Source organism: Mercenaria mercenaria, chromosome 2 (genome assembly GCF_021730395.1).
Source record: "Mercenaria mercenaria strain notata chromosome 2, MADL_Memer_1, whole genome shotgun sequence".
NCBI classification, from domain to species: Eukaryota; Metazoa; Mollusca; class Bivalvia; order Venerida; family Veneridae; genus Mercenaria; species Mercenaria mercenaria.
This window is the reverse complement of record NC_069362.1, coordinates 86,432,692-86,504,780: the sequence shown is the minus strand read 5'-3', so window position 1 is coordinate 86,504,780 and position 72,089 is coordinate 86,432,692. Positions and strand designations below refer to the sequence as shown.

The 72,089-nt window shown below is 35.4% G+C and overlaps 2 protein-coding genes across 2 annotated transcripts in view; both read left to right on the top strand.

Moving 5' to 3' along the window:
- Positions 1–4,318, top strand: part of LOC123564493 (intraflagellar transport protein 27 homolog) — an 11,843-nt gene extending 7,525 nt beyond the window's left edge. Inside the window, exons 6-7 of the mRNA XM_045358125.2 lie at positions 1,813–1,922; positions 4,107–4,318. Of these exons, the coding sequence (XP_045214060.1) occupies positions 1,813–1,922; positions 4,107–4,211 (215 nt within the window). The 3' untranslated portion in view covers positions 4,212–4,318. The remainder of the gene's footprint in view (positions 1–1,812; positions 1,923–4,106) is intronic.
- A 19,715-nt stretch (positions 4,319–24,033) lies between these two features.
- Positions 24,034–49,429, top strand: LOC123564491 (signal recognition particle subunit SRP68-like). Its single transcript, XM_045358123.2, has 12 exons — positions 24,034–24,182; positions 33,835–33,901; positions 34,259–34,372; positions 35,091–35,286; positions 36,303–36,385; positions 37,950–38,139; positions 39,138–39,377; positions 39,864–40,085; positions 41,227–41,321; positions 43,166–43,301; positions 43,794–43,925; positions 44,878–49,429. Exons 1-12 carry the CDS (start codon positions 24,089–24,091, stop codon positions 45,109–45,111), a joined length of 1,803 nt encoding a protein of 600 aa, XP_045214058.2. The 5' UTR covers positions 24,034–24,088; the 3' UTR covers positions 45,112–49,429.
- Positions 49,430–72,089: the final 22,660 nt, after the last annotated feature.

Below are 72,089 nucleotides of genomic sequence, written 5' to 3'. Positions count from 1 at the left end.
GCCTTATCTTAAGTAATGTTTATCTTGATGATTCTAAGGCTAAGTTTAACATTGAAAGATAAATGGAGAAATAGAGTACAAACTACTAACAACAGACAAGCAGAAAGAAATGTTACAATAAATGAAAGACAAAAACTTCATTCTCCTTTGAAAACTGTCACAGCGCCAATCAAACATATTAAGAGACCTTTAACTCCAAGAGGACGACAAGTAATCAACTCATTTCAGTTATTCTTATTATAACAACTGAAGAGAAATTACAGCTGGGAACATACTTAAATATGCTAAAACATTATTAAAAACCTAAAAATGACAAATGGTTGCAGCATGTGCATTGTGTTGGAGAATACTCCCCTGCCCCCACCCCAATGCGTACCCGACTTTGATATTATGTGGCCAAAACAAAAATAAGGGACAGCAGAAACCCTGTCAGTTTGTATATTAGATAAGTTTGTCTGTTCTATGATGTAAAAGTCGCAGGTGGTAAGCATTTAATCAAACAATCGATATTGTCCGTTGATATTTTGTAGGAAAGGGAAAAGGAAAATGAAGAAAACCTTCATGCTTAATATGAATAATCATAATTGAGGTGTATTTAGTACGAAAGAACATGGCGTTATTATTTGGCAGTTGATTTAGTAAAATAATTATGGTTTAAAATAAAGCTTTTCGTGTATGCATTCAACAGAACGGAAGTGCAAATCAATAGTATATTATTACTAAACATTTTCTATTGCTGTCTGATGTCAAAGTGATTTCATGGACCTACCCCAATCAAAATCCCAGGAAAATGTTGTTTACTTAAGTTAAAAGTCCGTATCGAACATTAAAGAAACAAGATCCACCGTAATGCGTTGCAATTGTACCCACCGCACACTGCGCTGGAATCATTTTTGGTTAATTTTTTCATATGCCTGTAATAAAAATTCACCTATTACAAAGAAAAAGTTTTTGTTTGAAAGTGCCGTACTTACGATTTGCTGCAAATGTGCTCAGGGATCATTTTGTACAAGATTTTACTATTTTTAATGGGAATTCTACAAAAACAGCAGTCCTTCGTCAAACTGTACAGAAGTGTTTACATTAATGACAAAGAGTTGCACTGAGAAAGTGTTTGTGGTTGGAAGAGTACGCATGTGGGCTCCTGTCCCACTGGTTGTTTTCAGTAAAACGTGAAAAACTCATTAGAAAACTTACCGAAGACAGCATAAATGTAGTCAGTCGGCCATATTTCTCCGCCGCGGCATTGGAACCACCGCTTCTGTGAAAGCTATGGCCAGTGTGACTAGTATATGAAGTATATGGAGAGCTATCTTATATTATCAGGCATAGGTTAAGAGTTTGTATGCACTTTCACTCTGTCTCTGTTATTTCTAAATGAATTTGATTCAGATTTAAATCAGTTGTTCCCATCATCATACAGCATAAGTGCCATAACTGTGGCACCAATATTTCAAGAATTATGCCCCATTTGTACTTAGAATGTCTGGCTAATTTTGATGCACTTTCACTATATCTCTGTTATTTCTGAATGGATTTAATTGAAACTTAAGACTGTTTTTACACATCATCACCCATATCATATGACCTAAGGGCCATAACTCTGACACCTATTTTTCATGAAATATCCACCTTTTTTACATAGAACTTCGGGTTAAAGTTGTTACTTAATCTGTCATTGTAATTTATCATAATTAATTCAACAAAACGTGAAGTAAAAACTTATGATCATACTAAAACCGGGTAAGAGCAGAATGGAAATTACAAGTTGAAGTACATATATTTGCTATAGCCTTGGTGTATGTTTTACAGGTGTTGTTATAGCAAACAAAACAGATCTCGACCAAAGACGTGTTATCAGTCCAAAAATGGGTGCAGACTTTGCAGCATCACAAGGTCTTAAATACTTTGAGTGTTCAGCAGTAAGTATTAGTTAAAATGAACTCTACAATGTCAGCTAGTTTACATCAGTAACTTGTCAGTTATAATGAATTCTACAGTGTCAGTGTTCAGCAGTAAAAATCAGTGATGATGAACTCTACAAGATTAGTGTTCAGCAGTAAGTATCAGTTATAATAAAATCTACAGTGTGAGTGTTCAGCAGTATCAGTTATAATGAACTCTGCCATGTCAGTGTTCAGCAGTAAGTATCAGTTATAATGAAAGCTACAGTGTCAGTGTTCAGCAGTAAGTATCAGTTATAATGAACTCTACAATGTCAGTGTTCAGCAGTAAGTATCAGTTATAATGAAAGCTGCAGTGTCAGTGTTCAGCAGTAAGTATCAGTTTTAATGAACTCTACAATGTCAGTGTTCAGCAGTAAGTATCAGTTATAATGAACTCTACAATGTCAGCGTTATAATGAACTCTACAGTGTCAGTGTTCAGCAGTAAGTATCAGTTATAATGAACTCTACAGTGTCAGTGTTCAGCAGTAAGTATCAGTTATAATGAACTCTACAATGTCAGTGTTGTAATGAACTCTACAATGTCAGTGTTCAGCAGTAAGTATCAGTTATAATGAACTCTACAATGTCAGTTTTCAGCAGTAAGTATCAGTTATAATGAACTCTACAATGTCAGCATTCAGCAGTAAGTATCAGTTATAATGAACTCTACAATGTCAGCGTTATAATGAACTCTACAATGTAAGCGTTCAGCAGTAAGTATCAGTTATAATGAACTCTACAATGTCAGTGTTCAGCAGTAAGTATCAGTTATAATGAACTCTACAATGTCAGTGTTCAGCAGTAAGTATCAGTTATAATGAACTCTACAATGTCAGCGTTATAATGAACTCTACAATGTAAGCGTTCAGCAGTAAGTATCAGTTATAATGAACTCTACAATGTCAGTGTTCAGCAGTAAGTATCAGTTATAATGAACTCTACAATGTCAGCGTTATAATGAACTCTACAATGCAAGCGTTCAGCAGTAAGTATCAGTTATTATGAACTCTACAATGTAAGCGTTCAGCAGTAAGTATCAGTTATAATGAACTCTACAATGTCAGTGTTCAGCAGTAAGTATCAGTTATAATGAAAGCTACAATGTCAGTGTTCAGCAGTAAGTATCAGTTATAATGAACTCTACAATGTCAGTGTTCAGCAGTAAGTATCAGTTATAATGAACTCTACAATGTCAGTGTTCAGCAGTAAGTATCAGTTATAATGAACTCTACAATGTCAGCGTTATAATGAACTCTACAATGTCAGCGTTATAATGAACTCTACAATGTAAGCGTTCAGCAGTAAGTATCAGTTATAATGAACTCTACAATGTCAGCGTTATAATGAACTCTACAATGTCAGCGTTCAGCAGTAAGTATCAGTTATAATGAACTGTACAATGTCAGCGTTATAATGAACTCTACAATGTAAGCGTTCAGCAGTAAGTATCAGTTATAATGAACTCTACAGTGTCAGTGTTCAGCGGTATGTATCAGTTATAATGAAAGCTACAGTGTCAGTATTCAGATGTTTGTATCAATAACATTGTCAGTATTCAGATGTATATATATCAATAACATTGGCAGTATTCATATGTATGTATCAGTAACCTTGTCCATGTTCTGATGTATATATCAATAACATAGTCAATGTTCAGATGTTTATATCAATAATAATGTCAGTGTTCAGATGTATATCAATAACATTGTCAGTATTCATATGTATGTATCAGTACATTGTTCATGTTCTGATGTATGTATCAATAACTTTGTCAGTGTTTATATGTATGTATCAATAACAATGTCAGTGTTCAGATGTATGTATCAGTAACTTTGTCGGTGTTTAGATGTATGTATCAATAACAATGTCAGTGTTCAGATGTATGTATCAGTAGCAGATGTATGTATCAGTAACTTTGTCGGTGTTCAGATGTATGTATCAATAACAATGTCGGTGTTCAGATGTATGTCTCAGTAACTTGTCAAGTGTTTAGATGTATGTATCAATATCAATGTCAGTGTTCAGATGTATGTCTCAATAACTTTGTCAAGTGTTTAGATGTATGTCTCAATAACTTTGTAAAGTGTTTAGATGTATGTATCAATAACAATGTCAGTGTTCAATATTCTTGAACTTCATACAATTGTTTATTTTGCAGAAAGAGATGCAGGGAGTTGATGCACCATTCTACTACCTGGCTAATGAATTCTACAAGATATACCAGGAAAAAATTGAAATGTTTAAATCCCTAGGAATGCAATGATTTATCATAAATTACAGACATTCATATTTTTATACATGTACATTCCGTCCACTCTATTGTATCAGTAATTTATTAGTTGATCTGAAATAAAAGTTGATATTTAGAAATTTTTCAGTTTGCTTACTTGTTGAGATTGCAAAGTGGTTGTGTTAATTATAGTCACATACATCAGAATCTTATCTGCTCACTATGGATTTAGATTTGTCTAAAGCATTTTACCACAAAAATACTTTATTTAAACAAAAATGAAGGGAAATAAATATTCTGGTTTCAAGGCTTTGCACTAAAATTTAGACAGTTTTTTTATAAAGGTTGTCTTTCTTCTTTTTTTATTGTGTTGAAAATTGAAATAACTTTCACTAAATGAACACCACATTTTCAGAAAAGGAAAATGTAAAATTTAGGTTTCATGAATCATTGAATGTAAGATCTGATCTTGCATCTAAAACAACTAAATTTTCATTTTAGAAGAAATGGGGGTTGGGCACATTCTCTTGAAGACAATTTTTATCACGGTATGAAAACCTACACTTGTTATATCCTAAGAAGTGATGAATAAACAGATCTGCCCTCATTTTTCACCCCCAAATGCAAGATCTTACTGTATCAATATTTATTGTATCCACAAGTTTTAAATGATAATATACAGTACCAGGGATAGTTTTCCTGAAGAAAGATATATATGAAAATAGGGCAATAATTTTCTTTAATTAAAGTTACACTGTCTTACTTTACTATGATGTATGACCATTTCTTATTGATTCAAACATTCTCGTTTACTTGAACTTTAGACATTACAGTTGTTATCTATGTCTTTGGTAAATTTTTCATATTGCTGAAGTAGCTGCCGCAGCTGCACCTTAATTGTTAATACAAAGTAACATTCATTATCCAAACTCTCAGCTTCATCTTTTAATATGTACATAGTACAGCTGCAAATGATGCCACTTACTTAAACTTGACACATATTTCAGTCTCATGCTTGACAATATATGCATCCTGCTGCAGTTTACTGTGCATATTTTAGTTTGTTATATAAAGCAAATGCAGTAGCTTTTGCAACTATGTAAATGTCTTCAAAATTTACTTTTCTTAGAAAGGTTTATATACAAAGTTCCTGGAAATGTACATAAAATAAGAAATGTCCATATTAGTTGAAAGGATAGATGGATAAAGCTTTTCTTGATTTGGCAATTTTTCACAATATTTGAGTATTCATTAAATATCAAAGATACCATATTGCATTTTCCAGTTTTCTTCATACTGTAAAATTATTAATATATGGGGGGACTATAATTTGCATGGTTGAGTCAATCTACAAAATTAAATCGCAACAAACAGTAAAATTCCTGTACATTTGAGCCGTGCCATGGGAAAACCAACATAGTGGGTTTGCAACTAGCATGGATCCAGACCAGCCTGCGCATCCGCGCAGTCTGGTCAGGATCCATGCTTTTCGCTAACGGTTTCTCTAATTGCAGTAGGCTTTAAAAGCAAACAGCATGGATCCTGACCAGACTGCGCGGATGCGCAGGCTGGTCTGGATCCATGCTGGTCGCAAACCCACTATGTTGATTTTCTCATGGCATGGCTCATTTTATGTTCAAAAGTCAAGATCCACAAATTTATATCCCCTCGAAATAGTTGATTTTACCAAAACCACAAAATATGAATTTAAACAGCCCTGCGTAAAACATGTTTTAAAGCTTTCAAATTTTATTTTGTATGTTTTACCAATAAATATAAGAAAGGATATTGTGAATTGACTGAGATTTATCGTCGAGGGATTTTTCATCTGAATAATAAATATGCCATATTGTATCAAGAAGTCCACAGTTAGGAAAAAAAAAAATGAAAGAAAGAAAGGCAAAATGGCAAGCATATTCTGGCAGATTTTGAATGCTTAACATTTTCCCAGGAAGGAAAATTCCAATGTAGAATGGTTGTACAATACAACAATAATATGTGACCAGTATTTTAAGCTTATGATTCTATCTTGATTGCTACTGAAATGTTTGAATCAAATTCAGGGTGAGCTATTAGTATAGGTGGATGGTCCGTCATCCGTCATCCACATTTTCACTTAAACATCTTCTCTGAAACCACTGGTCAGAATAACACCAAATTTGGTCTGTAGCATCCTGGCGAGGTTCTCTATCAATTTTGTTCGAATGGGGGCATTAAGAAAAGCTAGAGCTAAAAATGGAAAAACCTTTAAACAACTTCTTTTCATGAATCGCTAGACAGATCTTCATCAAACTTGATCTGTAGCATCATAATAAGGTCCTCTCTCAAATTTATTCAAATATGGGCCCCTTGTAAGGGCCACTAGAGCTTAAAATAGAAAAACCTTTAAACAACTTCTTATCAAGAACCGCTTGATGGATCTTCATCAAACTTGGTCTGATGCATCATTATATGGTCCTCTCAAAAATTTGTTCAAATGAGGGCACTTGGCCCCTTTTAGAGGCCGCTAGAGCTAAAAATAGAAATACCTTTAAAAGTCTTCTTCTCATGAACTGCTTGATGGATCTGCATTAAACTTTGTCTGTCGCATAATTATATGGTCCTCTCCTAAATTTTTACAAATGGGGGCACTTGGGTCCCTTATAGGGCTGCTAGAGCTAAAAATAGAAAAAAGAACTAGCTAAACTGTAATAATGCATATTGAACAAGCAAATTCGATGAATTGGTATCCCCCGCCGAAAGGGTTTGTGGTGAGGAATGGCAAAAAGATATATCCGCCAAAAAGTTAAGGATGTTAATAAGAAGCAAATAATTTCATTAGTCAAAATCAATTTAACAGAAAACAAATGTTTAATTAAAGAGTACATAATAAATGTATGATACTTTGATCCTGACTAAAGAATTTATTTTGAATGGGATATGCTTACTGTAATAAGCTTAGCTTTTAAAATTAAATGCAGTTAATTGAAATGTGAGCTTGAAGTTTAACTGGAATGAAATATCGTCTTTGAGTGGTTTGGCACCAGGTGTTGCTGTTTTACATGTACATTTAAAAGATCAGATGTCCTTAAGAGAACACAGGTAAGATATCTTGAACATGGCTGAGGGCAAGGTTTGTGCAGTCACAACTTAACATGTTGAAGGTTTGAACATTTAAAAAAAAAAAAAAGGAATGGAAATATATATATCTATTTATTTTTTTAGGGGGTGGGGGTGCAGGGGAATGGGAGAGGAAACAAAATTTCACATGCTGATTATAAATATTGATTGAAAATTAAAAATAAAAAAAAAAGGTAAAAGGGTAAAGTTGGAGGGGGGGGGGGGCAGAGGATGCATGATCAGTGGTGGGCATGACTGGGTGGAGAAGTGAGGTGGGGGAATGGTACAACTTGGAAGGTTTGAAAAAAAAACTAAAATAAATGAAAAAAAAAAAAAAAAATTGGGAGGGGGGGGAGGGGGTGTGACCAAGGCAAGTGGGTGACCAGGTGTGGGTGCGCAACTTCACATGTTCATAATAAATGTTCACAGAAAAGAATGAAAGAAATTTAATGAAATTCTGCCAAATGGTAAGTTTGTTATGTACAAATATGTGCATTTTTAGACAATTAAAGGGCAATAACTCTGAAGTTACAAAAAGAAATCCGTACAAAATTGTCTGTGCACAACCACATTATAGTGCTCTAAATTCTGTTAAAGTTTCATAGTTCTAGGTCAAATATATCAAAAGTTATGATGCAGAAATTGGCATATCTATAGATCTAGTATAGTACCCTATATAGTTAACACTAGAAACTTCTAAGGGCCATAACTCTGGTGTTACTTTGGCAATCTGTCTGAAACTTGATGGGCCCCATAACCTCATAGTGGTGAACATGTATATGAAGTTTGTTTGAAAAAAATCTAAAATGAATGATTTTTAGCTCACCTGTCACAAAGTGACAAGGTGAGCTTTTGTGATCGCGCGGTGTCCGTCGTCCGTGCGTGCATCCGTGCGTGTGACCGTCCGTAAACTTTTGCTTGTGACCACTCTAGAGGTCACATTTTTCATGGGATCTTTATGAAAGGTGGTCAGAATGTTCATCTTGATGATATCTAGGTCAAGTTCGAAACTGGGTCACGTGCCTTAAAAAACTAGGTCAGTAGGTCTAAAAATAGAAAAACCTTGTGACCTCTCTAGAGGCCATATATTTCACAAGATCTTCATGAAAATTGGTCAGAATGTTCACCTTGATGATATCTAGGTCAAGTTCGAAACTGGGTCACGTGCCTTCAAAAACTAGGTCAGTAGGTCTAAAAATAGAAAAACCTTGTGACCTCTCTAGAGGCCATATATTTCAAAAGATCTTCATGAAAATTGGTCAGAACGTTCATCTTGATGATATCTAGGTCAAGTTCGAAACTGGGTCACGTGCCTTCAAAAACTAGGTCAGTAGGTCTAAAAATAGAAAAACCTTGTGACCTCTCTAGAGGCCATATATTTCACAAGATCTTCATGAAAATTGGTCAGAACGTTCATCTTGATGATATCTAGGTCAAGTTCGAAACTGGGTCACGTGCCGTCAAAAACTAGGTCAGTAGGTCAAATAATAGAAAAACCTTGTGACCTCTCTAAAGGCCACATTTTTCATGGGATCTGTATGAAAGTTGGTCTGAATGTTCAACTTGATGATATCTAGGTCAAGTTTGAAACTGGGTCACGTGCAATCAAAAACTAGGTCAGTAGGTCTAAAAGTAGAAAAACCTTGTGACCTCTCTAGAGGCCATATATTTCATGAGATCTTCATGAAAATTGGTCAGAATGTTCACCTTGATGATATCTAGGTCAAGTTCGAAAGTGGGTCACGTGCCATCAAAAACTAGGTCAGTAGGTCAAATAACAGAAAAACCTTGTGGCCTCGCTAGAGGCCATATTTTTCATGGGATCTGTATGAAAGTTGGTCTGAATGTTCATCTTGATGATATCTAAGTCAGTTTTGAAAGTTGGTCACGTGCCATCAAAAACTAGGTCAGTAGGTCAAATAATAGAAAAACCTTGTGACCTCTCTAAAGGCCATATTTTTGATGGGATCTGTATGAAAATTGGTCTGAATGTTCATCTTGATGATATCTAGGTCAAGTTCGAAACAGGGTCATGTGCAGTCAAAAACTAGGTCAGTAGATTTAAAAATAGAAAAACCTTGTGACCTCTCTAGAGGCCATACTTGTGAATGGATCTCTATAAAAAATGGTCAGAATGTTCACCTTGATGATATCTAGGTCAAGTTTGAAACTGGGTCACATGCCTTAAAAAACTAGGTCAGTAGGTCAAATAATAAAAAAACCTTGAGTCCTCTCTAGAGGCCATACTTTTCATGGGATCTGTATGAAAGTTGGTCTGAATGTTCATCTTGATGATATCTAGGTCAAGTTTGAAACTGGGTCAATTGCGGTCAAAAACTAGGTCAGTAGGTCTAAAATTATTAAAATCTTTTGACCTCTCTAGAGGCCATATTTTTCAATGGATCTTCATGGAAATTGATCTGAATGTTCATCTTGATGATATCTAGGTCAGTTTCGAAACTGGGTCACGTGCGGTCAAAAACTAGGCCAGTAGGTATAAAAAGAGAAAAACCTTGTGACCTCTCTAGAGGCCATATATTTCATGAGATTTTCATGAAAATTAGTGAGAGTGTTCACCTTGATGATATCTAGGTAAAATTCAAAACAGGGTCACGTACCATCGAAAACTAGGTCAATAGGTCAAATAATAGAAAAACCTTGTGACCTCTCTAGAGACCATATTTTTCAATGGATCTTCTTGAAAATTGGTCAGAATTTTTATCTTGATAATATCTAGGTCAAGTTCAAAACTGGGTCACATGAGCTCAAAAACTAGGTCACTATGTCAAATAATAGAAAAAACGATGTCATACTCAAATCTGGGTCATGTGGGAAGAGGTGAGCGATTCAGGACCATCATGGTCCTCTTGTTTTTTTTTGGGAGGGGGGGGGGTCGGGGGATAGGGGGGGAGGTGTGTGATCAAGGTAAGGGGGTGACCAGGTGTGGGTACACAACTTCACATGTTTACAATAAATGTTCATGGAAAAGAATGAAAGAAATTTAATGAAATTCTACAAAATGGTAAGTTTGTTATGTACAAATATGTGGATTTTTATACAATTAAAGGGCAATAACTCTTGATATACAAATAAATCCAAATGAAATTGTGTGTACACAACCACATTATGGTGATCTGAATTCTGTTTAAGTTTCATAGTTCTAGGTCAAATATATCAAAAGTTATGATGCAGAAATTGCCATATTTATAGTACCCTTTATAGTTAACACTAGAAACTTCTAAGGGCCATAACTCTGGTGTTACTTGGGCAATCTGACTGAAACTTGACGGGCCGCAAGAACTCATTGTGGTGAACATGTATATGAAGTTTTCAATAAATATTCCCAACCATTTCCTAGATATGGCTCCGGACGGAAGGACGGACGGACGGAAAGACGGACGGAAGGACGGACGGACGGACAACGCCAAAACTATATCCCTCCGACTTTCGTCGGGGGATAATAAGGGAGAAAACTGCTAAACAGTGTACTATTCTACTGAGTAAGAATTAATTCTCTTGAATAAGCATAAACAGAAAGCTTTCAAAATCTTGTCTGAATCTGTAATGTCCTGAGTTTAGATATTTGGCATGTAGCATTATTAGTGGCCCTTTACCAAGTTTTTTTCAAATCATGCCCCTGGGGTCAAAATCGGCCCTACCCTGGAGCTCACTGGTTTTCATTTTTTTTTTTTAGCTCACCTGTCACAAAGTGACAAGGTGAGCTTTTGTGATCGCGTGGCGTCCGTCGTCCGTGCGTCCGTGCGTAAACTTTTGCTTGTGACCACTCTAGAGGTCACAATTTTCATGGGACCTTTATGAAAGTTGGTCAGAATGTTCACCTTGATGATATCTAGGTCAAGTTCGAAACTGGGTCACGTGCCTTCAAAAACTAGGTCAGTAGGTCTAAAAATAGAAAAAACCTTGTGACCTCTCTATAGGCATATATTTCACAAGATCTTCATGAAAAATTGGTCAGAATGTTCACCTTGATGATATCTAGGTCAAGTTCGAAACTGGGTCACGTGCCATCAAAAACTAGGTCAGTAGGTTTTAAAAATAGAAAAACTTGTGACCTCTCTAGAGGCCATATATTTCACAAGATCTTCATGAAAATTGGTCAGAATGTTCTCCTTGATGATATCTAGGTCAAGTTCGAAACTGGGTCATGTGCCATCAAAAACTAAGTCAGTAGGTCTAAAAATAGAAAAACCTTGTGACCCATCTAGAGGCCATACTTTTCAATGGATCTTCATAAAAATTGGTCAGAATGTTCACCTTGGTGATATCTAGGTCAAGTTCAATACTGGGTCATGTGCCTTCAAAAACTAGGTCAGTAGGTCAAATAATAGAAAAACCTTTTGACCTCTCTAGAGGCCATATTTTTCATGGGATCTGTATGAAAGTTGGTCTGAATGTTCATCTTGATGATATCTAAGTCAAGTTCGAAACTGGGTCAACTGCGGTCAAAAACTAGGTCAGTAGGTCAAATAATAGAAAAACCTTGTGACCTCTCTAGAGGCCATATTTTTCATGGGATCTGTATGAAAGTTGGTTTGAATGTTCATCTTGATGATATCTAGGTCAAGTTCAAAACTGGGTCAACTGCGGTCTAAAACTAGGTCAGTAGGTCTAAAAATAGAAAAACCTTGTGACCTCTCTAGGCGCCGTACTTTTCAATGGATCTTCATGAAAATTGATCAGAACGTTCACCTTGATGATATCTAGGTCAGGTTCGAAACTGGGTCACATGCTGTCAAAAACTAGGTCAGTAGATCAAATAATAGAAAAACCGTGTGACCTCTCTAGAGGCCATATTTTTGATGGGATCTGTATGAAATTTGGTTTGAATGTTCATCTGATGATATCTAGGTCAAGTTCGAAACTGGGTCAACTGCAGTCAAAACTAGGTCAGTAGGTCTAAAAATAGAAAAACCTTGTGACCTCTCTAGAGGCCATATTTTTCAATGAATCTTCATGAAAATTGGTCAGAATGTTCATCTTGATGATATCTAGGTCAAGTTCGAAACTGGGTCACGTGTAATCATAAACTAGGTCAGTAGGTCAAATAATAAAAAAACCTTGTGACCTCTCTAGAGGCCATATTTCTCATGGGATCTGTATGAAAGTTGGTCTTAGTATTCATCTTGATGATATCTAGGTCAAGTTCGAAACTGGGTCAACTGCGGTCAAAAAACTAGGTCAGTAGGTCTGAAAATAGAAAAACCTTTAGACCACATTTAGAGGCCATATTTTTCAATGGATCTTCATGAAAATTTGTCTGAATGTTCACCTTGATGATATCTACATAAAATTTGAAACTGGGTCACGTGTGGTCAAAACTAGGTCAGTAGGTATAAAAATAGAAAAACCTTGTGACCTCTCTAGAGGCCATACTCTTCATGAGATCTTCATGAAAATTGGTGAGAATGTTCACCTTGATAATATCTATGTCAAGTTCAAAACTGGGTCATGTGCCTTCAAAAACTAGGTCATTAGGTCAAATAAAAGAAAAACCTTGTGACCTCTCTAGAAGCCATATTTTTCAATGGATCTTCATGAAAATTGGGTCATTTGGAGAAGGTGAGCGATTCAGGACCATCATGGTCCTCCTGTTTTTTAAGCTTGAGTCAAGCAAGCAACTAAACTCGGGTGAGCAATATGGGGCCAACATAGCCCTCTTATTACAAGACAGTATTGACACTATTTACAACTCAAAAACACTTGTCGATTATGTTTAAGAACCAATTCAGTATGTTCAATCATAAGGGAGATACTACTCTGGAGGGACACATGCAGATGAAGGTAAATGCTAAAAGATAATCCATTCTACTTCTGCAAGGAACAAATGTCTGTATGCAATGGATAATTATTATCAAAGTCTCATTATTTATAATGCATCATTACTATACCGGTACATATTTTAGTTCTACCCTGTGCAGTAAATTATTTACTTGGGCTATCCTGCATAATTATCCTGCATACACCTTTGAGTCAACAAAAAGCATGAATGTCTCTGTAATAGAAATAAAACTGAATTACTCTGGTGTAAATGATTTAATTATTAACTAATTGATTGATTCAATTTTCTTTTTATTTTCCATTTGTTGCTTTTGTTTTCCATTTATTGCTTAATGTTTGAAAAAGCACGACATTACTGACTACTGGAGAGGGACCATACAGCTTTCAGCAGTAATTAGGCCATGTACATCTGAATAACAGCGGTACCATTGTTTATAATCGAGTTATATTTTTAGCTCACCTTGTCACTTTGTGACCGCGCAGCGTCCGTCGTCCGTGCGTAAACTTTTTGCTTGTGACTATTCTAGAGGTCACATTTTTCATGGGATTTTTATGAAAGTTGGTCAGAATGTTCACCTTGATGATATCTAGGTCAAGTTCGATACTGGGTCATGTGCGGTCAAAAACTAGGTCAGTAGGTCTAAAAATAGAAAAACCTTGTGACCTCTCTAGAGGCCAGATTTTTCAATGGATCTTCATGAAAATTGATCAGAATGTTCATCTTGATGATATCTAAGTCAAGTTCGAAACTGGGTCAACTCCGGTCAAAAACTAGGTCAGTAGGTCAAATAATAGAAAATCCTTGTGACCTCTCTAGAGGTCATATTTTTCATGGGATCTGCATGAAAATTAGTCAGAATGTTCATCTTGATGATATCTAGGTCAAGTTCGAAACTGGGTCACGTCCGGTCCAAAACTAGGTCAGTAGGTCAAATAATAGAAAAACCTTGTGACCTCTGTAGAGGCCGTATTTTTCATGGGATCTGCATGAAAATTGGTCAGAATGTTTATCTTCATGATATCAAGGGCAAGTTTGAAACTGGGTTGACTGCGATCAAAAACTAGGTCAGTAGGTCAAATAATAGAAAATCCTTGTTACCTCTCTAAAGGTCATATTTTTCATGGGATCTGCATGAAAATTGGTCAGAATGTTCACCTTGATGATATCTAGGTCAGGTTCGAAAGTGGGTCATGTGCCATCAAAAACTAGGTCAGGAGGTCTAAAAATAGAAAAACCTTGTGACCTCTCTAGAGGCCATATATTTCACAAGATCTTCATGAAAATTGGTCAGAATGTTCTCCTTGATGATATCTAGGTCAAGTTCGAAACTGGGTCATGTGCCGTCAAAAACTAGGTCAGGAGGTCAAATAATAGAAAAACCTTGTGACCTCTCTAAAGGCCATATTTTTTAATGGATCTTCATGAAAATTAGTGAGAATGTTCACCTTGATGATATCTAGGTTAGTTTTGAAACTGGGTAACGTGCGGTGAAAAACTAGATCAGTAGGTCAAATAATAGAAAAACCTTGTGACCTCTCTAGAGGTCATATTTTACATGGGATCTGCATGAAAATTGGTCAGAATGTTCATCTTGATGATATCTAAGTCAAGTTCAAAACTGGGTTACGTGCAATCAAAAACTAGGTCAGTAGGTCAGATAATAGAAAAAACTTGTGACCTCTGTAGAGGCCAGATTGTTCATGGGATCTGCATGAAAATTGGTCAGAATGTTCATCTTGATAATATCTAGGTCAAGATTGAAACTGGGTCACATGTTATCAAAAACTAGGTCAGTAGGTCAAATAATAGAATAAACTTGTGACCTCTCTAGAGGCCATATTTTTCATGGGATCTTTATGAAAGTTGGTCTAAATGTTCATCTTGATGATATCTAGGTCAAGTTTGAAACTGGTTCAACTGCGGTCAAAAACTAGGTCACTAGGTCTAAACATAGAAAAACCTTGTGACCTCTATAGAGGTCATATTTTTCAATGGATCTTCATGAAAATTGGTGAGAATGTTCACCTTGATGATATCTAGGTCAAATACAAAACTGGGTCATATGCCTTCAAAAACTAGTTCATTATTTCAAATAATAGAAAAACCTTGTGACCTCTAGAGGCCATATTTTTCAATGGATCTTCACGAAAATTGGTCAGAAATTTTTATCTTGATGATATCTAGGTCAAGTTCAGAACTAGTTCACATGAGCTCTAAAACTAGGTCACTATGTCAAATAATAGAAAAAACGACGTCATACCCAGTTCATGAGGGGACAGGTGAGCGATTCAGGACCATCATGGTCCTCTTGTTATATTAATACATCATTTTAAAACACAAAAAATAATCAAAATCTTACCAAAGCATATTAATTTTGCTTATGACTTTCTGGGCTATATCCGTTGTAGGTACTCGATGTTTCCCTACCATGATGATGATGTTTATTGCATGGTATTTTGGGTTTTGCCAATTTCTTGAAATTGGGATGATAAATTTATGAAGATCTGAGTAATTTGTCTTGACATAATGAGAATTTTTTTTTTAAAATAACCCAAGACTGATCAGCAATGTATAGAATGCTATTTCTGTGACAAAAAAAAAGAAGTCAATGAAGTTTGTTTTGTAGTCCCATTCAGCAGATTTAGATAATGGAAAATATCAAATAATTAGTAATAATTGATTTCTATAGTGAAAAGAATATGTAACTTGAAAACATTTAAAAGTATTTCATACAATCGGGGTGATTTCGTTGTGTGACTAGCTCATATAAACTATTGGTTTCCATGTCCTTTTTAGCTCGACTATTTGAAGAATAAGTAGAGCTATCCTACTCACCACGGTGTCAGCGTCGGCGTCTGTGTCACACCTTTGTTAAGTTTTTCGTACCACTCCACATTTTGACTAAACCTTTTTGAGATAAAGCATTGAAACTTTCAACACTCGTGTACCATCACCTTGTGCAGTTTTAGGCAAGAGTACATAACTCCATCAAGGTTTTTGGCTGCATTATGGCCCCTTTTAACTTACAAATCTTGTTTACGTTCTTCGTACCAGTTCATATTTTGTGTTTGACATATGGCTTTTATCACTTGTTTATTATAACAATCTCTATCAGTAGGCAAGAGTACATAACTCTTCCAACTACTAATTTTTGGCTGAATTATGACCCTTTTTGGACTTTGAAATTGGTACAATTTTTGCACAAGTCCACGTTTTGTCAAAACTATTTGACATGTGACTTTGAAACTTTGAACACTTGTTTATCATCATGATTTCCAAATGTAGGCAAGAGTACATAATTCTGTCAACTATTTTGGCTGAATTATGGCCCTTATTGGGTTTGGAAATTGGCTCAGTTTTTGTACAAGTCATTGTTTTGTCAAAACTATTTGACATATTTCTTTGAAACTTTGAACACTTGTTTATCATCATGATCTTCATCTGTAGGCAAGAATACATAACTCTGTCAACTATTTTGGCTGAATTATGGCCCATTATGCACTTTGAAACTTTGACCACATGTTTACCATCACAGTCTACATGATTATGTAGGCAAGACTACATAACTAGGACAAGGACTTTAGCTCAGTTATGGCCCTTTTTAGCTCAACTGTTCAAAGAATAGTAGAGTTATTGGACTCACCCGTGTGTCCGCGTCCCGATTTGGTTAAGTTTTTGTATGTAAGCTGGTATCTAAGTAACCACTTGTTGGAATGGATTGAAACTTCACACACTTATTCACTGTGATAAACTGACTTACACTGCACAGGTTGCATAACTCTATTTTGCTTTAGCAGTTTTTGGTTAAGTTTTTGTATGTAAGTTGGTATCTCACTATCCACTAATGGGAATGAATTGAAACTTCACACACTTGTTCACTGTCATGATCTGACATGCACTGTGCAGGTCCCATAACTCTGCTTTGCATTTTTCAAGATAATGCCCCTTTTTTGACTTGGCAGTTTTTGGTTAAGTTTTTGTATGTAAGCTGGTATCTCAGTATTCACTAATGGGAAAGGATTGAAACTTCACATACTTGTTAACTGTCCTGATATAACATGCAGTGCAAAGGTTTAATAACTCTACTTTGCATCTTTAAAAAATTATGCCCCTTTTTCAACTTAGCAGTTTTTTGGTTAAATTTTTATATTATTATTATTATTATTATTATTATTATACCAGATTTATATGGCGCCCTTTTCATGATAAACATGTTCAAAGGCGCTTTACATATAGCAAATGCAGCCACACGCCACGAAATTCATCCTCTACTAGTACAGACACAGAGCGATCTGACCAGAGGGACAGAGTGAGACAAAGCCCCCAGAACAGATAGAGACAACTTTTAAGATACAGACTTGTCTGCATGGCTAACTTAGCCTAGCAGTCTGTGCAGGTTCCATAACCCTGTTTCCCATTTTTACAAAGTTATGCCCCTTTTTCGACTTTTGTTTTCATTTAATTGACAAGGCTGTTGAATAGTCGAGCGTTGCTGTCCTCCGGCAGCTCTTTTTTGACATAGAAATTAGTTAAGTTTGACATATCATTCCATATTTTGTCTAAACTGTTTGATTTATGGCTTTGAAACTTTGAACACTTAATGCTTACCATCATGGTCACACATTGCCAGTAAGTGCAAGACTTATCCAAATCTGCAAATACAGGTACATTGTTTGTCTTATCTATTTTTATTCTTTTGTCTGACCCCATACTTCCATCAATTCTTCGAATAGTCGAGCGGGCTGTCATTATTATAAATGCATTTAAGTCAAGATTGAAGCAACATTGGGTGAGTCATAATAAGTTTAATGCCAGTGCTATGAGAGTAAAAATAACAGTTTAAATGTTAATACAGGAAGAAGAAAAAAGTGAATCAGTTAAAGAAAGAAATAATAACAAATTCAACTTGTGCTGTGCTTGGAATCATAATAAAGGAAAAATTGTAAACATTTGGAGCTGTCTGTTGACATGATTCCAAGCACAGCACAAGTTGAATTTGTTATTATTTCTTTCTTTAACTGATTCACTTTTTTCTTCTTCCTGTATTAACATTTAAACTGTTATTTTTACTCTCATAGCACTGGCATTAAACTTATTATGACTCACCCAATGTTGCTTCAATCTTGACTTAAATGCATTTATAGTGAGTCATGACAAAATTGTTGCAGAGACATGTCTACTGCTCTAAACCCAAAGTAACTCCTTCTGAGCTTAGTCTTAGCCTTTTGTATTAAACAGCTTAAGTGAGTTCCTAGTGGTTGACAGTAGATGTATAAATTTTTTACCCTTATCAACCCTATATATATATATTATTAAAAAAAATTAAATATTTGAAACCTATCTGCTCTTTCTCTGCTATACTCAGTCTAGACAATGTGAAGTTATATACATCACCACAAAGAGACACCCTGTAATAACCCCCTACAGCATTTACGGCATTCAACTGAAGTCTACAAACAACGCAAAATACCTTAATTGGTGTTACTACATCCAATGACCTCTCCTGGAAAAAGCATTTTGACAGCATCACTAAAAAGGCAAATTCCACCATGTCCTTTATCACGAGAAACATCCGTTCTAGTTCCCAGACTGCCAAGGCTAATGCGTTCAAGACCTATGTCTGTCCAACTGTGCAGTATGCTTCGTCAGTCTGGTCTCCGAATCTCAAGTCAACCAAAATGAGATGGTCCAACGGAGAGCTGCTAGATTTGTGAAGAACAACCACGCCCAAACTAGCAGCATTACCAATATGCTCCATGAAATGAGATGGGACACCCTACAAGGTCGATGCAACTCCTCAAGGACTACTATGTTCTGCAAGATCAGAAACAAGCTTATTGACATAACTCCTGATCCATCACTTTGTGAGGCCAAGACTACCAGAGGCCATAACCAGCATTACTGCCAAATCCGTGCACCAACAAAAGTCTTATCAGAACAGTTCCTTCCCAGCCACCATCATCATATGGAACAAGCTGCCTCAAACTGCTGTTGCCCAAACATCCATGGAAGGTTTCCAACTGGTCCTGGCTGACCAACACACCCACTACACTCTTAGAGATGTTTTTATCAACTTTTACCTACTGTATATAGACGAACTTCTATCTGGAAGAAGTCAGTTCTGCCTGCTGTGCATGTTTAAAATAGTTTTTATCCGATTGCAAATATACTCCATACGGGGGGAGGCAATTACTGAAGATGATGATGATGATGATAACTCAAAGACTAGTAATCCCATAATTGTTATTATTTCATTATATCTTTCATCATATGGATCTATCTATCTATCTATCTATCTTCCATAACCGTCAAACCCCTTGCGGGGACGTAGACGTTTTGCGCGTCAAAATCATAAAGAGAAAGAATATAGTGATAAAAATTTAGAGTGGAAGAAACTAAAAACTAATTTTGGTGAAATAAAAAGGTTAAAACTTGAGTTAGCAGGATAACTAGGGCGAGACATGTTCAAGGCTGCAAACTGCGGCACTGAACTGCGCTAGGGTAGGGAGGTGGGCGACACTGGGGGGAAGTTGGAATTCTTAAAGTTTACAATACAATACAATACAATAAGTTTTATTTTGAGTCGGCAAGAAGGCAACATTACAAAACATAAGCTCTGAAGAGCTTTTGAACCGACTATACAACAAATTAAAACAAGTTTAACAAAGTTATAAAAGAGCTACAAAAGAGAAATTATTAAGCACACTAATTTAAATAGAACTAGATGAGCATGTGTAATAATACAAGTGTTAAAATCTGTGTTGAAGCTGCTGATCTAGACACTGCTGTCTAAAAACTGCCATAAGAAAGGAGAATAAGATCTGCAATACAAAAAACAACACAAAAGTGTATGCTTAAGAAATGGTGATAAAAACTGTATCCCCCCAAATCAGATTTGGAAAGAACTGATCAGCAACTTCCTCGCAGTAGCAAATGATAAACAACATGAAAGAGAGCATGTCACATTTACAGACAGTGTACAATACAATAATAAGCACAGAAACTTACAAGCAGGCAGATAGCACATACTAAGCAATCAGCCAAACAAGGTAAGAAGAGGCGATAGCATATTAAACTACAAAAAACATGGCAAACTCAAGACATAATAATAGGCAAAAACAAAAGGAAAAGCAAATAAAACATCAAAACAGACTAATCAAAGCAACTCAGGAAGCAAATTAGGAAAAAGCTGGTTTGCGGGACCCACCAGCAGAAAGCCCCAGGCATTATTTACATGCAACACATTTACAATTGTTGCCATCCCAGAAACCAAGTTGGTTCTTAAAACGATTAAAATCTGTTAGCTACCTGAAGCTTTCTGGTAGCGAGTTCCACAGAACTGGTGCTGCATAACGGAATGAATTCTTACCATATGTTGTTGTCTTAACTTGAGGGACCTGTAGAATATTGGAATACCTGAAGTTATACTTTGAATCTTTTTTCACTACTAAATCTGACAGAACTGTAGGGGCCATATTATTTAAAATTTTAAAAGTTTCAATAGCTATTGTTCTAGTCCTTCTTAAGTGTAATGATGGTAACTTGGCCTTAAGTAATAGGTTTTCATACAAACTATCATAATCATCGTAAACAAATCTCAGAGCACGTTCTTGGATCTTTTCAATTTTTTTAGTGTTACTGACTGAACAGAAATGCCAAGACAACGGACAAAAATTAAAGTTTAGAGCACGAAGGTATGGAATATAGTTAATCTGTTAAGCTTATTTAAATTTTTTCCAATTCGTTTTAAGATATTTATTTGTTGAGCAGCCTTTTTACAAATATTATTTATATGAGAGTCAAAGTTTAATCTAAAGTCAATGTCAACACCCAGTAATTTCACAATATCTTCGCATTCAATAGTGGATCTGCCGATTTTAAAAACAGGAGCTCTATCATGTGTTTTTTCCCTACAGCAATTGCCTGGAATTTATCCGGGTTAGCCTGCATACAGTTAAATCTAAACCAGTCAATTAAAATATCACTTTCAGTTTGTAAAGTTGTCAGGAGCTCATCATAGTTTGGTGTGTGAAATGAGAGAGTGTTGTCATCAGCATAATTATAGAGGGTACTATTGTTTATAAAGTAGAAAATATCATTTATAAAAACATTAAAAAGTAAAGGCCCAAGAATGGAACCTTGAGGCACTCCCTTATCTATTTCAGCCCAAGTACTTACAATGTTACCAATTTTAATCTGTTGTTTCCTATATGAAAGATAACTAGACATTAAGTTTATAGACTTATCAGTTAGACCATATATTTTTAGTTTACTAAGGAGAATGTTATGGTGCAGACAGTCGAATGCTTTTGACAGGTCCATCAGAATGGCAGCAACATATTCATTTGAGTCAAGAGCCGTTTTCCAATCCTCAAGAAGTTTCAAAAGAGTCGTTTGGCAACCATAACCTTTTCTGAAAGCACATAGAAATTTGTCAAAAATAGAGTCAAAATAATTGCTAAGTTGTAATGACAGAACTTTTTCAAAAAATGTTGAGGGCACAGGCAAAATGCTAACTGATCTATAGTTAGACTTTAGTAATGGATCATTCTTTTTGAAAACTGGCGTAACCTGAGCTTGCTTCAATCTGTCTGGAAAAATGCCCGAGTTTATTGTATTATTCAAAAGATGTGTAAAGTGAGGTACAAGAGCTGGTTTGCCTAATTTTAATATCTTCACAGAGATTTTATCTACACCAGTTGCCTTTTTAATATTAAATTTATCAATTATTTTGGATACAGTATTTTGATCAGTAGGCGAGAAGTCAAAATTCTCTTGTTTGAATTCTTTTTTAGCAATTTCATTCAAGCTAGGGTGGTTACTTTTATCAAAGGTGTAGTCCTTGCCTATATCTTTTGCCACATTCACAAAAAAGTCATTGAAAATTTCTGCTACTTCATCATTTTTGAAATAATGTTATTGTTTTCATTTAGAATTATCTTATTTTCATTACTTCATGCTTTTTTAGACATATATGGTTTTATAGTTTGCCAAAAATCAGTTGATTTGCAACCACCTAAACACCTTTCCATAAAGTAGTTATTTAAAGACTTCTTTTTAAGTTTATTTACAAGATTTCTTTTTTGTCTATAATCTTCCCAATTTTTAGAGCTTTTATATTTTAGATATTCATGATATGACATTTTCTTACTATAGATTGCTTTCCTTAATGCCTTATTCATATAAGGCAATTGGTCCTTTTTTCTGTATGTATATTTAACTGGAATATGCTCATCTATGATCCTACCAACTTCTGATTCAAAAGAGTTATAGATATCATTAATATCACTGCTATTGTGAGACAAGCTTTCATGTACATTCAAGTTTCCTAAATCAGAGTTAAAATCTATAGGGTTAAAATTCTTAAAACTTCTAAAAGCACATTTTTGTTTTTCAATGGTTGGTGTCATGTTATTTATTACTGTACTAATCATATTATGACAGTCACTTATACCTGTTGTAAAATTCAAAGTTTTAACACACAATGTTTTAGAATTTGTTAAAAATACATCCAGAAGAGATGGCTTACAATTTTTCATAAAGCAGGTGGCTTCCTTAATAATATTTGTCAGACTAAAGAGTTCACAAAAATCTAGGAGAGGTTTTCCTTTTCTATCAGAGAGCAAGTCAAAATTTAGATCACCAATTACTGCATAGTTGTCAAATAAAGCTAAACATTTATCTAAAGATTTACTGAGATTTTCAATAAAATAGTCAGCATTTAAACTAGGTGGCCTGTAGGCACACACAAAACACCATTTACTTTTGTTAAGGGTTACCTCATAAACTAGGTTTTCAATGTTTTTACACTCAAGATCTTTTCTTCTCCTTGATGGTATGTCTGATCTCACGAAGGAGGCTAGTCCTCCACCATGAATATCCCTGTCCCTTCTGTCAAATTTATAGCCTGAAATATTAAAAGCAGAATCAAGGTATGATGCATCTATTTTAGTTTCGGAGAGGAACAGAATGTCTATAATTTTATCAGCTAGTAATTCATGAATTTCCATAAATTTGGATTTCAAGCTGTTTATGTTCAAATGTGCAACTAAAAGTTTTTTAGGATGTTTCTGTCGTATTTCTCGGAGTTCCACAAAAGGTGATGGTGAGATAGAGACATCATCTGAAATTGAAACGTTTATATTACTATCCTCAATATTCGTGGAGTATACCGATTGCTGATAACTACTTGAACTACTGTTGAGAGAATGATTATGTTCATCAATAGAATTATCCTGATTTGATTTAATGACAGAGCCTTCTGTAGAGTTTATGCATCCATCGCAGAACCAGGGTTTGTCTGAGTTACCAAGTCTGATGTACTCAGTTGGCGAGATGCCCGCACATTTTATGTGTGACCATATATCACATTTGTCGCAGCACATAGCCCTATGGTTTTTTGCAACTGAACGCCCACAAGTTCCACATGGAAACTTTATTGGGCCAGGATTTGATGCAACATCTCCTGACAGAATGATGGCAAGCAGTTTATAATAATAAAAGAATTCAACTGGCTGAGATTTCCTTCTCCTGGAGTATTTGGTGTGATAATATAACATTGTAGCTGAATTGATACTATACTGGTTCATCACTTGCTGATCTATGGTTCGACTAACAGTTGGAATATTCATTATGTCATAATATGCACAAGTGTCAAAATAAAGCAAATTGGGTTCGAACACAGCATCATGAAGCTGACTATTGTCAAGTAAACGATCATCTGATCTATTGCATGTGATGCTATCGTGACAGGTTTGCAGACCGTTACCTATAAACATCAGCAGAAGCACTGCTGAGCACTGTGCCAAACACATTTTCAATATTTACTTTACGGCTTGTTTATTTCATAAAGAATGAGGAAGCCCAGATGTATAGTGCACCGATACCCTTCAAAATATCGTGAAAATTTAGATGCTTAAAACCCAAACGGAAAATTAGTCGCTAGAACCTTAACTATAATTTCTCATGACATTTACAATTATTTATTGCACCGTGCGTCGTGTCAATCAAAATGGCGGCGGAGGATGACATGTGTGGCGACGAAACTCAAAATTCCGGCGAAAATGTCGATACTATAGCTGATACAGACATATTTACAGTGGAAGGTGATAACATTATTGTAACTTGTCTTCATGGCTGTGTTTTTGCGCGAAATTGCATTATTCTTCCGAGATGTACTGCTATTTTTGCTAACATTGTAGCCCATATGGTTTTTCCTAGAACTGATATTGAAAATCAGAAAAGTTTCTCTGCCCCATACTCCGAACACTTAGTTGTTACTTGGATGAAGATTTGAAAAATCAATAATACTATGACTTCAGGCACTGCCTGTTTATTATTGAGATTAAAAAACACTGTAAAATTACACACATAAACTAGTCTAAATAATGAGACCTCGGGCAGACCGATTTTACATTTTGATATTTTTACCTTGTCTACCTAGAGGTCTCAACCAGAAACAATCAAAACTGTGGTGGAAACTGTGGTCAATTGAAATTACGATTTATCAGTAGTCACGATTTTTCTTTAGCCCTAACTACTTACCTGTTGTTTTAAATCATAAATAGTAAATAAAAAACATAAGAACAGGACATATTTATCAAGAATTTCTGTTGTAAAAAATTTAAACCTCTAACGTTTCAATCGTCTTCATGTAATGGCGGTCGGAGGCGTGACCAATGAAAACGCTTCGTGTAGTGATGTGTTTACCGGTGATCGTCCATTTTCCAATATGTAGTACACTCGTGTTAAACCTTGGCAATTTTTTAACTGCCATAGTTTGAATTTTTCTCAACAAATCTCGGTAATATATACATCATTGAAAAGAAAAAATTACAGGCTTTCTATGTATGTATTTCTTTTTTTTATCCGTTGCATTATTATAACATAATTCCCGCCCAACGGATTCCATTGGGTGTTACTTACGCAAAGAAGAGGACAGTGCTACCACATTCTTTACCTTTTCTGGTTTGTACTCGGAGGCGGATATCGACAAGTCAAAATAATATAACGATATTCAACTCTGGAGTACAATTATTTGGACTAACACATAAACGTGTTAAAAATAAGGCAGTGGCTAGGGTTACGGTACCTTAATCCTAGCCTCCGATTCTAGGATTACGGAAGTTCCGTATTCCTAGACAAACCTATGAGGATAGGCTAGGATTACGGAAGTATTTAAGAGGGCTGAAATATATATGTTAGGACATACATAAATGATGTAGCAAACTTACCTGTTTCACTTAAAATAGCGAATTTTCATGTCTGCCACATTTCGTGTTATCGATCCGCCATTTTGGGTTTAGTAAAATATAGGTGGTCAATTATTTATGTGCTGTTGACAGGGTTCCCGCTGTTGGTCGCCAATGGCGCCAAATGCGACAAAATGTAAATTCTGGCGCTAAAAATCTTCAATTGGCGAATTTCATTGGCGCCTACAAGATAATCGTTGATCTGATCTTCTGATCTTTCTCAATGAGGCAGTAACGGATCATCCGATATTTAACACTACACGAAGACAATACACAACATGTCAATATCGATTTACACCTCCAGGGTTTTCCCGGACGCAGGTTTTCTGCGTCCCTGACGCGCTTTTACTGCTTTGAACTCGCATTTTTTAGTGCCTCTGCGTCCCACTGGACCCGCAAAATCGGTCACGAAACTCCTTTGCACTGAAGCCTCCTTTGCGCAGATACCCATGTAAAATGCGCAGTTTTTTACCACCGGGACTATCACGGAATCGTGGGTGCTCATTATACACAGGTATAGATCATTTTCCAACTTCTAAACAAGTTTTGTTATCGATGTTCGCCATTTTGGTAAAGGGAAACTACTCTCCGCGCTAACTGTCACCGCTAAAATCTAAGATTACCGTTACGTTCCGTAAAAGATCGAATGGTTTATTTTTTTATTAAACAACATTAATTTCATATAAATTTAAAGTATTTTGATGAAAAAATATTAATAAATCACGGAAATTTAGATACTAATTAAGGATCGAGTATTATCTTTAACCGAGATAAAACTGTGAACAACATAATTGACACGACGGGTAATTACTGGCTATTTAATCATAACAAAAAGACTATCACACCTTTTGTAATCAGTCTGAATTGAGAAGCTCATGCCATTTTGAAAGATACCATTCCGAAATATTGAATCAACTGCTATCTAAATTAAAAAGATACAATTAAGTTCATTCAGTTTTAGGGTAAATTTTTATAGTAATAATGTCAATTTTCAAGATCAATAATTTGTGGACCCCCAAAAATTATTAGGGACCCTTAAATTAGCAGCCATGGGAGTCCATGGACTCCCAAATAAAAAAACCCGAGGGAAAACCCTGTACCTCGGGGCAAAATTTAAAACTTCACCAAGTCACTAGAGCGTTCCTCCACGCAAGAACGATTATTAGTCAATCTGATTCGCCAAATTTAGCCCCGCCTACTTACACGAAAGCAAATGAAACGAAGCTGCGTGCTTCGTCTAATGCACCACCTTTTTTATGATGCAAAAAACGCGAGATAAATTTACAGGTTATTTTAATGACAATCCGATTTGCTGAAGTAATTGAGACCGAGAAAATGCCGGAAATAATGACTCGTCAAAGCGCGATCAAAAGATACATTTTTGCACAAGCATTGTTAAATAAATCTATGCGTTCGTAAATTTCAATCGGAGAGTTTTTGAGATACAAATGAACTAAAGCAGTTCTTTTGGTTCTTTTAAGTGCCCAACGTAAAGCATTGATACAGGGGGATAATTTTTAAAAGCTCAACCCCAGAGCTTCAAAACAAAGTGCTAATAATACCTGTAGGTGGTATTTTCGCTATACATTAGTATGTATGAAAGGAAATAGAAATTTAGTTATATATATAATGAAACTTAAGCATTTTAAAAAGCTTTTCAAAAGTTATAAAATAATATAAAACAACACTGTTTTTGATAAATGACCTAAATTAATTTTGAAATAAAAAGTTAAAAGAATAAAGAGATAAATATTCATGATTTAAAAACATCTATTTAGTGAAAATGACCATTAAAGGGAGATAATTAAAAATGGCAAACTATATAAAGGGATAATTTTATAGATTGAGCAATTACTTTTGTTTAGAAAATGTTCTTGAAAATGGTTGAGAAGATTAAAAGCTATTTTTGATTTAATGTGATATTAGGATAGACTGGTTCAAGAGCAAATTGCATGGTTACTGTAAAGAATCAAATGAAAAAGAGATTGAAAAAGAAAATGGTATGTCGCCCATCACAGACTATTGGCTCCAACTTGAGAGCCACTGGCGCACACTTTTCCTGATTGGCGAATTAGTTGGCACAAAGTGAAATTGAACCAGAGGAAACCCTGGTTGATGAAAGATTATGAATGATAAAAGTTAAAATCTTCTTAATGAAAATAGAATTGTTTCAATGTTTACATAATTGTCCAACTGAATCCGGGTCACGTCACGAGGAGGCGCTCAGTTCGTGGCTCATTTCTTTTTCTTTTCAATTTCCATAAAAAAATAGAGATCTATTTATGAATATTGTAATTTTGTTTTGTTTTGTTTTGTTTTTGTTTAGAGTACGTTATTATTTCATAGACATGATTTTTGCATTTAATCGTTCTTCTCTATTCTTTCTTTTCTCTTTCTTCTTTTACTAACCCACCAAAATGGCGGATCGATAACATGAAATAATACAACAGGCATGAAAAATCCCTATTTTAAGTGAAATAAGTAAGTTATAAAAAGTTATTAATGCATGTCCTAACATAAATTTGATGTTGCTTAAATGCTTCTGTAATCCTAGCATATCCCCTTAGGGTTGTCTAGAAATACGGAACTTCCGTAATCCTAGAATCGAAGGCTAGGATTACGGTTCCGTAACCCTAGCCACTGCCTAAAAATAAAAGTTTGGAAAAGGCGATGGAAACTTCTTCTATACACAACATAGAAGATGTAGCTTTTTGCATTGTTATGTTTCCAAATTCATCAAATTATATTCTGAATTACCACATTATAAAAGATATAATGACATTCATCAGGTCGAGGATTTCAGTATTTTCACAGACATTCTGTATATCACTACCAGTATGGACAATCCATATCTGGATGTATGAAATCTGTTCAAATGTAGCTCAAAACAACAGGTTTAATTGAAATTTCACTTATTGCATGCATAAGTAAAACTAATAGCAGTATTTCACACAGTAGTCCAAATAATAGGACGTTTTGGGACAGCGTGATAACTTTTGACTGCCGCTGTCCCATCACATCCAGACTTATTCTGCATATATTTCTTAGTCACAGATTCAAGGAAATGTATGAGGACTTCATTGATAGGATAAATTCCTTTAATCTACAGCAAATGGTCAAGATCCCAACCAGAAATGAGAATATTCTGGACCTGTTCCTAACTAACTTCCCTTCCCTAGTTCAATGTACTAAAACAATCCCTAGTCTAGGTAAATCTGACCACGACATTGTCTTCCATGAAATCAACATAAAGATAGGCGGTCCCCTCCAGCCCAAAAGGTCAATAAAATGCTTTAACAAAGCAAATTGGGATGATTTCAAAAGGGACCTATCGGAGTTTGGAAAGAAATTCGCTGATTCTGACCACTCTGACCCCGCCTCAGATTGGAATCTGTTCAAAGATGAACAAAATCGACTTAGTTCTCTACACATTCCAACAAAAACTACTAAGACACGCTGCGACCTCCCATGGTTAACTCCCAAGATCCTTAGGCAAATCCGCAAGCGTGATAAAATGTACACCAAACTGAGGAAATCCAACCAATCCCCATGCAAAAGTAACACCTTTAAAGCCCTTAAATATAGCATCCAAAAACAGCTAAGGAACTCATACTGGTCTTACCTAGAATCAGTTATATTCATGGACGATTCACAACCAGGTAAAAATAAGAAATTCTATTCCTTCATAAAACATAAGAAAACAGAAAATTGTGGTGTAGCACCTCTTAAGTATGAGGGTCTAACATATACTGACCCTGCCACCAAGGCCAATATACTAAATAGGCAATTTGAGTCGGTCTTCTCAAAACCACAACCAGTTTGAAGCAACTCTGCAAAAAAGTTACTACAAACACTTCAGCACCCAACATGCCCATGATCTCCGTTACAGAAGAGGGTGTTGATAAACTCCTGCAGGGGCTCTCTCCAAACAAAGCCTCTGGCCCAGATGAACTCTCACCAAGAGTTCTAAAAGAGCTACACCACGAGATAGCGCCCATCCTTACAATTATATTTAGGTCATCCCTGGAAACTGGCTGTGTCCCGCCAGATTGGAGAAGTGCAGTGGTCGCCCCTGTTTATAAGAAAGGCCCGAAATCCAAGGCCAGTAACTACAGGCCAATATCTCTCACCTGCATAGCTTCCAAATTATTGGAACACATTCTAGTCTCCAGCATCATGACACATTTTGACACTAATGACCTCTTAAGCCAGTACCAGCATGGCTTCAGATCTAAGCATAGCTGTGAATCACAACTGATCAGCTTTACACAAGAAGTTTATGACAACCTTGAGCAAGGTCAACAAACAGATGTAATAGTAATGGATTTTAGTAAAGCATTCGACAAGGTTGATCACAATAAATTGATATTTAAACTTAATGAGCTGGGTGTCCACCCTCTGGTATCACAGTGGATAAAGTCATTTCTGAAGGGTCGAACCCTTTAATTTATTAAAGCAAGTAAGTCTGACGGGTATATTATGACTTTTTTGGCTTTTTAATGTCTTCATTTTCCTTACAGTAAAATGCAGATACGGGTAAGGCTTAGAGGGATGACAACTATAAAATATCAGATCATAAAATAAGTCATCCCGATAAGCCAAGTGAGTAAGGCTATTCACACAGTATCGATCACTTTAATTTTTCACATTTTCAAAAAAAATCAGTCATATTACATATTGACTAAAACTCACACATCACCTTCATTTTTTCCTGCAATATGTAAATCATATAATTTTAAAATGTGGTAAACATTTCATATACATAGACTGTATATTTACTGACTAAAAAAAACATTTAATTTATCGATTATCGGTATATTTACAAACATTGAAATCCTAGTTCATGAAGATAGATGCTTAAACATGATCAGCATAATTATGCCTTTTAAAGTTTTTTTTACAGATATTTTGTAAATATATGAACAGTCTGTGGTATAAATTTTTTCAATCTTTAGATTTACAGACTGTGTATTTATTGCACAGGTCTGAGTTTTGTTTTGGATTCACTCCAAAATATGCATTAAGTGCATACAAGATTGTGTTACATGTATCTCATTAAGTATTTGACCAAAAGTGATTAAACGTTAGAGGATTGTTATATAGAATGTGTTGTGCACCTGGTGTTCTGCTTTGGGTTTCACTCAGTCAAAAAACTCATACTAGAGCTATGGTCCTTGACTTAAATGAAAATACACATGAAGAGCTTAAAGTTTATGTTGCAGTTATCTTAAATGTATTGAACCTAGAGTCATGAAACCATTTACAGTGACCGGAAGGGGAGGGAGGCTTGGAGGGCACCAGTGTCATATGATCTAGTTTTTGTTTAAAAACATAATGGGACAGGGTCTTTTTTCCCTATTAAGCTATGACTAGTTAAAGGAGGCATTCCGAGGCAAAAAAGAATGTTTCATTCACAATGCTTAACAAAAAATTCCCAAATGATGGCCAGTTTTTTTTTTAGCTCACCTGTCACATAGTGACAAGGTGAGCTTTTGTGATCACCCGTCGTCCGTCGTGTGTCCGTCCGTTGTCAACAATTTCTTGTCTGCACGATAGTGGTTTCATTTATGATTTTATTTTAACCAAACTTGCACACAACTTGTATCACCATAAGATCTCGGTTCCTTTCTTGAACTGGCCAGATCGCAGTATGGGTTCCAGAGTTATGGTCCCTGAAAGGGCCAAAATCAGCTATTTTGACCTTGTCTACACAATAGCAGCTTTATTTATGATTTGATTTTTACCAAACTGGCACACAACTTGTATCACCATAAGATCTTGGTTCCTTTCTTGAACTGGCCAGATTCTATTATGGGTTCCAGAGTTATGGCCCCTGAAAGGGCCAGAATTAGCTATTTAGACCTTGTCTGCACAATAGCAGCTTCATTTATGATTTGATTTTAACCAAACTTGCACACAACTTGTATCACTATAAGATCTTGGTTCCTTTCTTAAACTGGCTAGATTCCATGATGGGCTCCAGAGTTATGGCCCTGAAAGGTCCAAAATTGGCTATTTTGACCTTGTCTGCACAATAGCAGCTTCATTTATGATTTGAATTTAATCAAACTTGCACAAAACTTGTGTTGCCATAAGATCTCAGTTCCTTACTTGAACCGGCCAGATCCCATAATGGGTTCCAGAGTTATGGCCCCCGAAAGGGCCAAAATTAGCTATTTTGACCTTGTCTGCACAATAGCGACTTCATTTATGATTTGATTTTAACCAAACTGGCACACAACTTGTATCACCACAAGATCTTGGTTCCTTTCTTGAACTGGCCAGATTCCATCGTGGGTTCCAGAGTTATGGCCCCTTAAAGGTCCAAAATTGGCTATTTTAGCTTTTGCAGCCATATAGAGACTTCATTTATGGTTTTATTTGATACAAACTTCCAAAATATCTTCAACAACAATAAATCTTGGATTCCATGACAAATCAGATCCAATCGTAGGTTCCAAAGTTATTTTTTATCTGATTACCTCCCCTGATTGTAGTTCTTTATATTACATATTGTGGAAGAAATGTAGGTAGGTTTTACTTCCGCCCCACGGTTATTTTTGAATGAAGTGAGCAAAATTCAGAACAGACCCGCGGGATTCCAACTAATTTTTTTTATGCTGGAGTTAAAATTCTGTGTCATTAAATCCGTTTACTTGAGGCACCCTAGAAAAATGATATTGACAGTTTTATTTTAGGTTTTATAGTTATTTACCAATAGTTTGATGTTTCTTTTATAAAAAATAATGGTATAATGAATTCTCTGCAAACATTTTGGATAAAGGCCATCACTTTGAAATTTGTCTCTACTTGAGCTTGAGGAAATACCATGAATTACACAAGATTCATAGAAAACGGCACGGTAAAAGTTTTTAAAAGTTTGCAACACAGTGTGAAACACAGTCAACTGTAAGAATATACCAAGCAAATGCCATTTTTTAAACATTACTATTAGGGGTCTAATACCTTAATAGGATGATTAAAAGGATTGCAAAATGTAAAAGGCTGTGGCACTGTGGTTAGTGCCAAAATTGATAGACTGAAAGCTCAGTCATAGACTGAAATGTTGCAGTGTGTTAGTTTTAGATCAACCCAAGACTATGTTAAATGCTGTAACAGTTGAGAATACAAAATCTGTTGTGTGGTGGTGCTTTGTAGAAATAACAAAGGCAGTTGATGAACCACTCTGTAGTGTAGCCAAAAAACTTCTAGATATGACGACATCCTCTGCATCAGTTGAAAGGGTGTTTTAAAATTTTGGTATAATTATTCAGACAAAACTTTAAAACTTTAATAAGTAGAACTAGAATGTCTGTATCATACGTTAAGCAAAATCTTAAGATTATACATTTTACAAAGTAATACAGTATTATACTGTGTCATTTATAAATTCATGTAGATGTGTTTGTAACTATAAATGTTGAAGGGTGTTAAGTTTACTTTCACATAAAAAATATTTTGTTGTGTAAAAAAAAACATATTTGTTTTTAAACTGTTCTGTCAGCTACATATCATTTCACCAGTGGTTTCAAAGGTGTAAAAAAAAATGTTTGTTTCCGGTAACATGCTCCAAAAAAATAGGGTCGGTAGGTCAGTAATTTTTTTATATATTTTTTTTTATTAAGTGGGACTTTTCGGAAATTTACCAACAGTATCTGTCAGGGAGGAAAATATATGCACCTGGAAAAAATTTGTTCCATGATCTATTCCAGGTGGAAACTTTCATTGACTTCCCACACTAAAGCTCGATAAGAATCGTTTACTTTTTTAGCATCTGGTTACCAGGCTTGCATTCTTAAGGATAACATGGTGTAATAGCCATATTTCGTATCTTGTAACTGGATGGTAATATTTAAATGAAATTTGGTCTCTTTAAAGACATTCAAAATTTTAAACGTTTCACCGAGAGATTTTTCGAATGTTATCATTTTTTGGGGAGATAATCAGTATTGAAGTTAACATTGATGCCTATGGGAAATATATAATTTCTTTGATTATGAGAGTCTGAGCTCGAGTTTCGAGAAAATTTTACAGTAGAAAGCTGCATTATATGATTCTGATACAAATATCAAAAAGAAATCTAAAATTCCCTGTAGGGAAAGTAGAAAATTATTTTTTTCTAGTTTTCAGGGGAGATAACTCATGAAAAACCAAAATTATCAGGGGAGATAATCTAAAGGAAATTTTTGAGAACTTCTGTCACTATATAACGTGTTAATATGCACCTTATTTCTATCGTTTGACATTTTCAAAGCTTACATTATCAAGTTGTATGTATGCTTTTGGTGAAATTGAGGCCTATTACGGGTAGTCATCCTTAATCAGTAACATTTTGTTATTTTGATGAATTAACTTCTTATTAGCAATAGCTCATCATAGACATGCAGCTGGTTGTACCATTGTATTTTCATATAGCCCAGTTTCATAATCCCAGCTTACAATAAAGTCATAGAAATTTATGCAGAGGTACAAGTGAATGATTTTTTGTATGTTATATAAATTTCAGTATTACAAATTATCAAGGAGGCGCAGCAGCAGCATGGTCTCCGACACGGTGATTTCCAGAGATACAGGTAGGTTAAGTTTTTAAAAATGATTAAAAGCTGGAAAGTCTTGATAAAAGTTATATCTTAAATTAAGGTTATTTGAAAGACAGGTGGGCAAGTAACTGTCAAATCACCTGTATGATTATTATAAAAGTGAAGCAGTTGTTTGCTTACAACCTCTTCTTCATAGTTGGTTGTAAAAGCTTGCTAAAGCATATTTGTTGTAGTCATGTAGACTCTAAGTAAGTTATATTTTATCTTAACCATCTAAACTAATGAGACTCATTGTGACTTATGTATGTGAAGACGGCAGTGCAACATGGCTGCCTTTGATAACTTTATTTAGGTTATGTTTTAATGCTTGGTTTATCGTAACCTTTTCAGGGGTTACTGTTCAAGACGTATCAAAAGAATTAGGAAGTCTTTACACTTTCCACAAGGGGACAAGAGACGGGTCAATCCAAAGAAGATAAATATGGATGCAATTAAAGATGTGAGGTATGTAATGTATATAAAAAAGGCTTATTCAAAGTTTGGAATAATTCTTTATTATCCAATTGTATATGTTTATGTAAATTCAGACTCTTCAGACTACTAAGTTCAATGAAGGATGGATTTCATTTGAAGGGATCTAGCGACTGAATCACTTGCCTCTCACTGCTGCCGGTTTGAAACCTTACATGGGTTTGTTTGTTTGTTTTTGGTTTAACGCCATTTTTCAACAGTATTTCGTTATGTAACTGCGGGCAGTTAACCTAACCAGTGTTCCTCGATTCTGTACCAGTACAAACCTGTTCTCCGCAAGTAACTGCCAACTTCCCCACATGAATCAGAGGCAGAGGACGAATGATTTCAGACACAATGTCTTTTATCAAATCGTCATGGAGAACATACGCCCCATCCAGGAATCGAACTCGAGATCCGTAGATCTACGCTCTTCCTATTGAGCTAAGCGGGCAGGCTCCTTACATGGGTTGTAGAATTCTTTCATGTGAGGAAGCCATCCAGCTTGCTTACAGAAGGTTGGTGGTTCTACTCAGCTAACACCTGGTAATGAAATAATACCCAAAGGAACACCTGGGGTCTTCATCCACCATCAGAAACTAGAAAGTGGCCATATGACATAACATTGTGTCAGTGTGATGTCAGATCCAACAAAAAGATTTCATCGAAAGAAATTTTGTTCTGAGCTTGTTTTATCTTTATTTATGTACAGATATCTTCACCTGCCACTGTTTTCTGCTGAAAGAGCCTGGGCTTATGCCATGCAGCTCAAGTCTGAGGCAAACACAGAACCGAGGAAACGTTTCCACATGATCTCCAAGCTAAAGAAGGCTGTTGTTTATGCAGAAGAAACGTTTACATTATGTGAACATGATAAATGTGATGCTAGGACCAAGTTAGAAAGCCAGGTAGGCACTCTGCACATTAAAGTGTTGGCAGTTAAAATAATGGTTTCATATTTCTCTGTTCTGACACACAAAAGAGAAGCCAAAATGTAAGAAAGATTTTTTAAAATCTATCCAGCCCGTTAATACAGTATACCTACTAATTATATATGCTTTTCTCATGATGCTAATGTATTTACATGGGATAAAACCAGTGCACATTTTCAAGATTTTTACATACAAAGTTTTAATTCAATGTTAATGCATTCTTTTGAATGAAAACAGTGATGGCCGGATATTTAATTTCTGTTAATAAACTGTAAACAGTTGTATCTATTTGGTTGTATATATTTGTCTTAAACTGATGTTGAAACAAATTCTTTGAAAATATTTATGATGAGAAACATTTACCTCTATGTGGGCTTTGAAAAAAAACAGATTTGTAACCTATGTCATTTACAGTTAGAAACTTTGTCTTACTGTACAGGTGAATTGTGGTGCTTTTCTAGTTGCATCACATGATTACTGAAACATGATGGGAGTTGCATTTAAGGACTAATTTTAATATCAGTTATAAGGAACAAGTAATAGATTGTTAGTTCAAGCCCCAGTTCCTCTAGCAAAAATTACTAATTTGAGATAGGAATCATGTATGATAGTTGTAACCTGGCACCCTGAAGAACCAAGGAAGCTTTTTGGATCGGAATGTCTTCTGTATCCTGTACTATTCTCTTTAGAACTAAAAATTACTAACAGTCTTCTGGAGGTGTGGCCCATATCAGTTTCCAGTGATAACTATAAATAAGCTAAGCTTACAAGCAATTTAGTTCTTGAATATTGTTTTAGCATATCCTTATAGCCCTAGTTGGCAGTTTTAGTAAATCTATTGACATACCAAAGTTTGTTGTATAAATATATGGTACACTTAATAATGCTTGTTCCTTTTACAAGTCTTAGTTGATGTTGTGCTTGAAAATGATTTTTGGTCTTCACTATGCATGCTAATTAGTAGAGGTCAAATGTTCCATATTTTGTTTCAGGCATACAGGCATTATATGAGAGGAAGTTTAGAATTTGAACTGGAGAAATGGAAGCCAGCTATAGAAAGTTACAGCAGTGTCAAGTAAGTGTGCCTGTGATCATAGTTGGTCTGCAAGTTTTTAGCTCACCTGAGCCAAAGGCTCATGGTGAGCTTTTGTGACCACTCAATGTCTGTCGTGTGTCATCTGTCATGCGTCATGAGTCCGTCAGCATTTTCTAAAAAATCTTCTTCTTGAAAACCACTGGGCAAAATTACACCAAACTTAACAGTAATGATCCTTGGGTGGTCTCCTTTTAAAAATTGTTCAAAGAATTTAATTCCATGCAGAACTCTGGTTGCCATGGCAACCAAAAGAAAAAACTTTAAATATCTTCTTGTCCAAAACCACAAGGCCTAGGGCTTTGATATTTAGTATGTAGCATCATCTAGTGGGTCTCTACCAAGATTGTTCAAATTATCCCCCTAGGGTCAAATATGGCCCTGCCCCGGGGGTCACATGGTTTATATAGACTTATATAGGGAAAATTTTGGAAAATCTTGTCCAAAACCATAAGGCTTAGGGCTTTGATATTTATTATGTAGCATCATATAGTGGGCCTCTACAAAGATTCTTCAAATGATCCCCCTAGGATGAAATATGGTCCCCCAAGGGACTTGTATAGGAAAAAAAACTTTAAAAATCTCCTTGTCTGAAACCACAAGACCTAGGCTTTTGATATTTGGTATGTAGCATTGCCTTGTGGTCCTCTACCAAGATTGTTCAAATTATTCCCCTGGGGTGAAAGGAGGCCCTGTCACAGAGTTCCCTAGTTTTACATAGACATATATAGGGGAAAAAAATCTTTTTGCCTGAAACTGCAAGGCCTATGCTTTTGATATTTGGTATGTAGCATTGCCTTGTGGTCTACTACCAAAATTGTTCAAATTATGCCTGAGGGGTGAAAGAAGTTTTACATAGACTTATATAGGAATAAACTTTAAAAATCTTCTTGTCTGAAAGTTCAAGGCTTATGCCTTTGAAATTTTGTATGTATCATTGTATTGTTGATCTCTAACAAGTTTGTTCGAATTATGCCCCTGGGGTGAAAAGAGGCCCCGCCTTAGGGGTCACTTGATACATTAGTTATATAGGAAAAAATACTTCAAAAATTATCAGATCATATTTCCTAGACTGTTTAAATATAATTATCTGATGACCCAAAGTGATAAGGGTCACCCAACTGTGACCTTGGCCCACTGACCTATTTCCTTGTTTTTTAAGATACCGCCTTGAAATTTGGTTGACATGTACAGTTTTGCACACTTACCTTAGAACTGACTTTCAGTGACCATGAATATGACCTACTGACCTACTTTCTTGTTTTTGAAGCATTAGCAAAGAAATTTGTTCAAGCAAGCAACTTAACTCAGGTGAGCGATATTATAGGGCCATCATGGCCCTAATGATGTAATGGTAAATGGTACTGTCTAAATTGAAAGGTGGACAAGTTCATTATATAAATTTAGCAGGGTAATGGTTAACCAAACAGATAAATCCTTTTAAAATGGCTTGCTTAGATTTTTAAGAAGTACACGTATTTGTTGTAAGTTATTATTGGAAGATGTGTCTAGATTTAAGATGTATATTAATTTTGTCTGTTCACAGAACAATCTATGAGAATCTTGCTAAGGCTTTCACAGAAGATATTCAGGCACTTTACCTTCAGCGTGTATCAGAGATAGAACCAAACATTCGTTACTGTGCATATAATATAGGAGATGAGACTGCTATAGAGGATTTGATGCAGATGAGACGTGAAGCAGGTGGGGGTGACTTCATGTTGGGAGAATTAGATGTAAGAATCTATACTAGCTTCTGCCATGTTGGTAAATTCAAGACTGGAATTCAGTGATTTTGAGTTTTCTTCATGATTTAACAAAAGAGATTATTTCCCATTAGGGAACAAGTCTGTTCTAGTATAGAATTCAGGAACACTGGCAAAGTTAATAAACCATTGTCGTACATTTGAAATATAACTGAAAAATGGTGTTAAATCAAATAAATAGTTTATCTGAGTTCAATCATTATAGGTAGTTTATTTTTCTACAGTTGGTTCTTTCCTCATTAGTTAAATGAAGGTATACATTCTTTACAATCAGATTAAAATCATTTCCAATTAATGCTACACACATTGGATTTGAGGACAGGCTTTTGAGACACCTGTTCACCAATCAGAGCCTTGCTTTCAACAAAGCTTATATAAACACACAAGAATTAGTTGTTTTTCCTATTTTTTCCATTCAAAATTGAAAAGCGTTTGTAAGGGATACTGGAGGTTAACTTCCTTAATTATAAAGCTTTATATTCAACCGTCAATAATAATGCATGTTCTTCTGTGGTGTATTGGTCAAGTACGCATGAAAATATTCATTGCTGCAGCGGCCCGGGTTCGATTCCCGACTTGGGCGTGATTTTTTCTTGATTTCACATTTTTTAAAAATAGTTTAGAATCTCATGTTCTTATGTTCATAATATGATGAAACTTTTATTGTAAAGAAAAATTATTTTAGCCAAAATCTGAGTCCAGTCCCCTTTAGCCAAATGCTAGTTGAAACGAACCGTCTGATTGGTTCAAATAAAAATAGATTGGCGGAAATGAAAATAGCAGTATTGGAAATCAGATTATACAGAAGATGAATTTGAATAGGCTGTCTTCAGATCTAACTTTTAGGAATATCGAGAACTTTAGTCAGTTTGACATTCTTTACAATGAGCATTACTATAAGTACATATTTGGAGTAAAGGCCTTTTTTATCAACAGTATATACAGAATTGTCTTATTCTGAATTTCAGACTTTGCTATCACAGACAAGAGAAAAACAGGCAGCGACATTGTCCGAGGTGACTTGGCAGGGCCGTACAGTTCCGGTAAAGAGTGAACCAGTCCGCCTGTTCCTGCTCAATCTACAGGAGAGTGGGGAGGATGTGGAGAAATCAGAGGGCATAGACAATAAAATCTCTATATATGAGAGTATATTGAAGCAGTGTATAGATGCTCAACAATTTCTCAGAGACTCCTTGCAAGAAGACCAGGTTTGTATTTTATATCACATGTTGTTTCATCTTGAGGTTTAGTTCAAGCATGTGTAGAACATGGTACCTACTGTATGCAACACTATATTGAGTGTTTTCTTATATTTATTTGTACATGGTTTGGCAGTTTAAAAATTATGCTTTATAGATATTTTATAAATGTGTATATCTAATTTCTGTTAACTGAAGTTAATGTATGGGTTAAATAAGTAGCTTATTTGATGAATGTGTTTGACAGATATGAAGTCATTATAACTAAAAGTTATGCGATTTTAGTTTAATTTCTTCGGCAGTGCATGCCTAAGTGCATTTTATAACCATCAGTTAACCATTTTGCTATCAGTTCTGTTTCACTCAAGAATCAGTGTATCCCCAAGCATTGAATAGCTTAATGGACAATTGATACAAACTGTACATACTTAAAACACTTAATGTTATATGTTTATGGAAAAAATGTATTCATAATTCTTAAATCTTAATTTTCAGAATTTCAAATTAGCATTACGAGGTCAGGCAATAGAAGGGAAGGTTTCCAATGCACACTATCTACACAGCTACCTAACGTTTATCAAACTGTCTAAGACTATAGATCGTAATCTACTTCTTATAGACAACCTGAAGTTATATCTGCCTGGAGGTCAAGTCGAGGAAGGCAGAAAGATCACTAAACCACAGGACCTTGTCAGACTTTATGATATTATTATACAGGTAATTTAGTTACAGGTGTAAAATTTTTTTACATTAAATAAAACAGAATGTTGGAACCAATATTATGAGGGAGCCATCTAACTTGCTTACAGAAGGTCGGTAGTTCTTGCCAGGTGTTTGCTCATGTTAAAGCTAATGCTTTGACACTATAAATGTGGCATACACATTATGGTCATTTGGTAAGTTTTATCAGACTTTCTATTAAAAAAGTAACAAACTGTGGATTGAGCAAACTACTGATAATTAGAACAAATTTCCGCGAGTCTGAGTGCCATCTAAAAAGTTGGCCTGTTCTTTATTACAAGGGTGTGCTTTTGTTCAGGTTATTAGTAGAGTTATTAGTATAGGTGGAAGATGTCTTCCTGTGTCCATCATCCTGTTTCATCATTTTCACTTAAACTTCTCCCTCACTGAAACTACTGGTTAGACTGACATCAGACTTGGTCAGTAGCAATATGGCATGGACCCTCTATCAAATTTTATTCAATTGATTCAGCTTGGCCCCTTGTAGTGGCTGCAAGAGCTAAGATTTAGAAAAACCTTTATATAACTTCTCACGAACCGCTTAATGGGTTGTCATCAAACTTGGTCTGTAGCATCATTGAAATTTGTCCCTTGTAGGGACCAATGGATCTAAAAATAGAGAGAAAAAAAAAGTAAATAAATAAATGACTTATGAACCATTTGATGGATCATAACCAAACTTGATGTCTAGCATCCTTGCATGGTTCTCTCTCAAATTGATTGAAATGTTTCATCCCATTTTAGAGCGACCAGAGCTAAAAATTGAAAGAAAAACTTTTAAATGACTTTTTCTCATGAACCACTTTAAAGATTTTCTCCAACTTGGTCTGTAGCATTATTGTAAGGTTCTCCCTCAAGTTTGTTTAAATGGTTCTGCTTGCTTGGCTGGTTTTAAGGGCTGCCAGAGTAAAAATGGAAAATCCTTCAAAAAAACTTTTAATGAACTATTAACTGGATGTTCACCAAACTTGCTCACAGGCAAGGTCTAAATGGTGGTCCTTCTCAGGTAAGGGACTACGGTCGATTTGGGCCTTTTGTTTCTGGAAATTTTCACCAGAATACACATTTTGAAATAAAAGTATAGATAATAGTATTACATGTATAAATGATATTTCAGAATTTAGGAGAAATACCAAATTTAGATGGAATAGAAGACGATGAATCACTTAGTGAAGAAATGAGCACCAGGGCATTAGGATTTAAGGCATTTAGGTTCGTACATCTTGTAGATTTTGTCAAGTTTCTTATATCTTTACCTAGAGCCAATATATTCTTTTTACAACCCGAGTGTTAAGTCACTGGGTTCTTCACAGTTACTGTTTTATATACAGCTTAATTTTTAGGAATGTATATTTCAACAGTTATTAACCCTTAGCCTGCTGCAGGCGAATTTAACAGCCTTTGCAAACAGCTTGGAACCAGATCAGACACCGATTAAATCGGCGTCTGATCAGGTTCCAAGCTGTTTGCTACTCTGACAATATTTCTTCCAATTTTGGAGCAAATTGAATGAACTTTACAATTTTAGCAGACGACATTTCCAGCAGACGACAATTTATCTAGCATGCTAAAGGTTAATTATTAATAGGGATGGCAACAAATAGCAATTTTGGTATTCGAATATTCGGTCAGCCTTCCGAACGAATGTTCGAATATTCGGTCATCAAATGATCAACAAATCAACTCAAAATCTTAAGAATTTATCGTACCCTTAGCAGTGATCTGCATTAATTCTACTTTCGTTTACACCAGAAGTAATTTAGACATTGACGAATTAAGACTGACTTATCGTTCTCATCGCTTGTTCATCTTTTTGGATATAAAATATTTGTTATTTGCCTCCACTTATATATAATCTATATAGGTTTTACTTACTTTTACATGCTTTTACAGGGATGTAGCCCTCCCGTAAGTAAGGTTCTCTCCACACATATTACACGTAGCCGACTTCTTATCAGATGATCGCGTGAAATACTTTAAAAAGACAGGCGGCATTGCTTGCATTTTGACAGTAGATTCACGTAATAGCCTGAACAATATTTTCGATTAAACAGGGTGTAAAATTAAGACTGTGGGGGTGGGGTAGTCTTATAAAAGGTATATTTTGCTTAACTTTACCTATCTGAATATTGATTAGATTCTACTATTTTTTTTTTTCATACGAAATGCATTTATTATCAAGAGGAATCCGTTTTAGATAAAAATAATATTCATCACATTTGACTTGTTTACAACACTTTTCGGCCTTTTTCTTTACTGAAATACATCTTGAATCGACTTTGATCGAGGTCCGAGTCATTAGTTCAAGTGCTTTCTGATGATTTTTAATTATATGCGGTTTGCACCTACCGAAAACAAGGCGATTTGTAACGGATTTACATCAGCTGGGGACTAATAAAAGTTCTAAAGGTAAGCAATTAGCGGTACTTACTACAGGGTACGATGTCATCACCACAGCGATGTACAATACCGGCACGCTAATATACAAAGTGACACGTCTGACAGCGACGGAAGCCATTTTCGCGCGTATTACTATGAAAGCGAATTTTGGTAAATTAGATAAACGAACATACTGGTTCTTGCATTTGGTTTTTATTTATTTCTTACGATTTTATAATTTTTTTCAGAATATTCGGATAGTGAAACAGTATTCCAATATTCGTGTCATGAAAGAATATTCGTTGCCATCCCTAATTATTAAGGAACAGGGCACCTTTTTGTTTCCAGACAACTGTCTGTATTGTTATGTCTATAGAGAAATTGCTAGCAGAAAGGACTTGCATAGTTAACTTTTACAAACTGTAAAAGTGAAACTTAAAAGAAATTTGCATTTGTAAAGAAAAAAAAAGATACTTGTACTTGACAAAGAGGAAGCTAGCAAAAAAAAATGTTTCACTTTCAAATGGAAATATTTGTAGATTGAAAAGAAAAATTGCATTAGTATATTTCTAGCCATTTGACCATATGAACAAGGACAGAGCCTTTCAACACTCTTAAATATAAGACAGAAAATGTTACGTTGTGTTTTTGCTTCAAATTTCCTTTATGTATTTCAGATGTTTCTATATTGCCCAGTCATATGGTGTTGCTAAGAAATGGAAGGAGGCTATAGGACTGTATGATAGAGTGTTACATTATGCACAGGAAGCCATACAGAAATATAAACAGTTGTCTAGAGGTTCTCTCTATAAGGTAGCAATTTCTCATGATTTACACATATAGGCAGTTTAACCCTTACCCTGCTACTTTTCTATAATGGACTTGTCCATCTTTCAATTTGGACAGTACCATTAACTGTTTAAAGGGATGCTTACCTAAAAGATACCGACTGAATAGCGAACAGTGAAGACCATGATCAGACTGCACGGATGTGCAGGCTGCACTGGTCGCAAAGGCAAAGTCACTTGCCCCCAGCAAGCTAAGAGTTAATGGCTGTAAGAGAAAAAAGGTTCATGGCACACCTGGTTACAATAATACTAGGAACACAAATAAAATTTTTGAAGAGTCATGCTAATTAAAAAGGAATATTTGCATTTGACTAGACTAGCCATGCTGCATTTATTCAGATGGATATACACAAATGTTTGGATAACCTCTGTTGAATAAAGAAGCAATAGTGATGAAAATGATACCTGATAGTTTTCATACTTAGATTTGTTATCTTTTGAAACCTGAATTATTTAGGCTGACCAGACTGGTTTAGAGGAATTAATCAAGGAAGCAGACAGCCTAAAGTATTCATGTCACGCCTCCAGTATCCTGGATACAGAAACATTGACTGACCAAGTATCAGATATGACTGTTAGGAATAACAAGGTGTGTATACATTATCAACATGTAAGTAGAGTACAGTTATCAGAAACTAGGCACATGAGCTGTGCCATGAGAAAACCAACATAGTGGCTTTGCGACCAGCATGGATCCAGACCAGCCTGCGCATCCGCGCAGTCTGGTCAGGATCCATGCTGTTCGCTAACAGTTTCTCCAATTCCAATAGGCTTTAAAAGCGAACAGCATGGAGCCTGACCAGACTGCGCGGATGCGCAGGCTGGTCTGGATCCATGCTGGTCGCACACCCACTATGTTGGTTTTCTCATGGCACGGCTCACATTATTTTGTACTTATAAGTAATCCGAGTGTGTAAACCGTGAAAATATTGGCCCACAGGTTTAGGTAAGTAGGAAGAGCACATAATATCTTCGAAACACAAGGTTGTGAGTTTGATTCCTGGGAGAGGCATTTGTTTTCCATGGTGTTTTAGTAAAAAACTATATCTGAAGTCAGTTCATCCTCTGCCTGTGATTCATATGGCAAAGTTGGCATTTACTTGTGGAGAACAGGTTTGCACTGGTACAGAATCCAGGAAAACTGGTAAGGTTAAATGCAGGCCATTACATAACTGAAATACGTATTAAAATTGGGGCTAACCCAAAACTGACCATGAAAATATTACTTATATTGGACTTACTTTGAAGTCGTATTGATCTAGGTTTTAATAGATAAAAATTACCTGTAGCTTGGTCATTAAGATAGTCAAAATAGTTAAAATTTAGTCGAAATAAGAAAATAATTGACTTAAGACTTTTTTTACTTACACATTTTTGCTGATTAAAAGCAATAAATGAAATAATAAGCAGGAAATTTACTTCTGTAAATAAAATAGCATCCTGCTGTTCATAGGCAAGTAATAGTGTTTACTCTTAAGTTTCATTATTATCAGCTGCAGTTTGTGTAATATTACATGTACATATAATTATTTCTTTCTCAGCCACTGATGGAGAGGTTAGATCAGTATGCAGAAGATTCCTCATTAACAACCAAGAAAGCCAAACTTGTGTCATTTCCTCCTGACTTTAAACCTATACCCTGTAGACCATTGTTCTTTGACTTGGCCCTAAATCATGTAGAAATGCCATCATTAGATGATAAATTAGAACAGAAGAAGGCAGCTGGAGGTCTCACCGGAATGGTCAAAGGGTGGCTTTGGGGTGGCAAGAAGTGAATAGTCTGTGTGTAAACTATTGAGATCGGGAATGCTAGTCACATTTGTTGTGATTTTTAAAATACTGCTTATGCAGCAGTGTTCAGAAATACCTGTGTTGGTTAGCAACTACCTTAACAAACAGGGTTTTCTGCTTGTATCAGTGTAAAGCTTATGGCAGAGGAATGGTCCATCCATAGTTGTTGTGAATCAATTTCATATCTTTATAGGTATGCCAGATTACAAGTTACTGTTTATAGTTAGAAATGGTACATGGAATGCGTATACTATAACTTGGATCTAGCTGCCATATTATATAATATTGAATGGAGGCTACAGTTGATCACCATGTATGTTTATGCTGTTTGAATAAAATGAAAGCAGATTTCTGAATTTCAGCAATATTGCTGATTTGAGAAGATATATCTTTTCTTTAATTGTTTTATATATTAGAATGCAACTGCAGGTGTTAGATGAGAAAAAAACCATTAAACAGATCATGTTGTATATTTCCTTTGATAAGATAACTTTATACTGAATGCTTCACCATTTTTGTATTTCTTCGATTGATTTGGATGGTCAAGGTATCTGAATCTACTGTATGTGTGAGTAAACTGTATCCTTCTATAATCTCTGATTGTATGAGTTGTATGAAGTAACTATTTTTCTCTTGTGAATATCTTTAACTTGTTATGTGACTGTCACATGTGGTGGCTGACTGGACTACCTGTTCCAAGAAAAACTTGAGTGCTCTCCAGCAGGAGTATATTTATTTATTCTTTAAGGTTTTAAGCCATCAGATTTTGTATTAACATTTTGCTTCTTGGATGGTTAAATTTTCTTAGAACTGATGCCAAATAGTACTTGTTACTTCATTCAAATACATGTTTTTCTTAAAGCTTTTTTCCATTGGTGTTTTGCAGGTAATTTGCTAAGTTTTGTGTTGCAATACACAATGTTATGTGTTCATTTTATAGGGATAGCTTTTCAGATTAATAGCAGATGCTGAATGCATATTTTAAAATCATTTGGGCAGATATAACATTAATTGTGATACTGTCTGGCTGCTCAATCTTTGTCAAAGGTTTTAAAACTTGAGTTTGGAGACCAAGTTCAAAACTGTAGCATCTGATTAGAGCTGAGGTTTTGTGATACAAGCTTGAAGTAAGAATTACTGTGATAGTTTTCAGCATTCCAGTAATATCAGTTTTTCTTATTAAACAGTATTTCCTTAAATAGTCACCTACATGTATAGCTGACTACACATTTTACCTGTACTGTGACTTGTGCAACACAAGTTATTTATATCGATCAGACAGTGGTAAAATTAGCATGCTTTGAAAAACAGATTCACATTATTGGATGCCTGATAAATTTTTTCAAGCACCATGTGTATTGTTGTAATGGGTGCAAGGTAAGCGAGGTTGTTTTAAATTAGGGCATATGAGTTTATTGATTGTTCTTTTTTAGCTCACCTGAGCAATGCTCAGGTGAGTTTTTCTGATCACTCAATGTCCGGCGTCCGTCGTCTGTCTGTCTGTCGTCTGTCGTCTGTCGTCTGTCGTCTGTCAACATTTAGCTTGTGTATGCGATAGAGGCTGTATTTTTCAATTAATCTTCATGAATATTGGTCAGAATGATAACCTTGATGAAATCTAGGCCGAGTTCGAAAATGGGTCATCTCGGGTCAAAAACTAGGTCACTAGGTCAAATCAAAGAAAAGCCTTGTGTATGCGATAGAGGCTGTATTTTTCAATTGATCTTCATGAATATTGGTCAGAATGATAACCTTGATGAAATCTAGGCCGAGTTCGAAAATGGGTCATCTCGGGTCAAAAACTAGGTCACTAGGTCAAATCAAAGAAAAACCTTGTGTATGCGATAAGGGCTGTATTTTTCAGTTGATCTTCATGAATATTGGTCAGAATGATAACCTTGATGAAATCTAGGCTGAGTTCGAAAATGGGTCATCTCGGGTCAGAAACTAGGTCACTAGGTCAAATCAAAGAAAAACCTTGTGTATGCGATAGAGGCTGTATTTTTTAATTGATCTTCATGAATATTGGTCAGAATGATTGCCTTGATGAAATCTAGGCCGGGTTCGAAAATGGGTCATCTGCAGTCAAAAACTAGGTCACTAGGTCAAATCAAAGAAAAACCTTGTGTATGCGATAGAGGCTGTATTTTTCATTTGATCTTCATGAATGTTGGTCAGAATGATTGCCTTGATGAAATCTAGGCCGAGTTCGAAAATGGGTCATCTTGGGTCAAAAACTAGGTCACTAGGTCAAATCAAAGAAAAACCTTGTGTATGCGATAGAGGCGGTATTTTTCAATTGATCTTCATGAATTTTGGTCAGAATGATGACCTTGATGAAATCTAGGCCGAGTTCGAAAATGGGTCATCTCGGGTCAAAAACTAGGTCACTAGGTCAAATCAAGGAAAAACCTTGTGTATGCGATAGAGGCTGTATTTTTCAACTGATCTTCATGAAATTTAGCCAGAATGATTACCTTGATAAAATCTAGTTCGAATTCGAAAATGGGTCATCTGGGGTCAAAAACTAGGTCACTAGGTCAAATCGAAGAAAAACATTGTGTATGCAATAGAGGATGTAGTTTTCAATTGATCTTCATGAAATTTGGTCAGAGTGATTGCCTTGATGAAATCTAGGTCGAGTTTGAATATGGGTTATCTGAGGTCAAAAACTAGGTCACTAGGTCAAATTAAAGAAAAATCTTGTGTATGCGATAGAGACTGTTTTTTTCAATTGATTTTTATGAAATTTGGTCAGGATGATTGCCTTAATGAAATCTAGGTAGAATTTTAATATGGGTCATCTGAGGTCAAAAACTAGGTCATTTGGTCAAATCAAAGAAAAAACTTGTGTATGTGATAGAGGCTGTATTTTTCAATTGATCTTCATGAATTTTGGTCAGAATGATTGCCTTGATAAAATCTAGGTCGAATTTGAACATGGGTCGTCTAGGGTCAAAAACTAGGTCATATCTAAGAAAATGCTTGTTTTATCGCAAGAGACCAATTTTTTGGTCCAATCTTAATGAAAATTGGTCAGAATATTTGTTTCCATGAAATCACTAGGTCAGACATGTTTTACACTGTTATGGTGTGTTTCTTAGGTGAGCGACCTAGGGCCATCTTGGCCCTCTTGTTTATTATTTTATCCTTCTAGAACTTGGGAAGTAAACAAACAGTCCTCTTTAAAGTATTATCTGATAAGACATTCAGTTCTGTAAAAAGCTAAAATGAAAATACAATGAAACATTATTAAAACAACCCTTAATATAGTGATATGTCACAATACTTCTCCTGGAATGATACAAAACTCTTTATCTGATTGGTTGCTTTTGAGCACAGTTCTGAAGTTGACCAATGGCAAGTTTGCATTATAGGACTCTCTAAACTCTAGTTTTATGATCTAGCTTGTTAAAGTAAATGTGTACTACTGTACAGAGGTAGATGAGCAAATACAAGATCTCCTTAATATGTTTGCTAGCCCCAGTACCTTTATAAGGTAATGGTGTAGGCTGGATGTAGATTTTGCATTTTTGCCATTGGTATGTGTGAATATTTTTTAAGATGATCTTGTAGACAAATATTTGAAACATTTTGAGGTGTGAAAGCAAGTATCTGGTATCTGCTCCATTGTTTATGTGCACTTAGGCCACTTTCACTGTGAATTTATTAAATTAATTATTTTACTTTGTTTCTAAAAATTACCCAAAATGTGCAGAAAAATACATATTTTGAAAATAAATGTGACAGTAATAGAATTTTGACAATTAAATCAGTATATAAAACAAACTTATTGGAGAATAAAGTTTTTGTCGTATATCTAAAGCATTTGTTTATTTGTCTTATAATGTATAAAAGCAGGGCATGTGCATTTCGAAAGTCATGAGCATTATGTGAAATATTGTAAAAGTGATGTAATGCATGGTATGTGTATATTTTGTTATAAAGTAGCTAGATCCCATTTTCAGGTCAGTTGAAATATTTCTATTGAAGAACACACACTGCCAGAAGATGATGCAATTTAGTTATTTTATGAAATATATTCAGATTTAAATATCAGAGTAAGACTAAAAGTCAGTTGCTTATGAAATCTGAAGCTTTTCAGCTATTGAACCAACAGGTAGTGATGTAAATATACATGGCTTTCTTCTTGGTTTTGATCTGAAAGTGCGAGCTAGCTACCAACATTTATCATGTTTTAAGTGCTGGATTTGATTCTCTTTTTTTATCAGTGAATTTATACAAATAGTAGACGATTACCTGAATTAAATAAATCAAAGGAATAAAGAAAATTCAGAAATTCTTGGTGTTCTGTTTTGCAATTGTGAAGGTATGACATACCATTGTCACTTAAAGTGTAATTATGTGCATTTTTCAAGTAAAAATCCAGCTGAAATAGATGTGTGTGGAGGAAATTATAATTATAGCTTTTAACCCAATATACCAAACACTTCCTGTTACTAGTAGGAAATAATATCTTTCCAAATATGACCTATCTTATTTTGACTGGGGCAGTGTTTTAAGAAAAGTCAAACTGTGTACGCAGGAGTTGCTTCCCTTCAACTTCAGAAATCTCTACCTATATGTAAGGGAGATCACTGCATAGAAGATTGAAGAAAAGAACTACTATTTTATTAGTTCGATTTCTTTATTTCTGAAGCATCAGCTTCAAATAATTATGCAGCATTATTGTTAATTTAACATATTTAAATACACAGCAACCAATAATTCCTTTTATAAAACATTCTCCAAAAACACACTATGTGCAGTAAGATGTGCATAATGCCACTTTGATTTGGGCTTCATTTGTCTGTCAGCTGAATCCTGAAAGGGTAATTGTATTAGATAGAATAAGGTTTAAGCTGATCGATTGTGATCACTCTGTGTCTGTCGTCGTGCTTCATTTACATTTTTACTATTAACACATATTTGGCTCGGTCATGATGAAACTTGGTCAGATTGTTTGCTGCAATAAGATCTATGATGAGTTTGAAAAATAGTCACCTGGGCTAAAATACTAGGTCGTGAGGACAGAACAAATAATAGAAAAACATTGTTAACCCCATATTTTTATCTAGTCTATGAATTTCTTAAAAAATTAAGATCACGTTTGAAACAGAGCCATCCGGTACCCAAAACAAGGACACACTAAGTAAAATCGAGAAAACCCTGATTAACACCTTAATATACCACATTTTCTGCTTGAACTTTATAAAAGTTTGCCAGATTGTGGATCTTTAGAAAATCAAATAGATCAATTACTCTGTCTGTATGACTGTATGGATAACTTTGAAAATCTTCTCCTTTGAAACCACTAGCTCGATTTGAAAATAATTTCACAGCAATGTTCCTTTGATGGCCCTCTGGACTGTTTACACCAAATAGGAAGTGTCTTCTCGGTGTTACATGTAAAGCTGTCCAAAATGTAGCTCCATGTTGTTGATGAAGTACGGTATAATGAGGTGGCAGCTGTATTTTTAGCTCACCTGAGCAATGCTCAGGTGAGTTTTTCTGATCACTCGATGTCCGTCGTCTGGCATCTGTCTGTCGTCTGTCAACATTTAGCTTGTGTATGCGATAGAGGCTGTATTTTTCAACTGATTTTCATGAAATTTGGTCAGAATGATTACCTTGATGAAAGCTAGGCCGAGTTCGAAAGTGGGTCATCTGGGGTCAAAAACTAGGTCACTAGGTCAAATCGAAGAAAAACCTTGTGTATGCGATAGAGGCTATATTTTTCAATTAATCTTCAATCATGAATTTTGGTCAGAATGATTACCTTGATTAAATCTAGGCCGAGTTCAAAAATGGGTCATCTGGGATCAAAACCTAGGTCATTAGATCAAATCAAAGAAAAACGTGTATGCGATAGAGACTGTTTTTTTTTTCAATTAATCTTCATGAATTTTGGTCAGAATGATTACCTTGATGAAATTTAGGCCGAGTTCGAATATGGGTCATCTGGGGTCAAAAACTAGGTCACTAGGTCAAATCAAAGAAAAACATTCTGTGTGCGATAGAGGCTGTATTTTTCAATTAATCTTCATGAATTTTGGTCAGAATGATTACCTTGATGAAATCTAGGCAGAGTTCGAATATGGGTCATCTGGGGTCAAAAACTATGTCACTAGGTCAAATCAAAGAGAAACCTTGTGTATGCGATAAAGGCTGTATTTTTCAATTAATCTTCATGAATTTTGGTCAGAATGATTGGCTTGATGAAATCTAGGTCAAGGTCGAATAAGGGTCATCTGGGGTCAAAAATTAGGACACTAGGTCAAATCAAAGGAAAAGCTTGTATATGCGATAGAGGCCGTATTTTTAGCTCACCTGAGCAGTTTTTCTGATCACTCGATGCCCGGCATCCATCGTCTGTCTGTCTGTCGTCTGTCCGTCAACATTTAGCTTGTGTATGCGATGGAGGCTGTATTTTTTAACTGATCTTCATGAAATTTGGTCAGAATGATTGCCTTGATGAAATCTAGGCCGAATTTGAAAATGGGTCATCTGGGGTCAAAAACTAGGTCATTAGGTCAAATCAAAGAAAAACCTTGTGTACACGATAGAGGCTGTATTTTTCAATTAATCTTCATGAATTTTGGTCAGAATGATTGCCTTGATGAAATCTAGAGGCCGTATTTTTACCTCACCTGAGCAGTTTTTCTGATCACTCGATGTCCGGCATCCGTCGTCTGTCTGTCTGTCCGTCAACATTTAGCTTGTGTATGGGATAGAGGCTGTATTTTTTAACTGATCTTCATTAAATTTAATCAGAATGATTACCTTGATAAAATCTAGGCCGAGGTCGAAAATGGGTCACCTGAGGTCAAAAACTAGATCAGTAGGTCAAATCAAAGGAAAACCTTGTGTATGCGATAGAGGCTGTATTTTTAGCTCACCTGTCACAAAGTGACAAGGTGAGCTTTTGTGATCGCGCGGTGTCCGTCGTCCGCCGTCCGTCCGTGCGTCCGTGCGTCCGTAAACTTTTGCTTGTGACCACTCTAGAGGTCACATTTTTCATGGGATCTTTATGAAAGTTGGTCAGAATGTTCATCTTGATGATATCTAGGTCAAGTTCGAAACTGGGTCACGTGCCGTCAAAAACTAGGTCAGTAGGTCTAAAAATAGAAAAACCTTGTGACCTCTCTAGAGGCCATATATTTCACAAGATCTTCATGAAAATTGGTCAGAATGTTCACCTTGATGATATCTAGGTCAAGTTCGAAACTGGGTCACGTGGGGTCAAAAACTAGGTCAGTAGGTCTAAAAATAGAAAAACCTTGTGACCTCTCTAGAGGCCATATTTTTCATGAGATCTTCATGAATATTGGTCAGAATGTTTATCTTGATGATATCTAGGTCAAGTTCGAAACTGGGTCACGTAGGGTCAAAAACTAGGTCATTAGGTCTAAAAATAGAAAAACCTTGTGACCTCTCTAGAGGCCATATTTCTCAATGCATCTTCATGAAAATTGGTCAGAACGTTCATCTTGATGATATCTAGGTCAAGTGCGAAACTGGGTCACGTGGGGTTAAAAACTAGGTCAGTAGATCTAAAAATAGAAAAACCTTGTGACCTCTCTAGAGGCCATATTTTTCATGAGATCTTCATGAATATTGGTCAGAATGTTCATCTTGATGATATCTAGGTCAAGTTCGAAACTGGGTCATGTGGGGTCAAAACTAGGTCAGTAGATCTAAAAATAGAAAAACCTTGTGACCTCTCTAGTGGCCATATTTCTCAATGGATCTTCATGAAAATTGGTCAGAATGTTTACCTTGATGATATCTAGGTCAAGTTCGAAACTGGGTCATGTGCGGTCAAAAACTAGGTCAGTAGGTCTAAAAATAGGAAAACCTTGTGACCTCTCTAGAGGCGATATTTTTCAATGGATCTTCATGAAAATTGGTCAGAATGTTTACCTTGAAGATATCTAGGTCAAGTTCGAAACTGGGTCACGTGGGGTTAAAAACTAGGTCAGTAGATCTAAAAATAGAAAAACCTTGTGACCTCTCTAGAGGCCATATTTTTCATGAGATCTTCATGAATATTGGTCAGAATGTTCATCTTGATGATATCTAGGTCAGTTCGAAACTGGGTCACGTGGGGTCAAAAACTAGGTCAGTAGGTCTAAAAATAGAAAAAACCTTGTGACCTCTCTAGAGGCCATATTTCTCAATGGATCTTCATGAAAATTGGTGAGAATGTTCAGCTTGATGATATCTAGGTCAGGTTCATAACTGGGTCATGTGCGGTCAAAAACTAGGTCAGTAGGTCGAAAAATAGAAAAACCTTGTGACCTCTCTAGAGGCCATATTTTTCACGAGATCTTCATGAAAATTGGTGAGAATGTTCACCTTGATGATATCTAGGTCAAGTTTAAAAGTGGGTCACGTGCCTTCAAAAACTTGGTCATTAGGTCAAATAATAGAAAAACCTTTTGACCTCTCTAGAGGCCATATTTTTCAATGGATCTTCATGAAAATTGGTCAGAATTTTTTATCTTGATGATATCTAGGTCACATGTGCTCAAAAACTAGGTCACTATGTCAAATAATAGAAATAACGATGTCATACTCAGTTGAACACTGGGTCATGTGGAGATAGGTGAGCGATTCAGGACCATCATGGTCCTCTTGTTCAATTAATCTTCATGAATTTTGGTCAGAATGATAACCTTGATGAAATCTAGGCCGAGTTTGAAAATGGGTCAACTGGGGTCAAAAACTAGGTCACTAGGTCAAATCAAAGAAAAACCTTGTGTATGCGATAGAGGCTGTATTTTTCAATTAATCTTTATGGAATTTGGTCAGAATGATTGCCTTGATAAAATCTAGGTTGAGTTTGATTATTGGTCATCAGGGGTCAAAAGTAGGTCACTAGGTCAAATCAAAGAAAGACCGTGTATGCAGTAGAGGCTGTATTTTTCAATTGATCTTCATGAAATTTGGTCAGAATGATTGCCTTGATGAAATCTAGGTCAAGTTCGAAAATGGGTCATCTGGGGTCAAAAAGTAGGTCACTAGATCAAATCAAAGGAAAACCTTGTGTATGTGAAAGAGGCTGGGTTTTTTTTCAATTGATCTTCCTTAAAGTAAATCAGAATGATTGCCTTGATGCAATCTATGTAGAATTTGAATATGGGTCATCCGTAGTCAAAAAGTAGGTCACTAGGTCAAATCAAAGAAAAACCTCGTGTATGTGATAGAGGCTGTATTTTTCAACTGGTTTTCATGAAATTTTGTCAGAATGATAGCCTTGATAAAATCTAGGTCAAGTTCGAATATGGGTCATCTGGGTTCGAAAACTAGGTCACTAGGTCAAATCAAAGAAAATACTTGTTTATACTCAAGGTTTTTGCTCCAATTTTAATGATTATTGGTCAGAATATTTTTTTCCATGAAATCACTAGGTCAAACATGTTTACACTGTTATGGTGTGTTTCTCAGGTGAGCGACCTAGGGCCGTCTTGGCCCTCTTGTTGGTGTAGTTATTGAAAAAAGATCTAAACTATTGTACTTTCAATGTGAATTCCAGGTTATAGCTTTATTCATTGAGAAAATGTCTATATACACAGACTTTCTCAACAGCAAAATTTTATTCGAGCAGTTTTAGAGGGTGATGTTTTTTCAAAACAGATTATTTTTCATATTTGTAACATAACATTTCAATATTGTTTTTTTATTTTTAGCTCACCTGAGCCAAAGCCCGCAGGCTTTCAAGTAGTCTTACTTTTTCCTACTTTTACCTACTGTTCCTACTTTTTAGGTATGTTTCTACTTTTTTCCTACTATTTTGAAAAAAAATCCTACTATTCCTACTTTTTTATCTAAAGAAGAAGAAATATGTTAACAAATGTTGTTAGTCTTTTTGTATAATGGATTTTTTTTACTAATATAAGGACTGATGGTGTACTGGTGAGGCTCTAGTGACCTTTGACATGCTGTTAGTGACCTCTTATGCATGCAGAAACCTGCTGACAGTTTGTTATGTGAGTCGAATACTGACCTTGATATTGAGGCACAAGAGGTAGCAGGTAGCTATGTACAGCATCATGAAAAAAGACAGACCATATATATTATGATTTAAGTCCTGCTGTGTAAATATAAAAGATTCAGACCCAGGTCCAGGACTGGGCAGTGGGTGCTCATAACACCCGGTACCCCAAGTTTGCTGAGAAGTGACCTATACTCATTAAAGTTGCACCCAACTATTTTGACAAAGGATTAGTATTTTCTCAAAATTTAGACCCAAAAGCACACCAGATGTCTCAATTTCATACCTATATTTCAAATTTTTCCAGGGGGAGAACACTTAAATGAGGAAAGTACCCTCCTAGTACATCAAAATTAAGACCAAAAAATGCACCAGAGCCCACCATTTTGTACCTGTTTTTCAAAATTGTCCAGGGGAGAGTCCCCTGACCCCCTTTAAAAATACTAAGATACCTCCTTCCATACCTCAAAATGTACACCCATAAAATGCACCAGAGATCACCTTTCAAAAGTTTCCAGCTGGACAGCACCCCTGACCCCCGACTCATAAAATAATGAGAGTACCCCTCCCAGTACCTCAAAATTAAGACCAAAAATGCACCAGAGCCCACCATTTTGTACCTGTTTTTCAAAATTGTCCAGGGGAGAGTCCCCTGACCCCCTTTAAAAATACTAAGATACCTCCTTCCATACCTGTACACCCATAAAATGCACCAGAGATCACCTTTCAAAAGTTTCCAGCTGGACAGCACCCCTGACCCCCGACTCATAAAATAATGAGAGTACCCCTCCCAGTACCTCAAAATTAAGACCAAAAATGCACCAGAGCCCACCATTTTGTACCTGTTTTTCAAAATTGTCCAGGGGAGAGTCCCCTGACCCCCTCTAAAAATACTAAGATACCTCCTTCCATACCTCAAAATGTACACCCATAAAATGCACCAGAGATCACCTTTCAAAAGTTTCCAGCTGGACAGCACCCCTGACCCCCGACGCATAAAATAATGAGAGTACCCCTCCCAGTACCTCAAAATTAAGACCAAAAATGCACCAGAGGCCACCATTTGGTACCTGTCTTTCAAAATTTTTCAAGGGTAGAGCCCCCCTGGCCCCCTAAAATGACTAGAATACCTCCCCCCATACCTCAAAATTGATGTCTTGATCATGATATGAACTTGCGCACCTCCTATTTTTCATTGGGTCTGCTCCCTATTTTTAGAGTAATGGCCCCTGAAATAATCAAACATGTACATTTTCACCTTGTGACGCACCTAGCTCAAAAAGTATTTAATATAAATGGTTGAAAACTTATATAAGTCTTTATCATCATATAAACTTCCACACCTCTAATATTTTGGCTGGCTCCACCCCCTATTTTTAAAGTTATGGCCCCTGAAATGGTAAAAAATGCATTTTTTTCACCTGTATATGATTATGTGCCTAGCTCAAAAAGTATTAAATGTAAATTCAGGAAACCTTGCTGGAGTCTTTATCGTGATTTGACCTTGCACACTTGGCATTATTCTTGAGAATCTTAGCTCTTATTTCAGAGTTATGGCCCTTGAAATAGCCAAAATAGTGAATTTTTTGTTTGTGATGCTCATAGTTCAAAAAATATAGGGCCTAGAATAATGAATCCTTTTCATAAAATGTTTGTTTAGGTTATACCCCATTAAGACTGCAAACATTTGAATTATTGCCCCTTATTTGTGACAAATGTACCAGTGTGTGGGGGGGGGGGGGGGGGGGGGGGGGGGGGGGGGGTGGACACCCTGTGTCCTATAGACACATTCTAGTTCTCATAAGTTCTTACTATTTATCAACAGATTCCTACTTCTCTCATACTTTTCTCCTACCTTTTTATATCAGAGGCTCCTACTTTTCTCCTAGTTTTTCATCAAAGGTCACTTGAAAGCTTGCAAAAGCTCGTGGTGAGCTTTTGTGACCGCTGAATGTCCGTTATGCGTCGTGTGTCGTCAGTCATCCATCCGTCAATATTTTCTAAAAAATCTTCTTGAAAACCACTGGACAGAATTACATCAAACTTCACAGGACGGATCCTTGGGTGGTCCACTTTCAAAATTATTCAAAGAATTGAATTCCATGCATAACTGGTTGCCATGGCAACCAAAATGAAAAACTTTAAAAATCTTCTTGTCCAAAACCGCAAGGTGTAGAGCCTTGATATTTGGCACGTGACATCATCTAATGGTTCTCTATGAAGATTCTTTGAAAATTATGCCCTTGGGTGAAAAGAGGCCCCTCCCCGGGGGTCCCAAGTTTTACATAGACTTATATAGGAAAAAACTTTAAAAATCTTTTTGTATAAAACCACAAGACCTAGGCCTTTGATATTTGGTATGTTGCATTGCCTTGAGGTCCTCTACCAAAATTGTTCAAATTATAACCCAGGGGTTAAAAGAGGCACTGCCCTGGGGTTCCCAAATTTAACATAGACTTATATAGGGAAAAAATCTTCTTGTCTGAAAGTTCAAGGCATAGGCCTTTGATGATATTTGGTATGTAGCATTGGATGTCTAACAAGATTATTGTACCCCCGACAACAAAGTTGTAAGGGGGGGGCGTGGTGGGTATACTGGTTCAAATCATTCCTCTGGGGTGAAAAAAATGCCCCGCCCTGGGGTCACTTGTTACATGAGTTATATAGGAATAATTACTTAAAATTATCAGAACATATTTCCTAGACTGTTTATTTATAATTACAGGGGTCACCTGACTGTGACCTTGACCTACTGACCTACTTTCTTGTTTTTTAAGATACAGCCTTGAAATTTGGATGACATGTACTGTTTTGCACACCAATCTTAAAACTGACTTTCAGCGACTATGAATATGACCTACAGACCTACTTTCTAATATTTTAGCATTAGTTTGCCATTTAAAACATGTGGCTCATATTATTCAGGTGAGCGATTCAGGGTCATCTTGACCCTCTTGTTGGAAAGAAGACAATGTTGTGCTAACTGGATATATATTTTTGTATATGGTTTACATATAATTAATATACTTTAGAGTTTAGGGTACTGAAAATGAGGTCTCAAGATTTTAATTGTTTAGGAACTGAATTAGTACAAAATGTAATATACTAGATTCCTTCAAATCATTCTCTTCCGTTAAAAAACACGGCCGCCAGGGAAAGGGACTAGTTTCCCTTATACGGCTGTATAGAAAACTTTGAAAATCTCTGAAACTGTTGACCAAGTTTTAAAGTTGTTTCACAGTATTATTCCTTGGGTGATCCTCTAGCAAATTCCTTCATTTCATTCTGAATCGTCTTAAAACATAGCCACTGTACATTTTGAGGTATGGAAGGAGGTATCTCAGTATTTATATCTAGTATATCTAGTATATTACATTTTATACTAATTCAGTTCCTAAACACTTAAAATCTTGAGACCTCATTTTCAGTACTCTAAACTCTAAAGTTTTTCAATTATATGAAAACCATATACAAGAATATATATCCAGTTAGCACACCAAATATTGAAATGTTATGTTACAAATATGAAAAATAATCTGTTTTGAAAAAACATCACCCTCTAAAACTGCTCAAATGAAAATTGCTGTTGAGAAAATCTGTGTATGTAGACATTTTCTCAATGAATAAAGCTCTAACCTTGAATTCACATGGAAAGTACAATAGTCTAGATATTTTATGCCCCCGAAGGGAGGCATATAGTTTCTGAACCGTCTGTCCGTCTGTCCGCAATTTTCGCGTCCGGTCCATATATTTGTCATCCATGGATGGATTTTCAAATAACTTGGCATGAATGTGTACCACAGTAAGACGACGTGTCGCGCGTAAGACCCAGGTTCGTAGCTCAAAGGTCAAGGTCACATTTAGACGTTAAAGGTCATTTGTCATGATAGTGCATTGATGGGCGTGTCCGGTCCATATCTTTGTCATCCATGGATGGATTTTCAAGTAACTACGCATAAATGTGTGACACAGTAAGACGACGTGTCGCGCGCAAGACCCAGGTCTGTAGCTCAAAGGTCAAGGGTACACTTAGACGTTAAAGGTCATATTTCATGATAGTGCATTGATGGGCGTGTCCGGTCAATATCTTTGTCATTCATGCATGGATTTTAAAATTATTTGGCATGAATGTGTACCACAGTAAGACGACGTGTCGCGCGCAAGACCTAGGTCCGTAGCTCAAAAGTCAAGGTCACACTTAGACGTTAAAGGTCATATTTCATGATAGTGCAATGATGGGCATGTCCGGTCCATATCTTTGTCATTCATGCATGGATTTTAAAATAACTACGCATGAATGTGTGGCACAGTATGACGACGTGTCGCGCGCAAGACCCAGGTCCGTAGGTCAAAGGTCCTAAACTCTAACATCGGCCATAATTATTCATTCAAAGTGCCATCGGGGGCATGTGTCATCCTATGGAGACAGCTCTTGTTTCAATAACTACACCAAAAATATAGGTGTAACATCATTATATGACTCATTATACAATACTTCATCAACAACATGAACTACATTTTGGACAACTTTACATGTAACATAGAGTAGGCACTTCCTATTTGGTGTAAACAGTTCAGAGGGCCACTAAAGGAACATTGCTGTGAAATTATTTTCAAATCCAGCCAGTAGTTTCAAAGGAGAAGATTTTCAAAGTTTTCCATACAGTCGTACAGAGAGAGTAATTAATCTATTTGATTTTCTAAAGATCCTAAATCTGACAAACTTTTATGAAGTTCAAGCAGAAAATGTGGTATATTAAAGTGTTCACCAGGGTTTTCTAGATTTTACTTAGTGTGTCTTTGTTTTGGGTCCCAGATGGCTCTGTTTCAAACGTGATCTTAAATTCTTAGGAAGTTCATAAAGACTAGGTAAAAAATATGGGGTTAACAATGCTTTTCTATCATTTTTTCTGTCCTCACGACCTAGTATTTTAGCCCAGGTGACTATTTTTCAAACTCATCATAGATCTTATTGCAGCAAACAATCTGACCAAGTTTCATCACAATCGAGCCAAATATGTATTAATAGTAAAAATGTAAATGAAGCACAATGACAGACACAGAGTGATGACAATCGTTCAGCTTAAACCTTATTACCCTTTTAGGCTTCAGCTGACAGACAAATGAAGCCCAAATGGAAGTGGCATTATGCACATCTTACTGCACATAGTGTGTGTTTTGGAGAATGTTTTATAAAAGGAACTATCGGTTGCTGTGTATTTAAATGTGTTAAATTAACGATAATGTTGAAGTTGATAAAGAAATCAAACTAATAAAATAGTAGTTCTTTTCTTCAATCTTCTATGCAGTGATCTCCCTTACCTATAGGTAGAGATTTCTGAAGTCGAAGGGAAGCAACTCCTGCGTATACAGTTTGACATTTCTTAAAACACTGCCCCAGTCAAAATAAGAAAAGTCATATTTGGAAAGATATTATTTCCTACTAGTAACAGGAAGAGTTTGGTATATTGGGTTAAAAGTTAAATAACCTCTTGTTATTAGTATAGGGTGGATGTTTATTAGTATAGGGTGGATGGTCCGGCGTGCGTCGTCCACATTTTTACTTAAACATCTTCTCTGAAACCGCTGGTTAGAATAACACCAAATTTGGTCTATAGCATCCTGGTGAGGTCCTCTATCAAGTTTGTTCAAATGGGGGCATTTTGCCCCTTTAAGGGGCCGCTAGAGCTAAAAATAGAAAAACTTTTAAACGACTTCTTCTCATGAACCACTTGATGGATCTTCATCAAATTTGGCCTGAAGCATCATTATAAGGTCCTCTCCCAAATTTGTCCAAATGGGAGCACTTGGACCCTTTTAGGGGCTGATAGAGCTAAAAAAAGAACAACCTTGAAACAACCTCTTTTGAACTGCTTGACTGATCTTCATCAAGCTTGGTCTGTAAGCATTATTATAAAGTCCTCTCTCAAATTTGTTCAAATGGGGGCAGTTGGCTCCTTTTAGGGACCACTAGAGCTAAAAATAGAAATACATTTAAACGACTTCTTAACATGAACCGCTAGATTGATCCTCATCAAACTTAGTCTTTAGCATCAATATATGGTTTTCTATCAAGTTTGTTCAATTTGGGGCCGCTAGATCTAAAAATAGAAATACCTTTAAACGACTTCTTCTCATGAACCACTCGATGGATCTTCATCAAACTTGGTCTGTAGCATTGATATATAGTCCTCTCCCAAATTTATTCAAATGGGCGCACTTAGGCCCTTCAAGGGGCCGCTACAGCTAAAAATAGAAATACATTTAACCGACTTCTTATCATGAACGGCTTGACTGATCTTCATCAAACTTGGTCTGTAGCATCATTATACGTTCCTCACCAAAATTTATTCAAAAGGGGGGATTTGGTTCCTTTTAGGGACCGCTAGAGCTAAAATAGCTGACTGTTGTTGGCAAATAAATGCGTGACTGATGATGTGGGCTATTGTCGGAGTGCTTAATGACTCCAGTTCATGTAGTTTCAGACCGAGACAAATGTATTAAGTAACATCAGAAATTTAGTGAAAGTGTATCTAAACATTTACTAAGTATGAATGGGATATTTCAGCAGTATGTCATATCAGGTGGCTAATAATGTGGAATAACTATTTTAAGTTTGAATCAAATCCATTAAGCAATAATTAAGATGTAGCGAAAGTGCATCACGACTTTAATCTGGAATTCTAAAAAATCTATATAATCAATAAAAATGATATTGCGCAGAAAAGAACAAAATAAGCACGATTTTCAGGTATAACAATGTTTTATGCATGTGTCTTGTAGTATTTTCAAAATAGTTTTTGATTCTTTCGACAGAAGGGTAATTTAATTAAAATTATTTAAAATTTATTTATTTACTGTGAGACGTTTCATTAAAAACTGCAGTAGAAAAAAAAACATATTCGTGAAAATATCATCAAAATTGTTATTTTCCCATAGACTCCTATTATGAAAACTTGTGCGAGGTCCAATTTTTTTCAAATCAGTCTCGCAAAAACCATAGCCCACGACCCTTTGGTCTTTACTAGCCGAATTTTCTAAGTATATTCTGAAGTTTTGAAAATTGCGAGTTTAATGTATTACTGGGAATAAAATATATTTTAACTAAAAATTTTAGACCGGTGTACTGATACAGATTTAGGCGGAAGTATTCTATCTTTATTTTTGTAAGGGAATAATTTAGTACCATATTCATGGAGAAATTTTACATCTGTAGAAATGTAAACAATTCTTATTACACATGTGTTCATACCCATACTGTACCTGTCAGTTTGGAAGATGTTGACCTTTCGGACAAAAACTCTTTTAGAAGATACATGACCCCTTCAGGTCATTCATTAACTTAATACTTATTTAAAATCAGTCTGGCTTTGTGTGAAAGCTCTCAGAAAACTGACAATTTTATAGAGAACACAGTAGTAAATTTTTTACTACTGTATTACCTGAATGGCCTGCTGAGGTCTTATAATTGGATAATTCATAAATAGACACACCTTGTTCTTAAAATCATTGGTTTCCATATCTTAATGTATAAATCCAGTGTAATAATTTGAAAAATTATATGGGTCTATCAATGAACACACAAAATTGTTTCGTATGGGTCATCACTGGATTGACGCTTTATCAAAAGTGAAGAGGTACACCCACATTTTTTAAATATCTTGTTCCTTGAAACAATAAATACGGATCTAATGGCTGTTTGAAATTGGGTTAACACAGCTTTATACAATTTCCTTTTTGGGGGGCTCACATAATCGTGAAAATAACATTTTTAGAGAGAAATGATTCAGATAACCCTTGTATGAAATGCATTTATATCTTTGATATTAACATTTGTATAATTTCAACCGAGTAGTGCTCCGTTGAGGTGTTCTGAACGGTCTGTCGAAATGATTTAGTTGGACATTAGATGAAAACATTTTGAACATACATTTATTTTTTTTTTTTTAAATAGTAAACTCATGTGTGATAACAATTTCTTGATATGGCCAAAAACTGCATAAGAAATCTGATAACCCTAATATTAATCATTTATATCAAGACAAATTTGGATTGATGTCATTAATACCTGTTCGTACCACGATCTAATGGTCTTTTTGAAACATTTACCTTATTATGTCCTTAAGTAGCAATCGGAATAGAAAGGGGAGGGGGGGGGGGGGTCCCAGTTAGGTGTCTGTGCAAAATGTTTTTTGATTTTATTTATACTTTGTGGCAATATACCTACATGTATTAAGTTTCATTAACAAGTATTACTGTTACCAGTTTTGACTTACTTTTATAGATATTCACATTTAAAGTGGGTGGGGTAATCTGACATGTGATCAGCCAGGAACACAATTTCTGTTATTTTTTTTAAATGGTTCTAACTTTTTACCTGAAACTTTCATGATAAAATAACTATGCAATGGACATTCACACAACATGTTGCATTTTAAATTGTACTGAATACTTTTTTCAGCACAGAGCCACAAAGTGGTCTAATCAAATTTACTGATTTTCAATGTTAGAACTTCACCCAAAAGCTAAAACATTTTTTATTAGTTGAGATATTAAGGTGTTATTTTCAGCAGATATTGTAAACTAAATAAACATAAAAATGACAGTATATCAGTATACTCTGATTAATATTGGAAGAGTGGTACACTTTCAAACTGGGTAAAAGTGGGTGGGGTAAATAAATATTCGAAGCAACACTATAAAAATTGTGCAGTTGTTACGAAATGGCCTCAGATTGTCTATTACTATCTTAATTGTGCCCCCCATGAGCGGCCGGGGCATATAGATTTGCTCTTGTCCGTGCGTCCGTCCGAAGTTCGTGACGCGCCTAGATCGAAAAGTATTTGATATAAATTGATGAAACCTCGCAAGAGTCTTTATCATGATATGAACTTGCGCACCTTCTATTTTTCGTCTGGCTCCGCCCCCTAATTTTAGAGTTACTGCCCCTGAAACAGTAAAAAATGCACATTTTCACCTTGTGACACGCCTAGCTCAAAAAGTATTTGATATAAATTGATGAAATCTTGCATGAGTCTTTATAATGATATGAACTTGCACACCTCCTATGTTCCGTCTGGCTCCGCCCCCTATTTCTAGAGTTATGGCCCCTGAAATAGTAAAAAATGCACATTTTCACCTTGTGACACGCCTAGCTCAAAAAGTATTTGATATAGATTCATGAAACCTTGCATTAGTCTTAATCATGATATGAACTTGCGCATCTTCTATTTTTAATCTGGGTTCCCGCCCTATTTCTAGAGTTATGGCCCCTGAAATAGTCAAAAATGCACATTTTCACCTTGTGACACGCCTAGCTCAACAAGTTTTTGATATAAATTGATGAGTGTTTATCATGATATGAACTTGCGCACCTACTATTTTTTATCTGGGTTTGCCCCCTATTTCCAGAGTTCTGGCCCCTGAAATAGTAACAAAATGCACATGTTTACCTAATTATGTGCCTTACTCAGAAGTATTCTCGGTGCCTTACTCAGAAGTATTTAAATGTAAAATTCATGGAACCTTGCTTGTGTCTTTATTATAATGTGACATTTGCACACATGGCATTCTTCTTGAGAATTTTAGCATTTATTACAGAGTTGTGGCCCTTGAAATAGCCAAAATAGTGGATTTTTTGTTTGTGATGCTCATAGCTCAAAAGGTATATGGTATAGAATAATGAATCCTTTTCATACCTTTTTTTGAGGCTATACCCCATTAAGACTGCAAACATTTGAATTATTTCCCCTTATTTGTGACAAATGTACCATGCGGGGTGGGGGGGGGGGGTGGGGGGTGCGGGACACACCCTGTGTCCTACAGACACATTCTAGTTTTATTAAATACAGACTTGGTTGATAAATTTTAACAAAAATTTTTCTCTTTAATAAGACTTTATACATGTGTGCCACGGAAAAATCAATGCAGAAAATTTAATGTTAATTTGAACAATAGCTTTCCTCAAAATATACTGCCTCAGGCAAAACCTTTTGTTAAATACTTTGAGCTTTCAGGGTTAATTTGGTTTGACTACATGTCATGTTCAAGGTCCATGCTTTTTCCATGACACACATGTATAAAGTGGGAAACGTTTTGTTAAAATTTATCAATCAATGCTGTATTTAATAAAATTAAGATAGTTATAGACAATCTGAGGCCATTTCTTAACAACTGCACAATTTTTGTAGTGTTGCTTCGAATATTTATTTACCCCACCCACTTTTTCCCAGTTTGAGAGTGTACCACTCTTCCAATATTAATCAGAGTGTACTGATATAATGACATTTTAATGTTTATTTAGTTTACAATATCTGCTGAAAATAACACCTTAATATCTCAACTAATGAAAAATGTTTTAGCTTTTTTTTAAAGTTCGTCCATTCAAAATCAGTAAATTTGATTAGACCACTTTGTGGCTCTGTGATGAAAAAAGTATTCAGTACAATTTAAAATGCAACATGTTGTGTGAATGTCCATTGCTTAGTTATTTTATCATGAAAGTTTCAGGTAAAAAGTTAGAACCATTTTAAAAAAAATAACAGAAATTGTGTTCCTGGCTGGTCATATGTCAGATTACCCCACCCACTTTAAATGTGAATATCTATAAAAGTAAGTCAAAACTGGTAACAGTAACACTTGTTAATGAAATTTAATACATGTAGGTATATTACCACAAAGTATAAATAAAATAAAAAAACATTTTGCACAGACACCTAACTGGGACCCCCACCATTTGAGTTAATTAGTACACTTAAATTTGTTTCGTGATTCTATTTTCCGAATGCATTTGAGATTATATATTCTTTCATGATTCTTTTCAACTTTAAAAAATAACTGATACCTTGAACTACTTAAGGTAGGTGCCAATATACTATTATTTCTCCCATATCCCCCTGTCACAAACTGACATACGGGCCTCAATGTATCTGTAGTTTAAATGCAGGTATTGCATCATCTTTTTGTAAATTTTTGAGTTATTGAGGTAAACGTCAGATTTTACGCATAAAATACCTCTCATGTTTTTCTGTATTTCATAACTTAAATTTCCATGTAAATTTTATTAAATTCGGTACAGTAATAAGAAAGTTGATATTTTTCAAACCAGTAATTTATGTTTTTATCCCCAAAACTACTATAACGGGCCTTAAATTGTCCGATTCAAATCCGCGCCAAAGTAGTCGGATTTCACGGCTATGTCGTGATTCCCTTGAAAATCGAAATAGCAAGAGTTCAAGCCTATGCTGTGAGTCCCCTGAAATCCAATATTTGGCGGGACATAACCCTACAAATAGACTGGACTAGATATCTTTAGTGCACAACATTTTTGACAGTCAGACGAAATTATGTCACTTTGATTTTCTTGGTAGAAATTTTGCTCGATCGAGGTAGCAAATTTATTTGTTAGATTTTTGTATAATTTTTGAATTACGATTTTTATTTAGTAAATTTTTGTTCCTTCTACAGAATTTTGTAAAACGTTTACTTTTCGGCAAGAGATTAGCTTGTTTCGGTATGTCAGGCTAACATGAAATTTTTCAGACTTTTGTAAATTATTTATTTCGAAAGAGTGATCTAAAATGTTTTGTTAGTATAATTTGTACAGTTTATATTTGAAATTGTATAATACAGTAATTAGAAGGTTACTTTTGTCATAAAATGTATATGTCAATCATTTCATTATAAATTATGGAACGCCGGTACTGTATTGCATTGTAATGTATAAATGTATGTGTTGGCAAGTATAGTACCGTGTATTTAATATGTAATTGTAATTTAAAATTATTGTGTGCCAGTCTATAGCATATCTATACAATACCCGTTTTGTTGTATGGTAGTCGATATTACATCCATATCAGCTGTTGTATAATGTTTAATTTGCATTGCATTTTGTTAATTTACGGTTGTAAATAACAGCTGCAGTTATTATAATATTATCTATAATTTTTCATCATAATCTTTTCATATCTTTTTCATTCCTTAACTTTAGACTTGTAAGTAATTAATTTGAGAAATAATGGAAGTAAGGAGCAGTTTTATGCCCTTATTTGTATTTGCTATGGTACTTACCATATATTTCTTCCACCAGACGACTTTTTACCTGGTGATGATGTCACGACCTGGAAGTATTTTACCCGAGGTTTATTTGTCGTTACTCGCCTGGATGTAATTTCCCAGCGCAGAGATCCTTCGTCCCATAATTGTGCTTTAACCGCCAAGACGCTGATTTTTGTAGTCCACTGAGATAGCTCAGGGATACAAACACCTACAGACACTAGACATGGGGAGCCAAAAAGGAGTTTACTTGTCGTTACTCGCCTGGATGTGATTTCCCAGCGCAGAGATCCTTCGTCCCATGGTTGTGCCTTAACCGCCAAGACGCTGATTTTTGTAGTCCACTGAGACAGCTCAGGGATACAAACACCTACAGACACTGGACATGGGGAGCCAAAAAGGAGTTTACGTTTTCGTGGTTTAGCGGGACATTAGTTTAAGTTTAGTTCTTAGTGCTATTTTAAGTTTGAAGTGAAAGGAAACACCTGTGATACGTCAAGATAGAAATGAACTGTAATTAATAGGACTGCACATCTTCTAGAAAACAGATGGTAATTATAGATGGTAATTATAGAAGAAGAAGAATCTTTATTATGCAATAAATCAAACAAGATCCATCAGCATATCTTCAATATACAAACAAAGTAATAAATATAACATGTATGGCAAGATAGCAGATATGTAAATACAAGTTTAACAATTGTTTCAGTAATTCATAGGCATCAGTAATAACACAGCTTTGGGAGAGACAATTTTGATAACCCAAGCATGTGTATTAGCTACTTAAACATTAGAATTTATCTATTTAGATACCTCCTTTTTTCAAAAGCTTTAAAGATATACGTTGCGAGATTACGAGTATCTTTACTATTTTCATTATTAAATAATTGCAAAAATTTAAAATAACTTGGATGATGCCAGAAATACTTCCTGATATACTGTTTTCTTAAATCTACAAACTCCTGACATTCAATGACAAAATGATACTCGTCTTCTAATATGTGACAGTTAGTACAAATTCTATTTTCATAAGGTATATTATTTGGACGGCTCCATCTACCAGTCTCAACAGCCAATCTATGCGATGACAACCTCAGTCTTGTTAATGCTATTCTGAACTTCCTTATATTTATTACTGTTAAGTAATTACTGAAACTGAAATTAAATATATTCTTGTAAAATAGTGCTCGGCTGGATTCATTTATAGATGTGTTCAAATCCTGTATATAAATGTCCCTTAGACGTTGTTTTAAAATATTAAGAAAAACATTTGTGTCTCCTACACTCTGAGCAAGCCAAACATGATAGAATCCTAATTTTGATAACAAAAATGTCACCTTGGAGACCCAGTTTATTTTGCGCGGATTTAGATCTATACAATTTTTCAAAGAAATATATACTTGTTTAGTATATTTAACCTGGTCACAATTGCTAATTTTCAACCAATACTTTATAATATTATAATGTCTGTCTGTTTCTAAGTTGTATCTACCTGTTTCCGCATAAATAAAACTGTTCTGTGTGGTAATTTTTACCACTAGTAACCTTTTACAGAAGCTTAGATGTGTTCGTTCTACTTGTAAACCTTTATTAAAACCCCAAACTTCACTTGAATAATTCAAAATTGGAATGATGAGTTTATCAAAAAGATCTAATGTATGTTTTGGCCCTATATCTGTAAACTTGTAAAGATATTTATTCATTTTAAAAATTGCCTTAAGTGCCTGTCCTGAAAGCATTTTGTCAGTCTCATTAAAAGAGCCACCTGAGGTAAATAAGATACCAAGATATTTAAATTTACTCACTATTTCTAACTGAATATTCTTATATCTGAAATTGATATTTTGGCTTAGCCTTCCCCCTTTTCTAAAAATCATAACTTTTGTCTTTTCTGTATTAACAGTTAGTTTCCATCTATCACAATATTCGGCTAAAACGTTTAAAGATTCTTGCAGATCATGTGCTGTTTTCGCAAATAAAATGATATCATCTGCATATAACAATAAACAAATTTTTATGCTACCAATGTCTATCCCTTCAATGCCTTTCAGTAAAAAGGTCTCTTCAATATCATTTAAATATATGCTAAATAGAAAGGGAGATAAACTCTCCCCTTGTCTAACTCCTAGCGAACAGGAGAAACTTTCACTTAACGACTCCATGCTTTTTATTTTTGACTTAACATTGTTATACATAGATTTAATAACATTAAGTATATTACCGCGTACACCATATTTGATAAGTTTGAACCAAAGAATATCCCTAACAACAAAATCAAAGGCCTTTTTGAAATCCACAAATGCGCGAAAAAGTGTATCTCCTTTGTCAAAACAATGACTTATTAGTGAATTAAGAATAAATATATTATCTACAGTACTCATTCCTTTTCGAAAACCCGCCTGAGCTTCAATATATACGAAATATTTTTCAGCCCAGCTATTTAATCTTTCGTTTAAAATTCGTGTAAAAAGTTTCCCCAAAGTACTAAGTAACGTTATGCCTCTATAATTCGCAGGGTCATTGATATCACCCCCTTTATGTAAAGGAACGATGAAACCTTCTGACCAAGTTTCGGGAAAATAACCTGTACGTAAACATGTATTAAACAATCGATGAAAATACAAAGTTAATGTGTCTGTTCCGTGTATGAAAAATTCGTTTAGATATGAATCGGGCCCACCACTAGTGTTCGACAGAAACTGAGTTCAGATTTTTTTATTGATTTTTTTTTCGTTCTTTTCTTCTAATTAGTTTTTTCCTTCATTCATTCTAAATAATCATTATCTGTAAATAAACTTGTAAATATTGTAATGAGTGTTAAGTTGTTCTGGTAGTTGCTGTCCCCGGTTCGTCCATCCTGTCAACCCCCCCCCCCCCCCCCCATCCAAAACATTATCTAATAAACAAAGGAATTTTTCGGGAGAACTGACTTATGTTATGTTATGTTATCGTAAGTGAAAAATGAGGATGCATATGATTTTTGTCTCTTCTGAAGGTTGTATGTATCGAAAAATATAGATATATAATGAAGTACTAATATTTTTCTGATAAAGAGGAAAATGTACAAATGTAGTTTGTTTTAACAGGTGTCGTCAACTTTGATTTGGTGTGGGTTTTACGGCACACTAACATAGTAAAGGGCCCGTATTCATCAAATTTTTAATTCTTTAATGTAGACTTACACTTTAAAGCTCTAAAAATTAGAATTGCCGTAACTGCCTCTGTAATAAATATATATATTGCTGAAACTTGGCGTTGTTTATTCTTGTACATGTATATGTTATATTCACGCAAAGTTTTATCAAAGTCCCTACATTATTTACTAAGATACATATATAATATATGAGATATGATATCTGCTGGAATCACAGAGTTACAGCAAATTCAAATGTTCAGACCCTAATAGTCGCCTCGCCCCATGTGGTTCTGGGACGATCTGTGTATGAAAAGAACTGGAACCACTGCCTTACCCTTGCATGATCGTAAGAGGCGACTAATAGGGTCTTAGCACTTGGTTTTGCAGAAACTCTGTGATTCCAGCAGGTATGCAAATTTTGATTTCATACCTCATATTTTTATTTCAATGTAAATGAGAGATATGGAACCAAAATTTGTAGTCCTGTTTGGCGCCATATAACCTATACTGTGTTGGTGCGCCGTAAAACCCAAATAAATAAATATTATAAGTCGCCTCGTATACGATCACAACAAGGGTAAGCATGGTTCCAATTCCTTTCATACCCAAATTGCCCGGAACCGCATGGTGCACCATTGAGGGATGGCATTCATTTGGCATAAACATTTTTTCTGCAATATCAATTTTGGAATTTTCTGTTTGTGATTAGATGATTTATGACTTAGGTGAGGTTGCCTTAAGTAAATGAAATTATCATATTTCATATTGTGAAAGACCAATTGAAGCTTCGTCGGTGATTTTTTTTTATTTGTCCTTTGAGTACATTTTGATTTATAAATAGTTTATTACCGGAATGCGTGGTCTTATCTAAATGCGATATCTGCACATGCAACAGGATAACGACTTTAATGTTTGCCGAAAATATCTGATTTACTTTCTCGCTCTTTTACTTATGAAAAACAATGTAGTAAAACAATGTTGAATATTGCATTCTTCCCTTGCAAATGGTAAACGTATGGATTTAATTCAAATAGCACAAACATGCAGTAACAAATAGGTATTGCTTTTGTGATAGTCAAAGCCCTGTGCTTGAAAATATGGCATTACCGATCATTAAAAAACACGAAAACAATCTAAGTCTCACTTTATTGTTGAAAGTTAAATATCTATTTTCTTGGTTTGGTGTATTTGGCGTATAGTTTGCTAAATTGTAAATTGCTAGGCCGGTAGACAGTTATCAACATGTTTGGGCAATTAATGAAATATAACAAATAAGTAAGTAACAAATGAATTGAATTCGAAATGAGTATTTCTCAAAAAAAGTGAACTATATTTTTTTCCTAGAGTAGTGAACATCAACAGGTAAACAAATTGATCAGGACTTCTATATGATCTTTTGCATGGTGTCCCATGTGTTCTGGACAATAACAGGGTGTTTTGTTCATTAAACTGTTGTTGTTGTTTTTGCGATATAAATCAACAAAAAGACCAGTCAACTGAAAGCTGACCCGTGCGTTATCGTTAGGTTACACCTGGACAAAAAACGTAAAACGTGCAAAATTTACAGAATATCTAGGAAGAACAAAAATGATGTCGTACAGACTTGTGGGTATCCAACACAAAGTGAGTTGTACACTGTTCAAAACTTAGTTTTTCTCAATATAAAATATATTTGGTACTTCAATGAACGTACTAATATATCACTAACATAAACAATCGTAATTCAGATTTGGTTTTGATGTTTACTAGTATTATTTAATAGTTATATATATACA

What these genes read in the sequence shown, in the direction of transcription:
- LOC123564491 (XM_045358123.2), top strand. Translation starts at nt 24,089, where the DNA reads ATGGCGGCGGAGGATGACATGTGTGGCGACGAAACTCAAAATTCCGGC. An exon ending in GGACCAAGTTAGAAAGCCAG is followed by an intron (nt 35,287 to 36,302) that starts GTAGGCACTCTG and finishes ATTTTGTTTCAG; the next exon opens with GCATACAGGCATTATATGAG. An exon ending in TTTATGATATTATTATACAG is followed by an intron (nt 40,086 to 41,226) that starts GTAATTTAGTTA and finishes ATGATATTTCAG; the next exon opens with AATTTAGGAGAAATACCAAA.